At 38.1% G+C, this 72,089-nt stretch overlaps 3 protein-coding genes, 1 long non-coding RNA gene, 4 other non-coding genes and 1 pseudogene across 11 annotated transcripts; 5 read left to right on the top strand and 4 right to left on the bottom strand.

The window, feature by feature from the left end:
- Positions 1-25,867: 25,867 nt before the first annotated feature.
- ctps1a (CTP synthase 1a) lies at positions 25,868-31,188 on the top strand. The gene is made up of 18 exons (XM_055157625.1): positions 25,868-26,054; positions 27,408-27,594; positions 27,670-27,840; positions 27,929-28,029; positions 28,102-28,218; positions 28,305-28,388; positions 29,098-29,178; positions 29,250-29,401; positions 29,483-29,615; positions 29,719-29,807; positions 29,886-29,980; positions 30,075-30,137; positions 30,227-30,270; positions 30,346-30,442; positions 30,518-30,573; positions 30,649-30,745; positions 30,821-30,965; positions 31,036-31,188. Exons 2-18 carry the CDS (start codon positions 27,429-27,431, stop codon positions 31,118-31,120), a joined length of 1,776 nt encoding a protein of 591 aa, XP_055013600.1. The 5' UTR covers positions 25,868-26,054; positions 27,408-27,428; the 3' UTR covers positions 31,121-31,188.
- Positions 31,189-31,641: 453 nt separating this feature from the next.
- On the bottom strand, positions 31,642-32,546 carry LOC129410106 (uncharacterized). Its single transcript, XR_008632731.1, has 4 exons — positions 32,465-32,546; positions 32,244-32,294; positions 31,949-32,002; positions 31,642-31,783 (listed from the first exon to the last, which is right to left on the bottom strand). It is a non-coding gene; the product is annotated as an uncharacterized LOC129410106 (long non-coding RNA).
- On the bottom strand, positions 31,844-31,916 carry LOC129410232 (small nucleolar RNA SNORD99). Its single transcript, XR_008632788.1, has one exon. It is a non-coding gene; the product is annotated as a small nucleolar RNA SNORD99 (small nucleolar RNA).
- LOC129410228 (small nucleolar RNA SNORA44) lies at positions 32,074-32,203 on the bottom strand. Its single transcript, XR_008632784.1, has one exon. It is a non-coding gene; the product is annotated as a small nucleolar RNA SNORA44 (small nucleolar RNA).
- Positions 32,547-32,592: 46 nt separating the features above from the next.
- LOC129410220 (small nucleolar RNA SNORA16B/SNORA16A family) lies at positions 32,593-32,728 on the bottom strand. The gene has a single exon (XR_008632777.1). It is a non-coding gene; the product is annotated as a small nucleolar RNA SNORA16B/SNORA16A family (small nucleolar RNA).
- Positions 32,729-33,975: 1,247 nt separating this feature from the next.
- rab42a (RAB42, member RAS oncogene family a) lies at positions 33,976-36,703 on the top strand. Its single transcript, XM_020932864.1, has 2 exons — positions 33,976-34,190; positions 36,262-36,703. The coding sequence occupies exons 1-2, from the start codon at positions 33,976-33,978 to the stop codon at positions 36,701-36,703; spliced, it is 657 nt and encodes a 218-aa protein (XP_020788523.1).
- Positions 36,704-40,322: 3,619 nt separating this feature from the next.
- On the top strand, positions 40,323-51,001 carry LOC110167390 (glucocorticoid modulatory element-binding protein 1). Of its 4 annotated transcripts, XM_055157516.1 has the most exons (12): positions 40,328-40,540; positions 40,870-40,975; positions 42,122-42,305; positions 42,396-42,448; positions 42,524-42,636; positions 42,743-42,846; positions 43,111-43,253; positions 43,488-43,601; positions 44,177-44,314; positions 45,351-45,488; positions 47,448-47,836; positions 48,792-51,001. In XM_055157516.1, exons 3-12 carry the CDS (start codon positions 42,181-42,183, stop codon positions 49,128-49,130), a joined length of 1,656 nt encoding a protein of 551 aa, XP_055013491.1. In that variant the 5' UTR covers positions 40,328-40,540; positions 40,870-40,975; positions 42,122-42,180; the 3' UTR covers positions 49,131-51,001. The 4 variants fall into 4 exon arrangements, with proteins under 4 accessions (XP_055013493.1, XP_055013491.1, XP_020788389.1 ...); XM_055157518.1 differs by having other exon boundaries at positions 40,323-40,975; positions 45,366-45,488; XM_020932730.2 differs by having other exon boundaries at positions 40,328-40,975.
- LOC129410229 (U11 spliceosomal RNA) lies at positions 40,343-40,476 on the top strand. The gene has a single exon (XR_008632785.1). It is a non-coding gene; the product is annotated as a U11 spliceosomal RNA (small nuclear RNA).
- Positions 51,002-58,725: 7,724 nt separating the features above from the next.
- On the top strand, positions 58,726-58,843 carry LOC129410182 (5S ribosomal RNA; annotated as a pseudogene).
- Positions 58,844-72,089: the final 13,246 nt, after the last annotated feature.

Raw genomic sequence — 72,089 nt, 5'->3', positions numbered from 1 at the left:
CGTACGTGTTAATGCTCTCAGTGCTGAGCTCAGGTTTAATTCTGCTCTGGCTGGACTTGGCTTTTGCATGTCATTAGCCTACTCCATTTACCCACTTTTCATTTGCTCGATTCTTTCCAAGAACTGCTACAGGCCACTGCTCAACGAGCTCAGGCACTGAGCTCTAAAATCTTCATTGCCCTCTGAAATCTCAAATCTTTGTTTAGTGGCTAGTTTGTGGTTACTGTGGAAAGATCATAATTTCAACATCTTTTTAGATCTGAAACCATTCTCCATTTGAAATATTTTTATTACACAGCACTTCTGTAGTTTCATTCTAGCCTGCCATTACCCAGATTAGTCCAAGCGATGGCATAGTACTCAAGGAGAAGTGTGTAGAGTCTGTCAGTGAAATAGTGACTATAGTGAACAGGCTTGCAGGGCCACACAGTGCAAAACTAGCACACTAATTGAACTCAGAATAGTAATTTGTGCCAATGAGCTCAGCCCATTGCAATCAATGGAATGCTTAATTGTATAGCTGGGATTTCTGAATTGGCCATAAGAAATGGGCATGTGATAACATAACTTTAATTTAACATCATATAATCTTAGCTTGTTTATCTTAACTATGCTGTACTGCATGAAATAGCATACCCCAATTTTCTTTAGAAAGAAAGAACAACACTTCCCAACCAGCAATCCATAGTTTATAGCTTTTTTTTTCTTCCATTTTGCTTGATGTCCGCTTACAAGAAGCCAAATACAGCTTCATGAGATTTATGAACAAAGTTTAGCATTTTATGTGTAAAAACACACTGGAAAGGGCCTTGTCTCTTAACACAAATCTTCATGTGAACTTTGCTTCTTATCTTTTCCTTGTACGTGGGAAAGCAGCACTTCATTGGGGAGTGTTGAATCATAAATATATCCGCTTGCTGATGCTACCAAATGGCCAATGATGTGTAAACTATTATTCATGTAGGAGGACATGTTATAGCGATATATTTCTTGGCGGTTCACAAAATGGAAAACAATTTTAACAGTTGTATTAATGACTTTTCCATTTTTCTGTCAAATGTTAAAGGCCATGAGTAGTAACATAATGGCTCGAGTCCACGTGAACTCAAGAAAACTAAGTAAACTTAAATCATCAGATTTAATGTTGAAGTTGCCAGATGAGTATTGTCAGATTTTTTTTTTTTTTTATGAATATATCATGCAAATGTGTTTTAGTACTTTTAAAGATTCATAAATGTATGTATTGCCCAATGCAGGTGATCTACAACACTAGGGCAGAGGACAGTCGTTCACAGTCACATTTGAGCAATTTCAATGCTAAAGGGCATTAGGCTAATTTTGATCAACGTTAAAATATTTTATCCTTATCAAAAACATACCTGGAGTTGTCAGATGGAGAGAAAAGGTAGAGTGCTTCTCTGGGTCATAAAAAAAGTAAAAAAAAAAAAAAAAAAAAAAAGCAGCACAGGGGCGAGGGTTAAATTTTAAATTCTGAACCAAATGTTGCCTTTACTCTAAAATGTAGAAATGGGCAAGGATACCTGGAGTTGTGTTTTGTTTTGTTCAGCATCTAAATCTGGAATATTTATGCTACGTTCTTCTCTCAAACTGGAAACACTTGGTTCCACCTTGTGATGTCATCAACAGATAATACAGGAAGTGCTCCATTGTGTCCATTGTGTTTTTAAACTTCATACGCTAAATCCTCAAAGTCAAAACTTATGGTTTTTGTAGTATATTATAAAGTAAAGTAGTTTGGTTCTAAAAATAGCAGTTACTTTAAAACTACTACTTGATGACATCACAAGGTGGATTGAGCATTTTGAGCTCTGAAGATGAAAACAGCATAAACACAGGTTTACTCAAACATGTGTGAATGAAACAAAGCACAACTCCAGGTATGTTTCTGATGAGGTAATAATATTCTAACATGGCAAAAAAAATATGGATATAGGATCTTTAAGTTTGTAGATACATCAAAAACTTTTCAGTATTCCAATATTGTCTGTTTCAGGTGGTGCCAAGAGTCGTCAAATGGAACAGCAATAACATTAACATTTCAGAGAGCAAGAAGCCTTTAAACAAATTGTATTTCCATGTCCTCCACCCTTTGTATAAATGAGTTCTAAAGGAGAAGATCCAAAAGCGGCTGGACGATGGAAATAACAGGTGAGCCATTAGTCTGAGGGATTCACCGTGGCAACGCTTGAAACGACAATTACACTTCAAACAATGCAGTCTTTGTTGAACAGTCCAAGTTTATTTTAGTTTTTATGCCATTGCTTTTTCCCCACACAATGGTGAAGGTGCAGAATGGAGGCTGGCAGGTGCTGACAGAGGATGCTTTACAGTCCACACACTTTTTATTCAAGACTCAAGTTTTATCCAATATAGCTTTATTGGACACTGGAGACTAGACAGGAAATCCCAGAGCGAAGTTTGATGAATCACCCAGACTAGAAACCACTTGAATTTGTGCTCTATTTTAACACTAAATATTAAACATAATAAAATACAACATTTTCTCCTTGATAGTTCTTGATATTTTAATTATTTAAAGGCACTGTGCCCCAGTTCTCAGTAAATTGATTGGATAATAAGTAACCACTCTCAAGAGCTCCTTGAAAACAAATCACAAGCCCTCTAGTTGCATCACTGGTATTTGAAAGTGCTTTAAAATTTTTTTATTTTTTTTTAATAGGAGATCTGCAACTTGCTTCTCTCCATGGAGATGTTAGTACTTTTTACCTGGAATGTTCCATAATATGGCATTAAAATAAATCTCAAAATTGTTTCAGTTACAGATGTTTTTATTGCAGAAAAAAAATGCTTACTGTGAACAGGGCTGTATTATCCTCCACAGAATTTTACTTCTTAAAATAGATTTTACCTTTATTTAACCAGGAGGTACTATTGAGATTCAGAGTATGTTTTTTAAGAGAGACCTGGCAAAGGAAGCAGCCAGCACAATCAATACAAAACAGTAAATCACAAAATATCACATTATAAAATCATTTGCATCTCTCAAGAAAAACAGACACATGTCTCAGTCACCGCACTTTTTACAATTTTCTTGAACTTTTCAAGTGACACCTTAGATTCCAATTTAAGATCTTTCTGTAAACGACTCCAAGACCATGGTGCTGCGTAAGAAAAGACAGATTTTCACAGCTCAGTGAAGTACCTAGGCACTCTGTGAGGAGCCGGTAACTATCTGAGTTGATATTAAGGAGATCGTGAAGGTACCCCTGAAGTCTCCCCAGTATGGCTTTGATCGGATAACTCACCCTCACTCAGTCATGTCACCTGTCTAGAGGTGTTTAATGCCATACAATGGAACATTTAAGGATAAGCAACAGCATGGGGAGAAGCATCCTGACCCTTAAAAATGTACATGTTATATTATAATAGCACTGTTGTTCATTTTAATTTTGATAAGCATGGTTAGATATTTACACAAGGAGCAGAACACTTGTCTCATTAGTTTATTTGGGAAAGTGCAATCAACTCTAGAGCTTTAGATTGCACTGCAGCATGATTACATTACACATACTACACTGGTTAGTTCATTTGATTGTCACTGTAGCACTCCAGTTTTTCCCATGAATTTTGTCCAGACTATGGTGACACAAATCATTTTCTCTCATGCAATTTGAGTACAGTTGCTTTTATGTATTTGTATGTGTGATTGTGTGATTTTGTGGTGCCAATGTATAGTCCAGGTCAGACTATGTAATAGAACTATCATAGCCTCCTCTATGAATAGGAAACACTGCACTCACACTCATGCATCTGTTGAGAAAAACAGGGTCCTATTCGCTACAGCTCTTAACACAGAAGACGTCTTTGTTAGGCCTCAATCTCCCCTGTATACTGTACTGTTTATAACTCCAATATTGTAGCTTTAATTTGAGCGCTGTTGTAGAGGTGCAAAATCTGTCAACGTACACTTTTTGTGCCTCCCCACCAGGCCCATGGCTCCCCTGAGTTCCCAGCACTCCCCAGGTGGGGCTTTATAATGGCCATATGGGACAGTTTAATATGAAACACCACTAGGCCTGTTAAAGCCTCGTGGCCCACTCCCCACTGAGGTCACAGAGCAGGGCTGGGAGGCAGGGGGAGTCATGCTGCCGTGTGCACCAGCCTGTGGCGCTAGCAGCTGGAGCTTTTTCCACCTCCACTGTTCGTAGAGCAGGGGCCTATACTACACAGGCCTGGAGGGGGGAGTGAAAGTGGTAATTACCTTGTACCTTTTAAGTAATGGCCTTTATCTGAAGTTTCATTTAAAAAGCGCATCCATGTCCTACAGGCTACAGTGCTTTTGAAGTATTTATTAGTAATATTAAACGCTCATTTGCACCTCAGCTCAAGGCTGTGTTCATTGTAATGTGTGCTTGTTGAGGTTATTGCATGATAGTGATGGACGATACCAGTGATTTCAATACCAAGTACCAAGTTTGAAGTAAGTAATTCTCACTTAATTGATTGATTTTATTAAAATGCATTGAAACTTCTTTACTGTAAATACTTGGTGTCATTATCTTTGCTCTACCCAGCTTCCAGTGTATTAATGTATTTTTTAAAAATCCCTATAAAGTTATCACAAACTGGATTTTTTAGGGTGGGAACTGATACATTTTAGTGCCTCAGTCAGCATGGATTTCAATATTTGGTAGTGACTCGTTCATCACTATTGCGTGCCATGCAAGCACAGAATGATTAACACCTTACACCAGAGTGGGGATGTGAGAGTCATACTTCATTTATTCATAACGTGAAAAAGGGCTTCTCTGGCCTTCGGTAAATTCCACACTGTGACCTGTGATCCTACATTCCCATCCAGAACAGAAGATTTGCATTTGTCATATTTGCTTCATGAGCTTCCAGTGCGCAGGTTTGTGTACACTGGAAAACACGAGTTTTGTAACTAACTGACTCTACATGGAAACAATCATAGAGGTTTTGTAGAGGTTTGCATTCCGGTGCACTCACTCACAGCCAGATACATGGCTGATACATAATAGAGATAGTTCAGACAGATAGTTTTGAGAGCTTTTGCTTACACTATGACAATCCACTTTATAGTCAGCCAACTGATGCGCAAGAATTTACTGTATACTGTATATGTTTATGTATTTGCTGACCGTATAACACCCTGTAATGTATATCTCTAGTTGCACATTAGTAGCAAAATCACTGTATTTTTATACAGAGGGATATCAGTCTGGTTCCCACTCGGTCTATCGTGCCTCATGCCACTCTCAAACAATAACATTAACATATTTCAATGACGCATGTGAAATTCAGGAGCTCATTGGTCATCTATCATTTTGCAACAAAATAAATTTTTTTCTCAATTCAGATCAGTATTTTGTGATGTTTTTTCAGACCCTTTGATCTTTTCTTTCTTTTTTCCTCATATGCAGTCATATTTTTATTGATACAAACTCTGACTGACTGATCCACCTGTCAATCACCCTCTTTGTAAAGTATTGGCTATGTGTATTCTGGATTCCAGGCAAACATATTTCTTAACTTAAATGTACTAAATCCCAGTAGCATCTGGCATGTTCTTCTCATTACTGGCTATCTTTTATGTCATCTATAGGATTAAGTGAAACATTTTAACTATTAACATATCCTTTCATTCCTTCTTGCTCTGCATTTTTCCAACAGCGTTCTTACAGTTGAACCACATTCCTCTGGCAGCAGATTAAAGTTAGTAGAAAGTTGAGTTGATGGCGTGCTGAGATATTCTCCTGCCGTGAAGTGTCATGGAGGATCCCTGAGTCTCTGCTCTGAGACTATTGGTAAATTCAGACAATAATGGTTCACACATGTCAAGTCTACAGCACAGACGAGACACTGTGTTTCTATCTCATCTCATTATCTCTTATCTGTGAGACCTTTGCTATTGTTATCATAAGGGGCAGACCAGAATGAGTGAAAAGGAATGTGTCTGATATGGATTTCATTTTCCATAGTTTAAACCCGTTCTTGGGTCACGAATGTGGGATATCAAAATGCACTGATGCTTGAATTGATATTGTATAAAGGCATAGATTGCATTTGAATTGGTCCTATATTATGCTAAACATGCATTTTACATTTTTTTCAATCACTTTGGAACATTTTATAAAATGTTTTTATGTATCTGGCAAATCTTTTGCACACTTTGCAAAGGTATTCACACACAAAACAACTCAGAATGTTTGAAAAATGAACTAAACAAAAGTGAACAAAACTTCAAACACTCTTGTGAAAAGAACACTTTAAAATATAAATGCAGTTGTCAGATTTAAAAACTTATCCAACCATCATCCAATCACTGTCCGGGGAATGCTTCCACACTTTTACATGCGTAGTGTAAGGGAGTCACAGACCTGTAGGGCTAATATCACAGTGTTTCTGATGGTTTGAGAGTGAGGTAAAAGCTGTAAATATGTGTACACTGTTACACAATCAATCAATCACAAAAGATTTCCAGTGCTTCTCTATCTGTCTTATAACATCTCTTCATATTGTGCTTCCTATGTGTTAAGTTTTGTCCTGTGTGTCGCATTTTACAATGAACAAAATGCAAACCCTTTATAGTTTATTTTTAAGTACTGGGAATCATCCATCCATCCATTTTCTTCCGCTTATCTGGGGTCGCGGGGGCAGCAGTCTAAGCACCCCAGACACGTCTTCTAGCTCCTCTGGGGGAACTCTGAGGCGTTCCCAGGCCAGCCGAGAGACATAGTCCCTCCAGCATGTCCTGGGTCTTCCCTGGGGCCTCCTCCCGGTGGGACATGCCTGGAACATCAACATGCCATCCTGGGAGACGCCCAGGAGGCATCCAGAACAGATGCCTGAGCCACCTCAACTGGCTCCGCTTGACATGGAGGAGCAGCAGCTCTACTCCAAGCTCCTCCTGTGACTGAGCCCCTCACCCTATCTCTAAGGGAGCGCCCAGCCACCCTTCAGGGGAAACTAATTTCGAGCGCTTGTATCCACAATCTTGTGCTTTCGGTCATTATCCAGAGCTCATGACCATAGGTGAGAGTAGAAACGAAGACTGACCGGTAAATCGAGAGCTTTGCCTTTCGACTCAGCTCCCTCTTCACCACAACGGTCCGATACAGCGACTGCATCACTGCAGACGGTGCACCGATCTGCCTGTCAAACTCATGCTCCGTCCTCCCCTCACTCATGAACAGGACCCCGAGATATTTGAACTCCTCCACTTGAGGCAAGGACTCTCCACCCACCTGCAGAGGGCAAGCCACCTTTTTCCGGTTGAGAACCATGGCCTCGGACTTGGAAGAGCTGATCCGCATCCCAGCCGCTTCACACTCGACTGCAAACCACCCCAGTGCACACTGCAGGTCCTTGATGAAGCCAACAAGACAACATCTGCGAACAGCAGAGATGAGACCCTGTGGCGGGGTCCGGAAACTGCGCCTAGAAATTCTGTCCATAAATGCAATGAACAGAACCGGTGACACAGGGCAGCCCTGGTGGAGTCCAACATGCACCGAGAACAGGTCTGACTTACTGCCGGAAATACGAAAACAGCTTCTGCTCGGGTCATACAGGGACCGGAGCAGGAGCTGATTTTACCTGGCATAGACCTTACCGGAAAGGCTGAGAAGTGTGATTCCCCTGTAGTTGGAACACACCCTCTGGTCCCCCTTCTTATTCATCATATGTTTATTTTAATTCCACTTTATTGGTGGTGGTGGGCTAAAGGTGGTAGCGTAACATTAGAGAATACATTTTTGTATTTGAAACTATGAAATTGGTGTGAGACAGATGGCTTGAGCTCTATATTTCCAGCAGGATTAATTTAACTCCATTACAGACCAGAATCAATATACAGGCAGTCTCCCTTCTGGTGCAAAAGTCCTTGCTATCAATGAAACATAAGAGAAGACATATGCTATTGCAAAATGTTACAAATTCTCAAAGTCAATATTTAAGTTTGAGTTACTTTATCAGGTTTGATTTCCCATCTCAGACTACATACCTATGAATTTCCTGCCAACAATCTGACAGTATGATGTAGCAGACCTTGTACCTCATATGGAAGTGCTTTTCTATGGGGACCACAGCGTCTAAACATTTAAATAGCTGTTATTTTTCTTAAAAAGATGTACCATTGCCAATTTTCTGGTGCATTGAAGTAGCGTTTGCCTGCCCCAGTATCATTTTGGTAGACTTTCAAAATGCTACATAAGCACAATGTTTAAGTGAAGTATATCAATTATAGACACCAATTTTGTGATGGAAACATTTTTGTTTTAATGCAGCAAGACGCTGAACATCATAATCAGCTTATAAGTTAAATTATGTTCAAATTAAAACATGGCTTGGACTCTATTGAGCTGTTTTGGGCTTAATTCCATGCTAATTCTTAAATGTTAGAGAGGTCAGTGTAGCGCAGCAGCAGGTCTGGTCCATGTGAGTGGTGAGGCTCTGACAGGAAGACGCAGCGCACTAATGAGAGCAGGCACATGGGAGAGCATCACCCGGAGCCACTCTTAATCACGACCATCCATCTGGACTCAGGCCACAGCTCATAAAGTCTCCTTCTGAAGCATTCACTTATCAATGCCTTTAGAGACTCACTGTTAGTACACACTCTTTATTAAATGTCTTTGTCAAAAGGGCAGAGACCCACGATGGCAATGATTCATCCTGGGCATGCTCCCAACTCCTCTGCATATTGAATCTCTAGCTAGCACACTGCACATGACCCCAGTACAACATTTGCACCAGCTGTAGTTTATACAACATTGATACGGTTCAGAGACTTTGATGAAAAGTCTAGTTTCCCTTTTCTTGTGTGCTTTGACCACTGTGGAGCATGTGATCTCAGAGACGTCTCCCCCTCACCGGCCTAATTAGATAGGAACTTTCCGAGCTCATAAACACCAGTGCGACCATCAAAAGACGCAATGCTTGGAAACAGAGAGCAAAGATCCAGGAATCACAATCTTCAGGCTGACGGAAGCCTCGTGGATTACTATTTACAGTGACATGGGTCTGGGAAGACGGGAGCAGCGGAAAAAATGAAAATGGGTTGGGAAAGATGGAATACATTGCCGGACGTCTGGCCAAAAGACTCGGTGGAAAAAAGCACTCAAACCTATATGCAGTAATTGTCTACAGATTGTTCATATTCCAGATGAATGAGCTCAATTATCCCAAACAACTCCTGTCTGTTATATACAGAAAAAGACAGAAAAATATTGTACAAAATGAAAGATCAGTCTTCTTTATTCATTATTGTGGTGTAATGTAGTGTAATGTGCTCTACATAAGCACCTTCACATTAACCTTGCACAGCGATATTTGGAATCCACAAAAACTTGTTACGGAGTGTTGACTCTGCAGCTTTGAAGGAAGGGACATCAGTACATAGGACTACTTAAACACAAACCAATTTATATTTTGTGAAGAGGGAATATTTAATGCATGATTAAAAGATAAGAAGTCCATTTCTTGTGATTAATTTAATAATAAAATATTGGGCCCCTCAATCTATAACATTTGAAAACACAGTATGGCTGCTGTCATTATTAGCTATTGCTTTGCCCCTCAAAAGCCATGATGTATAGCCAGCTCTGCCGCAGTTGGGAAACACTAAAGGTAATGCCAGACGGGGTAAGATGATTCTGTTGGCCAGGCCAGGAGCAAACAAGTGTTCTACCAGCATGAAACACAATCACTCATAAAGAAAAAATCAATGTGTAACTTTGCTTTGGCTTCTCATGCAGCTAATACTATGCAAGTATAGCCAACATTGATGTAGCTACAGTCGAGGAGATGCCAAAAAGAATATTTGAACAGCAGGTTTAGCTCAATGGAAAGTAATGATAGATAATGAAAACATGCTAAAACGGTTAGCATAAAAGACATGGGTGATCAACAAGGTATGAATAAGAAAGGAAAGAAGCCATTCAAGAGGTTAATGACAATTCAGTACCACCCACTATGTTCGTCTGCGGTCTCCTATTGGGTTTCCTTCTATTTTAGCTTGTGGCCTTAATGCGTGTAAATACAGCACTTCAACTAAGAGGTCTAGATTTTTCTGAACACTTCTTTTTGACCTGCATGTTGACCAGGGCAAGAGTGGTCTGACCAGTGACGGAGTTAGCCATTTGGGGGCCCTAGGTGAACTTGAGTTTGGGGCCCTCACTATAATGCACCGTTTTTTTGTTTTGTTTTTTAATATACCTATGGTCTGTTTTTCCCCATTGTTCTTGAGACATGTACATCTCTATTTATTTGAATTATGGAAGATTGGAAACTTGTCTTAGTAAGGCAGTGTACCAGATAACCAGAGCTGAAAGTGGTTTTATTTTTTTTTGTTAGTACATTTACATTTTTGTTTACATCCAACTACTTTCATTTAATGTCATATTGAGAGAAAATCAAATTGCTCTGAGGCCTCAGCCATTAGTGGCACTGAGAGCAATTGGTTGGGGGCCCCTCCAGGTTTTTTTTTTTTTTTCCACATTCTGTAAATATATATTTCACACTTTGTGGTCACACCGGTCTGATTTCATCAAATCCGTGTGTCGTTCGTTCATTCGTTTTCAATATAAAACCAAAAATATGAAAACGAAAAAAAACAACAGTATTCCTCAATATTTGTCCCCAAAACCAAAATGAAAAAACGGTCAATGACTCCCTCAGTCCTCAACCCTGTGTTTAAATGAAAAACGGAAAAAACAGATAACGCTAAGGGCCCCTCCAGCTGCCTACTTTTGCCTAATTGTAGCACCACCTCTGAGTCTGACTAGTTCTCAGAATTTGGAAGAAAAAAAATGGATAAAGAGCTTGCCCAGAGCATACTACTGCATAAATGTAGTGAGCATACTAACTATACTAACATTAGCAAAACCCAGCCAGCACTGAACAAACTGACCCTGCATATTCAATCCTCTTGCATCATTTAGATGCGCTGTATCTGATTTTTGTTGTGTTCAAAATGTAAAAATCAGATCTGTTTAATTTTAAACAATTTACAGTGGTCCGACGTTATTCCTTACTTACCTTATGATTTCTGAGCTCCTAATTATTCACTGCAATTTGTTTTAGAGCGCTTTTTACAACTCTCAGTGTGCAGTTTTGCTGTGATGCAAATTCTAACATCAGCTAGCAGCTAGCTCACTTCCTGATTATTATAATGCTTTCTAATTAGATGCACATGGCAGGTAGCTAACATTTGGTCTTAAGAACTACTTATAAAATATATCTGTCCTGGGGTGAGACAAATATATGAGAAAAAACTGGGTCCAGGGCCTTTAATAATCATATCCATCATATAATATAATTCTGAGATCATTTAATTAGTTTAGCACAAAGATACTGTTTGCATTTAGCTCCTTTTTAAGAGATCTTTGAGGAATCTGATAAAACAATAAGCTATATTGTATTTGCTATCGTTTACCCATCTGGATGTCAGTTGTCAGCGTGATTTATTTCCTTAGTCTAATCCTTCTTTCTCTGTCACTCTCTCATACGTAGAGCAGGAGTATTCAGCAGACCTCCTAACAAGATTTGCAAAGTGCCCTAGGTGTTTGTAGATGAACTGTCAAAGGATTATGCTAGCAGCTTGACAGTGGAAAAAGACCCATATAGCCTTGTACTTTAGATTAGTAGGCAACAGTTACATAAATATCAGAGTTTGCATTGTCATAGGTAGTGGAACAATGTTTCTTCATCCATAACTTACCCGGCTCTAAACACTTGGATGATGACATTAGTTCATACGCTAGAGTCATTTTGGTATTTGAGTACTCTGATGCTAGTAGCTACTGTTTTCAGCTTTATAGCCTTAACTTGTCAAACTAGTATCCAGCACTAGCAGAGGGCTGCTCAGGAAGCTCTGTTTTATGTCAGATAAATCGTGTTTTGCCAACTGATGTCACACAGTGTAGTAGGCGCCACACAGGATCTAACAAATGTAATGCATCTCAATATTACCTAAAACTTGTTCAATACTGACAATTTGATCAGTTACAATAAATAAAATCTGTGAAAATGGTTATTTACACTTAATTCTGAAATGAGACAGAATTTATGTATTTATGTTCTGAAATGAGAGAATTTATGAATGAATGTATGAATATAATGAGAATCCTTCATTCGTCCAGGAGTGATTCAATGTAAAGAAGGTTTCATGGGCCACTGATCAACTGAAAATGGGAGCCGAAATGTCTTGATTGCAAAAAAAACATAGTCTAGATAAGAACGAATGAAACCCTCTCTACATTGAATTCTGTAATATGCTAGTATTATGCAGAAAAATGTGTTTTACCCAAAGAGAAAGCAAGTAAGGAATGCTTTTATTACAGGCAGCGAAAAGTGGGAATACCTGTTGCTGCTGAGCTGTATCCAAGCGTCACTCTTTGCAGCCCTGTAAGGAAAACCAAGATACAAGCCAACACAGTAACCCCCACACCTGTGAAGACATATTTATCCACCGCACAAACACATAAAATGTATGACTGTGCTTATACTCACACCACTGTAAGACATACAGCCATATATGCACATGTTTAGCCAACCGTTCCCAGCAAATGATAATCTGTGATGGGACGCAGCCAGTCACACTAAAGTAGAGGCTCAGGAGCCAGACGACGTTTTACGCTCATGGATGTGTCTGTGAGTGGACCTGAGCTGACATTTTACATTTCCACTTGACATTCATTCAGTGGCCCTTTCATTAACATTCCTGGCATTTTTCAACTCAAGTCCAAAGTTGGACAGGTTTGCTAGGAAGACTGAGGCTGACTCTTGCGGTTGAGGACAAGGACAGCTGCTCAAGTGATTTCCTGGGGTGATTTCAGCGCTCTATACTCAACAGTCTTTTGTACTACTCTGTCTAATGGAATTTGCTATTACGCACTTCAGCTAGCTAATCGATATCAACCCATTACACAACAGATTAACAATGTCAATGTTTGGATAGTTAATACAAGATTTTTTCTGTTGACATTTACTTAACTTGCAAAGTTGTTCTCTCACAATTGTTTGTTAACTGTCCACTATGTAACTTTTTGGTTGAGGGCCTGTCACCTTGAATGGTCATTGCTCTGTCTGAAGTGTTCACTAATACCTAAAAAAACAAGCATTCTGACTGTCAGCGAGATTGCATGTCCAAAGATCTGACCTGTAACTTGGTGTGGTTTAGTCTTGATGAAAATAGAACGGAAAGAACAGAAAGAAAAGGTGCACACTCCCCCTCTTAGGTTTAGCCTAAATGTTTGGTTTGGGAAGTGGGTCTACAGTGCCCACCTGTCATGTGCAAGCAGGTTATTTTTATATTTGCTTACAGAAAAAAAAACAAAAAAACAAAACAAAAAAAACACTTGTTTTGATGTGATGGAATTGTCAATAAATGCTTGCCTGGTTACTCCAAAAGTCCCTTTTATTGTAATACTCTGACTTACTTGACTGATGTAATGTATAGTCAACTTCGTCAACTTACCGTATTTTCCATACTATTGAGCACACCTGAATATAAGCCGCATCAACAAATTTTTTATACAATTTTTAAATTGTACATATATAGGCCACACCTGTATATAAGCCGCAGGTGTCCACATCTTCAAGAATGTTATCAAGTTCGGGCCATCTGCTTTTATCGCCTTTGAAAGCTTTTGTCATCTTTTTGCACTGACTCATGCTGTCGTTGCCAAAATCAACTCACTGATGCCAAGCTTACGTGCAGTAGCTCTGTTTCCTTCTTCAACAGCCACATTAATTGCCGTTAACTTAAAAGCTGCATCATCTGCAGTTCTTCGTGTGTTTTCCATGAGGAGGGTGTGTGTATGAAGCACAAAATAACTGTTCAAAACACAATCAAATACTTTCTTCCTCGGTGCATCACCCTCCATGCTCTACGGCGCATGTCTTCTGCAAGAGCTGCTTTCCTGTCTGTATCATGTCAGTGTCTTGTAGAATTTCAGCAGGGGCAGCTGTGGCTAGAATAGTAGCTTACCATCACCAGGTATAGAGTGAATGAATAATGCTGAATAATGCTCTGTAAAGCATCTTTGTGACAAAAAATGTCTGTGAAAAGCGCTATATAAATAAAGACTTACTAGGTATGAATGGATGTCTGGATACTGAAGTTTGAGACATTACTTCTCGTCATTTACGCATAATGTAATGCTAATTTAGCATCATAACTTATTTTATTGCATGGCGATAAACTATTTGAGTGCGCTGACATTATCACTAGCTAGTGTAGCAACTTCATGTTAACCCATGTTCTATATGTAAACTGCACAGACACTGGTGCTTTCTGCACTCAGGCTGCCTGCATCCTCTGTGTTACTAAACCATAGATCGTATATATGAATGGACAATGTGCCAAATAAAGAATTCATCCATATATTAGCTGCATTGTTTTATGAGCCACAGGGTTCAAAGTGCGAGAAAAAATTTGCGGCTTATAGTCCGAAATTTACAGTATATACAATAATGTATATAGTCGTCTAAAACGAGGCAATGGCAAAAGCTTAAACGTTCCTACTGCAGGGGTGTTTAGCTCTCAGTTCCTATGTTTAAGATTGTCAATTCATGTGTTAGTTTATGAATACATATACATCTTCCTACACGTCTTTGATATTATTAAAAGCATTATGAACTGTTCTAAAATGTGTGATGCATATTTGAAAAAAGCTATGCACCTCCACACACAATGGTCACTGTTAAACCTTGTCAACACGCCCGTTGTCAAAGTACTTGTCCAGAAGGATTAATAACGACTATGGGGCTGTATCTGTGGAGACTCTTAAAGGTGTCTGACCGCTCGACAGCTGATCTCAGATGATTTATGTGTTCTTGGCCACATGCTCAGTCGCGCTGTCCAAATATTCCCTTTGTGCTCTCCTTTATGGATCCCTGCTGTCAGTCTGCTACCTATTGTGAGGGAAAACGAATGACATGCATTGGGTCTGTTCATCTAAATCACAAAAGCACACGCGTTTCCTGCTACCCACAATGCATTTCAAGATGCCTTGACAGATTTGAAGGTTTTACCCCCATAGTCTTCAATCACTATGCAAAAAAATGAATAAAACAGAATGAATAAAATCATATCCGCCATGTCAAATGCCATAGATCATTGAGAGGATATCCAGTCTGAAACAGAAATGGTTGTATAGAAGTTTGATTTCATTTTGGGTTTTACAGTAAATCTTTTCGGCCTGTAGGCTTTACTGGATAGGACTGTAAGCATGAAATGAAGGCAAAGAGCATGAGTGACATTCAGAAAATGAGTAACTACAGTGTGCACCAATATCTCAAAGCCACATTTTGGCTGCAGATGGTACAGTGGTCTTATAATAGAATGATTATTGTCAGTACATATTGCTGTTGTTTCCAAGAGCAACATCTTATCTGTGTGAAAGAAAACTGTGAAGGAGCTTTCAATTCTAAATAGATTATTTATATAAATAATGGTAGATGGTCAAATTGATAGTGATTGGAGTTAATAAAATTATAAATTTCTACTAAAAATAAACATACAGTACATACCCCAATACTAATATTTTGTTTTCAGTTAGTGATATTGGGAATTTGGCAATGCGCTTCCTATCTTAGAACACCCATTCTCCCTCTCAAAGCAGCTTTTGGAATGCTTCTACAAGTCTCAAAGGGGTTCCACATATGGGCAGCACTTGTTGGCGCCTTTTCTTTGAATCTGCAGTCAATCAAAGTGATTTAATTTATGTTCTCGTGTTTTATTTGGGCTGCGGGTGGGAGAAAGTTCTACACCTCGCGGTCATATGGTGGTTATGGTATTTTTTCTCTGTGTTTTGCGCGTGGTGTGGTAGGCTCACACAATCAAACTGCCAGTAAAACAAAAATGAGAAGAGACAGGTGAAGATCAAAACCTTAAATAGGCAGATGTTGACCTTAAATGCCTCTGAACACATCCAAAATCTGGGTTCAATGTGTGGCACACCAAAGGAATTTGCTGTAGTCAATGGACACTTTAACTTTCAGTGACCAATGGCGACCATGATGACTTGAACCTACTAAAAGACCACATGTGCCAAGTCAAGATGCTGACAGCTACACATACTAAGAAAGTGAGTATAACTAAGATTTTCTCTGTTCATGGGTTCAAATGTGTTTGTCCATTTAATTTTAGCCATGCTTCTGTTGTAGGGATTATTAGAACCACATAGCAAGGACGGGCTGGCAGTGTCCCTGGTAATTTCCCTATCAGTGTGGTGTGACTTTATTTTGTTCTGGACACCATTTTGAGGACTTTTAATCATTCAAAAGCTAGTGATGCAAAAACTGTGATGTCTTGAATGTTTTTTTGTAACGATGTTAATAGAATGTTCACATGTAGGGCAGGCACTGATGTGAGAAGTGCCTAACAAGTTGCTGACAAAGAGTAGAATAAACTGAGAAACAATACCAATATGCACAGTTGAAAAAATGTGCCTTTACATGATGTAATATGTAATGTAATAATAATGTAAACTGTTGCAAAACATATTGGCCTCTTGAAAAGGAAAAAAGGTTTATTCCTTAAATTGCCTATGACAGATTTTCACGACTTTCTCATTTTGACTTAATTTGGTGAGATAATACTTGTTATAAATATAAATGATAGTTTTGTTGAAAAATACAGGACATGGAGAGTTCTAAAACATAATGAAGACATCATGCTAGGGAGAATTCAGTTGAAAAGTTTGACACAGTTTACACAAGAAACCTATTCATCATTTCATATTCAACATATTCAACATATTCAACATAATTTAAACATTCATAAATATTTGTCTAATCATATTTTCTGTGAGAGGAGACACATAAGAGAAGTTTTGGCTCAGTGTATTGGTGCATGGTTGCTAGGTAACAGTTATAGAATTCCAGAGTGTGAGGAAGTAAAATTGTAAACCTAAAAAAATGGCAAAAAACTACAAAACTGGCTTTGCATTTTAAATATAATGATCGTAACTGTGTCTTAGCCAAATAAGTAGTCTAACCTGTCATAGACATTTTAAAGTTTCACTTAAATAAGTTTAAGCCTGTCCGTGTAAGAGGCTTTTCTTATGATTAGCCATGGCTTGCTGAAAAATAACCAAAACATCCCATCTGATACGATCTGTCCCTCTTCCAGTCATAAAACCGTCAAAGTACAGAGTGAACACACCACTCGTACATGGTTACAAAAACATTTCAAAAGCTCCCATTTTTATTTTACTCAACGCCGTGAGATCACACAGCAAACACGTTCCAATACCCGCAAAAGAAACCCTAACAGACTGAGTCCTCTTATTTACTGCTCTGGCTCCACACCACAGGAATATGGGACAGATCCTGATGGAAAAAGCCTGGTCCTAGTTAGATGGTATTAATATTCACCAAATATAAAGTGTCAGGTTGAATTTGGGCCTTTGCGTGGAAACGAAAATGGGGATATTCTAAGTGGTGTGTCAGAATACAGAGCAGCGGGAAACAGTCATAAAAATGTGCTTTGCTTTTCCTGGCTGTTCCTGTGTCTGTTGGGAGTGGGGGTCATAGCTGCCATTGGATTAAACCAATGTGTGGTAATAGGCGACATCCTGAATCTGAAAGGTGTCTGGTTAAAAACTTTAGTAAAAAGAATTTTCAGCTCTGCCTGTCAGCGCTTGTTGTATTACCATCATCATTAAAGCTATATATAATCAACACATAAATATCTATATCTTTATCTATGGCTAGAGCACAACCACTTTTTGGATCAACAAAGTAGTGTCAGCCTGAAACAATCTAATGAATAATAATAATAATAAATCTCTAAATGAAATGAAGGCCAAGGTACATAACTGTTTTAAATTCTGTAAATATTCAAATTTTTGGTCGTCCAATTTGATGGAATAGTAGACCTCAAAATTTACAAAATAAGCAATAATTAGGCACAATAAGTTCAGTGTATAGGTGAACAAGCCCCAACTAGCTTCATCATGGAGCACTAAGTGGATCAGGCTCTGTTTCCTCCCAGGGAAGGTAAGATTAGCCTGCCTGCCTGGGAAACGGGCACAAGCAGGTATTAGCACAGTGACATAGCCCCTCGACTCACCCTGGCTACCTCCAAACACTGACTACACCCTGAAGGCAGGATGGAACCAGATAACCAAATTTGCTGCAGTAGACTTATTGTATTATGTAAGTCAAAAGGGAAAATCCCATGGACAAATGAGCCAATTGGACCAAATGCATGTACTGGTTGAGCCATATAAGTTATGGTTCCACTTTATTGGTCTGTGTAAACAGCAGTAATTGATAATATGAAGTCATGTCTGGTTCTTGTTATATAACCCAGGCCATCTAACAAAATCAATAGTGAACTAATGGAATACTTCTGAGCAGTTATATGCTACTACAACTAAGACTGTAAAAGTTAAGTGCAGAATGTATTACTAGTTATTATTCTAGATTAAAATATAATAATAACAATAAATAATATATCTGTGTGTTATTTTACTCTCACTTTCAAATAATAAATAAATGATAAATAAATAGATAATAAAAAAAATAGATAATAAATAAAAACCATGAAAGCTGCTTCAGCCACAAATCAACTAGTAAAGTAAAACTAAAGCAATGTCCCTATCTCGCAATAATGTTACCATATCCTGACTCATCACTGAATCAAGCAAGCCTGTGTAACTTTTCTGGTGGCGGGCATGTCACCTGTTTCCATGGAGATGTGCTATTTATTATTTTTTTCATTTTATTGCTCGTTGTTATAATTATAATTGAGGTACAACCTATACTTGGAAGAGATATAAACTAATGGCTCGAAAAGGACCCATATTACACAATTTCCTGATCTATGTTAAAATGCTATTTCTCTCCAGGTATACAATTATTTAGGACATTCTAACATGGCTTTAAGCTAACAAGAGTCAATTTGGTGTATTAAAGGACCTTCACAGGTTATGTTTTAGTTAACATTAACCTATTCATTCAATTTCATTGACCAAATTTTCATAGAATGATTTATATGTGGTTTGTGAACTGTAGTACCAGATAACATAACAGCATTCTTTCAGCCAATTAGAATTTTTCAAAAATTTTCTTCTTACGGTACAAACTTGTTGCACTCCACTCATGATGAGAATTATGACAGATGAGTAACAAGTTAGTTGAGCCCAACATGTCACACAGACTGAGGTTTGTGGTGTAAACTTTATGGATGCGTATATGTTCTTGTAGACACAGGGCTATTTCTGCAGCTCTCTCACACAGCACAGTTGTACCCTGCAGGCAGAGCAAACACTTGGATATGTGCCGCACTGTTTTGACACTACTCTATAGTGGAAGTACAAACATACACACTTAGTATTTTTAACTTGGCACAGTTTCACGCAGTGTAGAGGTGAGGTAGTTATCCTTGCTTTAGCACAAGACAACCATGTATGCTGTTCACTCATGCTGGAGGGATCAAGGGCCCTCATGTTACTCTGTATGGGCACATTCACACCACAGCGTTAAGAAAAAACATTAAAAAATATTATATTACTATTTCCTTCAGAAATCATTTGAGTACAGAGTAGGGGAAACTCAGTTGAATTCTGGTCCACATGAAATGAAAGTTAAATTGACTTCCAGCTATATCTTTGGGGAGTGTGTTATCCAAGGCGGAATTGGGGGTTCACAAATCCTTGCTTTGTAATTATTGATGTTTTGATGTTTACAGTGCAGATTTTTAGTTGTTATTTATTTAGAAATATACTAAAATCCAGTCATATTGCATAAAAGAACTTATGTTGTATACATTTAGCTCCTATGGCAGCATAGTGGCAACATGGTGGCAGCAAGAAGGTTGCAGTTCCAGGCCTTTCTGTGTTGAGTTCTGGATCTGGTACCTCTGAGCACTCCATTTTCAACACAAAACATACTACCAAGTATGGACTAGCTCACGATGGGTCTCTTCTGGTGCCCACTGCTCCTGACGGGTTGTCTTAGTAGCACTGAAGGATGGGACCTTGCATAGGACAAATTTCCCTATGGAGACAATAACGTGTACCTTGTGATACATTTTTATTCCCAGATAGTCAATTTATTTCTTGACATAATGTCCAATTTGATATTCTTGTGTGACAGATTGATGGTGGTCGAAGGGAACATGCGCACTGTGGCAGTCACACATTGATCAGGGCATCCAATACAAGACCTAAGGTTTATTATCATTTTACTCAAGACTTTTTTGAGAGCGACCTCAAATCCTTCTGTACCCATTTGAACCCTGACCTATGCGGCGGTAACCATATCTAGGTCTCAGAGCATGTCCTTGCAGTCCTGCCATTTTAACGGAAATGCATAAAGAAGGTGAAATAGGCAGCTTGCAAAGAACCACAGAGTTTGTTCACAGGCAGCCTACAGAAAAGATTCCACATTGCCAACCATATGTAATTAACTCTTTTAGGTAGGTAGCAATAAAACTGCATTCGTCCCTTTTTCTTGAATTCTTTCTTGCCACTGCTGGGACTCAATTTCACAGGACAGTCCAGCTTTTTGTTTAAATCTTGGTGACAATCTGGCGGTTTGGGCGAGGCGTGAGATGTTGTGGGGGCACGGGGTGGAAGTGGACAAAAAGAGTGTGTAGTCTGACCATAAACACACGGCTGAGGTGAGGAGTTCAGGCCAAGAGAAGAGATAGGGGTAATTTATGTCAGAAAAAGTATAGAAATATATGACAATACAGCCCCAGCTGCAATGGGCAGGCACAAACACAGTGCTTGTTGTTTTGCAGAAAAAGCAGTTTTCTTTATGAAAAGTATTGAGAAATGTTACTTCACTTATGTCAACTCAAAAAAAGCAGGGCTTGAAAGTAACTAATTACAAATTATATTACTGTAATTGAGTAGATTTGGGGGCTAATTGTCCTTTATTGAATGGGTTTTTAAACCTGTACTTGCACTTGTAATTGAATAAAATTCGGTCTATGCAATTGCATCTAACTGTCTCTTTTCTTTTCTATAGGCCTGTCTACAAACAGCACTGCATCACCTTCTATGATTTGCCAGATTTAAGAGAATATGCAATGTGCGATTTAAAACATCTAAATTTAGTATTACACTATTTTACTGATGAAGTTTTGCATAAAAGTGTGATATAAAATGCAACTAACACTTGTTAATGTTAAAAAGTAACTAGAGTAGTATTCTTCATGCATACTTTTAAAGTTTTTTTTTAAGTACAGTTATGGCAGATGTACTTGTAACTGAGTAAATTATTAGCCATTAGAGTACAAATTTTCAGTACCACTGACTAAAAGGTATTTACGTACAGTACATGGCTATTGGCACATCTGATATTATTAACTGCTGTGACTCCAATAGCAGTTTACTAAACATGACCTGGGCAGATGGATAATGAGCTGCACTATATGACAAAGGAATGTGGTGCAGCTCACAGACTCAGTGTTGTGTGTTTTATTCCAGGTGGCATATATATATTTGCTGAATGTCCCTCCCAGCTCTTTACTCCAATTTCACACTGCTTACTGTCCCGTGTATGGGGCAAAAAACTATGAAAGAACATTTAAGGAGAGATAAATATCCCCCATGACAGTACATGGTAGTCTTGTCAAGGTATTTTAAAAGGAAAAGTAGCATATCAATAATTCAGACTCTCAAAAATATCAGAAATAATCATTATGCCTTGAGATGAATGTTGTAATAATATTGTGCAGTGATATTTTACATATTTTGTTTCATGTCCTCTTCATCCATTTATACAATGGAGCAGAAACTCCAAAGCTATCAGAGTTTTATCCTGTCTTTCTGAATGACGGGGGCACTCACTCAAACATTTTCTGGCTTTACTAATATGCTCCACTTCCATCCAGAGTCATTCCCAGTCTGTCATTGTGCTCCAGGCTAGGCCTTTCTCACTGCCACCCTGCAATCCCAAATAAAGTCACCCAAATTCTGCTGCTGATGTCATCTGCACCAGTTCAATGATTGCCCTATAATCAGCGGCCGTCTGCTCTGTGATTGGAGAGCCGCTCACATCTGGCCTCTCTGACCTGAGGAAGACAAAAAATGTATTTTACTCAAGTTACTCTAGTTTTATGGTTTAAATTTCTTCCCTTAAAAAGTTTTTTTGGCTGCCGATGACAAGACTCTTAGGGTTCTTCAGGTAATCCCCAAAGTTACTGAAATAAAATAAGAAAAAAAAAAAAAAAAAAACAATAATGAAATATAAATTGTACTGTTTTACAATTAACTTTGAATGAATGAAAACCTATATTGCCCTAAGGCAAGGGCGTTTTGTCCTCCACACGAGAGCACGTAAAACCACTACACAGAGGCAAAGAAAGACAGAGACCGCATAAGAACAAATACAGGCAAATTAAAATACACTACAGCCCATGCATCAGAGTACTAGGATTACAGCTCACTGAGCAGATGAATACCGCATGGGATGGACGTAAGACCTCTCTTTGTCTTCATTTAAGGCATCACATACCTTTGTCCTTGTGGTACAAGACTATCCAAAAGATGGTGTGTGACCACCACAATCTTCAGAGCAAGATTCAAAGATTTGTCAGTCAAAAGTGAGATGCTGTCAAGTTGTTCTTACATTCTACAACAGTCTGAAAAGCAGTAGAGTTCCAATTCAGTTTATTGTCTATTATTGTGCAAGGTACTTGAACTCTGATACAGTTTCAATGGCTGCATTGTCCAGCTTCACAGGTGAGTGAAGGGTGAGTAAGTTTATCCTAAAGCCCAAATGATTTCTTTTTTTTTTTTGTCAGTGTTTGTGTGTGTGTGTGTGTGTATATATATATAGTAGCTGACAAAGTCATTGGTACACAGTGTGAATAATAAATGAGACAATATGCACCGTTGAGGAACTGCGGTGTTGGTACATTTGCATAATTTTAGAATTGTATGTAATGGCTAAACACACAACATGACTCATCTGATTTAGTACTACTAATTATATGTTGCATGTAATGAGGAACCGCTGCAGCAATTTATAGAAATGTCTAGCCCTTTCTGATATAATCCCTACTCCCTGTTTTTGAGTGGCTGTTTACCCACATCCATCTAAAACCGCCAGCTAAATCCTACACATCTTTAAAGCGTTTAAATAGGCAGCACAGCTTATTTAAATTGAAGGCTTGGATGGGTAATGGGCTTGTGTGGTGCCTACTGAAGTTGCTGAATTTGGTTGGAATTGAATGGTACATTGTGTAGGCCCATCTCACGACAGATTTAGTGTAATAGCTGCCAGTTACTCCCTTAAGTGCATCCACAGGGGGCCAAAATAAAGCTTAATAACCACCCTGCCACAACACATCCAGCAGGCCGTCATTAGCAGTCATATACTCTACTCTGTCCAATGTCTCGCAGCTATCCATAGGAAAAGGCTGTAAAAGGGAAAACAATGAGACTTTTTGATTTAAGGTGCAATATGTAACTTTTCTAGTGTGAAGTCTGCCACCTGGTTGTTTCATTTAAGATGTTTGATTGTTTTACTTAAAATGTTCCACGGTATTAGGCTACAAATTATGGTATTGGCTTTTATGTGTCAGAACTTTATCAAACTCATTAACCAAAAAGAGTGACATAATGGTCACAGGGTTGACACTATGATAAGATTAAAATGTGGTTTTAATGGACCTCTTGTTATGATGCATGCAGAGCCTGTTGGTGGGCTGGAGAGGAGGGCGCTGTCACTGGCATGATGCGACCCCGAGGTCATCAGTCTGTGAAGGACCTTGATGTGTGACCCCAGACCAGCCCTGTCGCTGCACTGCACATCAACTGTCCACTCAGTTAGGAGAGAAGAGAACCACAACAAAAACACTGCACGTAACCACACTAAAGTATGGTGGAAAGTGGGAAAGAGAATTCTGTATTCATTAAATTATTGTGTGAAGCCATCAACACTTTTCTCTTTGGAGCTCAACAGTGACCACCAATCTCACAGTTCCAGAACTAAATTTTATTAAAACCTTAGATATTAAAAATGAGAGATACAGGACTACAGTCATACCAAACTCCATACAACTGTACAAAAAGTCACCCTTATGTAATAGATACTATAACTCTATGTCATGTCTGTGTTATGTCATCTTTGCACTGTTTCTCTTTACGACCTCTTGTATATAACTGAGAGATATATTTGTATTACTGTATTTCTATATTTTATTTTTACTTGAACATATACATTCATATACAGTAATTATGCCTTATTTGACACCAGTCTCTTGCTATTCTTGCTATATATTTTGAATTTATTATTACCATTTATATTGCTACTCTGTGTTATTATAATATATTGTGATGTGTGAGCTACTGTATCCAAATAATTCCCCTTGTGGCTCAATAAAGTTAGTCTAAATGTGCTTTTTGGACTTAAAACTAATAACTTTGTGGATTAGTTACCATGTAGCTGGTCAGCCTCTGTAATGCCTTTAAAAGCATGATATTTAATTTAAGTCTATCAGAAAAATGTATGGAAAATTTACTTCTGGAACTGTTCCAGCTCCATAGTGCCCTGACAATATTTAAGTGGAATTATACATGTCATATTTTAATATATTAAGTAAAAAAAAAAAAAAAAATAGGGATGCAAAATAGGGAAGCAATAAATTGGAGCAAGGGATCATGTAGTTTCTGGCACACTTGTGAATTGCTTCTGATGGTTATTCATATTTAGTTTTTACTGTATGGTTGCTACTCTCTTTATGTTTTAGCTTTATGTTTTAGTTTATTGTGGGAAATTGTTACTATGGAAAAATTCCTGAAATGTTCCAAGTCCGTGTCCACATGTGGCTGCTTCATGTGGAGGGTCAGGGGTCAGTGGGTCATTTACCCTGGTCACCCTCTATGTGTGGGGCAGAATGGTAAGTTTAAGGTCAAAGGTCATGGATGAAGTGTAACTAAAGCCATGTGGAACTGACACAGCAGATAAAATCCATGTGTGAATGAGACACAGACAATTGAGGTTGAAGGTTGATTATCTCTTGATGAAATATATGAAGTATTTAAAGGTTGGACTGTTGATAGTAATGTGTGCACAGTTTATGTCCTTGACTGGAAGGCTTTACTCTGTGAGGGGTTGGCATTCTTCTGCATCACTAAGCCAATAACAGATTCAAGAGTTTCATTAAGGTCTAGACTTAAAACTAGTCTGTCTCGCTCACCGTGCAGCTTAGACTGCACACTACAGTGTAGGGAGACAGATAATGCAATGACAGTGCCCCCTGCCGATATATTTAAAACATACATTGCTGTTTTAGGTGTTGTACAGTATACATAGTTTTAATTATCTTCATGGAATAATTTGGGTGTCAGTAAGCATTCGCCCACTAACTCAAAAATTACAATGAAATGCCGTTCCAACACAATAGCCCTGAATCCAACACAAGCCAGCTTTTCTTAAGGCTTATAAATTCTGAATAGGAGTGCATGAATGAATAGGTTTGCAAAGGTCAGTTACCTGATATATAAACCACATATAATGCGTACATACTACATACGTCGTCAAATACTCTAGAGACTGCGTAAAACAAGAGTGCCCCCTGCTGATGGAATATGATATGCTGCTTTCAATGTCTAAAGAATGTACAGTGTAAATGGTATTTTATGGTATTTATATCGTACAGTGCTTTCTTGTGTGGAGGCTACACAACGTAAAATTTCACTGCATTTCTATTTGTCTTTAATGATAATAATAAAAAACAAAAGTAAAAAATATATATTAAATAACGTCGAGTTTAATTTTGTATACGTTTTTGTATGTTTGATGATTATATTTTGTTATTTTTAATATTTTCATACAGATTTGAAAATCTCCGTGCTGCTCCTGAAGATCCCATTGTTGTCGTATACACAGAGCAGCCTGAAGCCTGGCCGTGTGGTCCATACACGTGTGGAGGAGCCAGTGTGAGCGGAGACCCTAATGACTTTGTGAGAGGGCACACAAAGATCGAGAAGCTGGCTGCTACACCACGTCGGATTTTCAGATTTTCAGCGGTTAATTTATTTCGTTACAGACGGTTTTGTATCGAACGTAAAGCTCTGGTAAGGAATATTTAATCGTGATGCTGATGCTTGGCTAGTTAGCAAAGCTACATCATAGCACAACAAAGTGGCTGCTACTTCCTGCAGTATGATGTGATTAAGGCTGATAGAGGTTGATTAAGTTACGTTTTAATTTTATTTCGATTGTATAAACCTCTTAATAGTTATTTCATATGACAATTGCTTTACAAATTGTAGTATCTTGGTAGATCGTGTTTATTTGAGGCTTGTTTTAATTTATTTTTTGGCTTTATTTTGAAAACTTGTCGAACTACAATGTGCTCTACAATGTGGCTAACTTGGTTTAGCAAAGGATATCAACTGTGTTGTCCTAACATTTTATCACTTTATTGGTTACTTTTCGCTTTTTAAATTTCTACCAGTCGTTCCGTTACGTCCATGGTTAAGTGATTGCTTTTTATTTTGTCTTTGCATCAATGTTTACCTTTCCAAGTAATCTCAGTAGCTAGCATAGCTTCTCGTGGCGCGACAATATTGTGGTTGGTTGGTTTTACCGCACGGGTTTTCTCGGAAGAGCGGTGCAAGCTTACTTAATGTTCTTTTGATTGAATTCCAGTATATGATTCATACCCGAGCTGTGTTGTACATTATAACAAATGTACCATGTGCGACATGCGTTCTATTCATTGAGGGAGTGGATTAAACCAAATATGACTTGCCTTTTCTATTTCGCCTCAAGGCAACATGTTGTTTTAACCACATTGTTACATGTTTATGCGAGCTATTGTTTCTGGGCTTTTTGGAGGGTGTAGCAGTAGTTCCGGGTTTGATGCGAAGAATATATTTAATAGAAAGCTTAATAAAATTGTCTTTCGGTCTCTAATTTGAATAGTGATTTAGGTAGGATCTTTTTTTTTTTATTAGACTGGGATTTTTTTTTCTTTGTAAATGTAAACCATAAGAAAATGCCACCAAGCATTGCCAGAAGGTTAATCTAGGGGCACTTTAAATTTCTTGGCGGGGGTCAGTTGCCTGCTTGTCCTGGCGAAGATCTTATTGTTTTGTCTGGAATATTTAAAGCATGGCATTTAGAGGGTTAACAGCAAGAATGCAGGATTTCAAGATGTTTTATCAGTAAAAACACCTGATTAGACTAGTGTAATGCAGTGCTGTAAAACATGGAGACAAGCAGATGCCACCAAAAAAGTTAGTAATTGCACTTTTAAATACACAGTTCAGTACAAATTGTTTTACAGCCGACTTTCACTGACATCTTGGTTCGTATCCGAGAGATGCCGTATCGATACACCTTAAATGATGAACCTAATTGTACTTGCTTTTATTGTACATAATTGTCATGTTATAACCATTTTACCTTTTGTTTGATTCAAGATACCAGAGCCCAGAAGGACAATGAAGTACATTCTTGTAACTGGTGGTGTCATCTCGGGCATTGGCAAAGGCATTATAGCAAGCAGTGTGGGCACCATCTTGAAGTCATGCGGCCTACATGTAACCGCTATTAAGATTGACCCTTATATCAACATAGATGCTGGAACCTTCTCACCATATGAACATGGTATGGGAATGACAGATGTCAATGTATGCCCAATGACTGGGGTTGTTCCTAATGTGCTACTCTTTGTATCTTCAGGGGAGGTTTTTGTGCTGGATGATGGAGGTGAGGTAGATTTAGATCTTGGGAATTATGAGAGGTTCTTGGACATCCGACTCACCAGAGACAACAACCTGACCACGGGGAAGATCTACCAGTCAGTCATCAACAAAGAGAGGAGGGGAGACTACCTCGGTAAAACTGTGCAAGGTACTGGTCCTATTTTTTTTATTGAGTGAAAAATTTAAATCTGTGGAATTTAGAAAAGACCACAATTGTTTCATCTGTTTTTTTGCAGTGGTCCCACATATAACAGATGCAATTCAGGAGTGGGTTGTGAAGCAGGCCAAAGTTCCCGTCGATGATGATGGTGTAGAACCTCAAGTTTGCGTAATAGAGGTTAGTCTGATATGTCTTGTTCACTTGTTCATATTGGAGAACATCAAGTCTTCATTTTGAGTTTGCTTTCAGTTGGGAGGAACTGTCGGAGACATTGAGAGCATGCCTTTCATTGAGGCCTTCAGACAGTTCCAGTTTAAGGTCAAGAGGGAGAACTTCTGTAATATCCATGTCAGCTTGATTCCGCAGGTTCAAAAACAGTCCTTTAACCCCTTTTTAAGATTGAATTATTCATGTAATAAAAAAATGCTATGTTGTTTTATTGTCTTTTTCAGCCCAGTGCAACTGGGGAGCAGAAGACAAAACCCACTCAAAACAGTGTGAGAGAACTGAGAGGACTGGGTCTGTCTCCTGATCTGGTGAGTCATGTTCAGTCAGCCTGTTATAGTGACTGACATCTGAGCAAAGACAGAGACAGTTGGATTATCGAGGTGAAAGAATGTGCAAAGCTCAGCACCAATTAATGTTTTCTGGCATTAATTTATAATTAATAATAAACACACAAGCAATATTGCAGTTGTTTATCTTCTGCACTACCCAATTATACATGTGTTTTAAAAAAAGATAGGAAAGGAAACAGCATTTTCAGTGTAATTACAAGTTATATGGATGCATTGATATACTAGACTGTATATATAAATGGGCATAGCTAATGCGTGTTCCAGATATGAAGTTCGCATGCAGGCGATTCCGGCTCCTGTTCCTGGCTCCGATTGACTTACACTCTCTTTGTAACTGCTGCTATGAGCCTTGTCATTTTGGACTTAAAATATTTGTATTAACGCACTCTACATAATCCTGGGGTTTTTATTTTGCTGTTTTGACAGTTTAAAAAAATCCTATTCATAATAGAGAGCCAGGCTAGAAATTCACTCCTGTTAACCGCTAGCATCGCAAGCTTCATTTGAGTGGAGCCGAACACTTTGGGTGTCATCACTTGCTTAGTCCACTTGATACAGTCTATGATTGATAATGAGATGTATATAAAACAATTTTACATGTTGTGCAAACGTTTGTGTGCTTCATGATGATAATAAGCGTGTCTCAGTATGTCCTCCTGTTCCTCAGATTATGTGCCGTTGCACTACAGCTTTGGAGACTTCTGTGAAAGAGAAAATTTCAATGTTCTGCCATGTTGCTCCAGAACAGGTAGGTCATTGTCTCTTTTTGGACTAAAACCACAAACACATTTCCTGGTCTAATGCACTTTGTTTTTTCAGGTCATCTGCGTGCATGATGTCTCCTCCATCTACAGAGTGCCCTTACTGCTGGAAGACCAGGGGGTTGTAGGATACCTGAGTCGTCGGCTTAATATGCCCATCGAGACCCGCCCCAGGAAGATGCTCACCAAATGGAAGGAGATGGCTGACCGGTTAGTCACAACAGCAGAATGCCATGTTTTATTAATCTTAATCAACTCAGAGACAAATAGATGTTTCCATTATCTTCACAGATCAGACCGACTGCTAGAGCATTGTTCCATAGCCCTGGTGGGAAAGTACACAAAGTTCTCAGACTCTTATGCCTCTGTTATTAAGGCCCTGGAGCACTCCGCGCTGTCCATTAGCCACAAATTAGAAGTCAAAGTAAGTGCTCTTGTCTAAGTTGGAGTTTTCTTTAGGTTGCTTAGCTAATACATAGTGCAGCTTTGGTTGAATGTATTCATTTATTCTGGTGCTTCTTCTCTAGTACATAGACTCGGCATCTCTTGAGCCAAGTACACTACATGAGGAACCTGTAAAATACCATGACGCCTGGCAAAAACTCTGCAGTGCTGAGTAAGAGAAATGACTTATGTATTACTGTAAACTATAATTTATTTAGTATAACAATGGGGTATGCGTTTGTGCTTTCAGCGGCATCCTGGTTCCTGGAGGCTTTGGTGTCAGGGGAACTGAAGGCAAGATTCATGCCATTGGCTGGGCCAGGAAACAGAAGAAGCCTTTCCTGGGTAATACATTTGAAAGGCTTCTAAATACAATTGTATGATAACATTATTTTTTATGCATTTAATAACCATGCTTCTCTTTTGTACCCTTGCACAGGTGTGTGTTTGGGAATGCAGTTGGCTGTGTGTGAATTTGCCAGGAACATGCTTGGCTGGAAAGGTATGCTATATAACAATGTCAATACTACAATTCAGTATTCTCAAAAGTTGAGTTGAGCCTAATATATTAAATTTCATTTTTTGTTTTAGATGCAAATTCAACAGAATTTGACCCTGAATCTCAACATCCAGTCGTGAGTTAAACATGATGCTCTTTGTCATGATGTTTAAGATGAATCGACTTATTTGACTACATGTTTTTGTTACAGGTGATAGATATGCCAGAACACAACCCTGGCCAAATGGGCGGCACAATGAGGTTGGGGAAGAGAAGGACCATCTTTAAAACCAACAACAGCATATTGCGTAAGCGGGATTCAAAATGTATTGATTTGGATACATTTCAATGTTTTTGTACTTATGTACTTATCTTGATTTTAGGAAAGCTTTATGGAGATGCAGAATATGTTGAAGAAAGACACAGACATCGTTTTGAGGCAAGTGTGCCCACTCTTTTTTTGTAGCTAAGCTTACCTGGATGTAGTACTAAGTTCTTTGCTTCCTGATTTTAGGTCAATCCAGAGCTCAAAAGTCACTTTGAGGAAAAAGGTTTCCGATTTGTAGGTCAGGATATTGAAGGGGAACGGATGGAAGTTATAGAATTGGATGGTATGTGGAAATACTTATTTTTACTTTTTACTTAAATGTGTCATAGCTTTAACACTGAAAGACTCTTTTTGCCAGATCACCCATATTTTGTCGGAGTGCAGTACCATCCAGAATTTACCTCACGCCCTATAAAGCCATCACCACCTTATCTTGGATTACTCCTGGCAGCAGCAGGGAAGCTACCAAGCTACTTGCAAAAAGGATGTCGACTGTCTCCACGGTACATTGATGTTGTTGTCTTTAGGTTATGTAACCTTGCATGGTGTATTTACATTTGGCTTCCTTTTCAGAGACACATACAGTGATCGAAGTGGGAGCAGCACACCTGACTCTGAAATCTCAGAGTTGAAATTGCCATCACTTTCTAATGAATAAAAAGTATGGTTTATTTTAAACAGCTGCATAGTTTTTTACACACCTCAAAATAAATATTTTCAGATGTATTTTGACTTCATGCCGTTTGATTAGCTGCTTTGAACAGCTGTAGTCATGGTGGCCTAAAATATTGCCTACGGGTTCATAATCAATGTCACACCTTTACCAAGGCATTGCTACAATATGCAACATGTCGATAGACTTTAGTGTTTAAAGTATAGACGGACTGTAAAGCAGGGGTGTTGAGTACATTATGAGAACACTAGATTTTGAGCCACACCAGTAGGCTCAGAACATTGTGTGGAATTGAATGAGACTTAATCATGTGCCACACTTGACTGCAAGTTCAGGAGGAGGCCTGAGTGCTGCTTTTAACCAGTTTACTAATGCAAGGTGTTAACTGTACCAGGAGCACACAATTGAGTTTTAGTTAGATTTTGATCAAATGTCTTAACTTGCAGTTCCATTGTAGGATTGAAAGAATTTTTTATAGTTGAAGAATTTACACAAGTAGGTACACATTTTGGCATATACATTTATTGGTATCAGTAATCTCTTGATACAAGATACATTTGATATAGTTACTCAAGACTGAGCAAATAGAACAATTGAATGTCGGGTCCATTTGATCGTGAGCACTTCATCCCAATCTCGTCCCAGGACCTAAAACAAATTAACAGTTCAGTAAAACTTATTTACCTTTACCACAAAGCATTGTAGTACAGTTGATCTCAGTCCCATATCCGCAAGCTTCATCCAAAAGTCACCATTTAATTTGTGGTCATCATTGATCAGAAAATGACAGCATCTAAAAGCAATTTTGCTCACCTCAGAAATTGAAGCTAGTGGGTGACAGGTTTATATCTTATGATCCTTATACTCCTGTAGGGAAAAACAAACATTTCAGTATAGAGTTCTAACAAGAAAATGGGTCAACTATATTTAAACACTGCATTTGTTGGACAGTTGAGTGGCTGCTGATGGCACAGATGGGCCACAACAGTCAAAGACCACCCAATGTTCTTGCATGCACTTGGAGAACCAGCACTACAATCAAGCACAGGCCCTTAGGATAGCATGCCTTTCCCCATTGGTTTTGAGCTTTTCTGAATCAGAAATTTACCTGGTCAATAGACTTTGTGAGCACAATCTGAAGGAATCTCGCCACAGCTTCCTGAAAAAAAAAATAAAATAGTTTGAAGTCTCCAAAAATACTTAACCTATCCTTGTTGCATTCTAAAGTGGCTCAGGTAGAGTACATAGAAGTCTCAGCACCTTTATCAGTGAGGGCAAGTGTGTCATCAAAGCCATTAGACTAGCAATAAAAAGTACTTCAAAATTTACCTTACTATAGTAAACTCCTTTTAGACGTTTAAGAAATCAAGTTATGCCATTTCCATATTCCACTGACAGGCAACACCTACACAAGACACTATGGTTAATACAAACACAAAAATATGACACGATTTCGATGATGTCCTTTCCCTAAATGTTGCTGAGACAGTTACATCGAACTGAACAGCGACCGTCGGTGAAAGTATTCATTTTGGCATCCTTTTGACCGTCCACTGCTACCACAGAACATGAACGGCTTCGATAGGTGCCTTCAGGTTATTAAAGTCTGATACTTGCCCATTTTCTGCTGCCTCCATTCCAACGTCCATTAGCATGAGCATTTGTCTCAGCTGGAAGAGAAAAATAATTTCAGCTTACCATACACATTGCATTTCAAGTTAAGACATCAAGTATTAACTTTTTGTAGATACTAAAAAGACTATGCAGACACCACGTGGTTTGCACACAAGTACTAATTATAAATGTAGTGCGCTTTTTACCACATCTGCCCACTGTGCAAAAAATATTTCTATATCTACATTTAAAGTATAAGCCTAAAATTAAGATGCCCAAAAATTCCTAACAAGTCTTTACTAGACCTTGCTTGTTAGCATGATAGCACGAGTCAGCTTTGACCCACTTTTTCACTTCACCATTTGAATTGATGCGCTCACATCCAAAAGATTAAAACGATGGGGCTTTTGCACGCAGTATTAACTAAACAAAGCAAGTTAAAAAAAAAAAAAAAAAACTCTAACATACCTTGACAAAATCTGTAAACTATCTTCGGACCCTTCTTCCAAGAAACACGAGGGAGGAAGAGACTGAAAAGCAGGCAGCATGCGATTATATACGCCAGCGCCTTTCCGCTCCTCGCTGATTGGTCCTTTCAGCCCACGTGTTAAATGGCATTCTGGGATATGTAGTTTGTTGTGCGTTTTGTGCAATAGCTGCGTTTGTATTGTCACAGGACACCACTTATGAAGCCATAAACATACATAACGACATTTAACGAGTCTCTATCCAGCCGCTGAGCTGAAACAACGTTGATAAATATGCCAAATTGTTATAACAGAGCCATCCATAGTTTTCCCGACCTTATTTCAGAACCACGGACAGCGACCTCCCTTCTGCCACTATTTAGGACCTGCAGAGGAGGCCCATTTAACACATGACTTAAGCAACAAGAAACATTAACAATAACAACTAGGTGAAATGTTACCAAGAACATGGGAATGCGAATGATCGTCATTAACTTACATGTGACCCAGACATAGATTTTCCGGCTTAAAATATCAATAGGGCTTATCTGTTTGTTCTTACAATTGACCCGTGTGACTGTAGGTTTATAGTGGCCCGTGGTGGAGCAGAGGTACAGGCGTCACGTGATTTGCGCCGTGGTTAGCCTGTTCCGCGCTCCATCCTCCAGAACAGCGCACGTACGGACGACCAGCAGCGCAGCCTGGGCTCCATGTAAACATTTTGTGGGGGGCTTTTGTTCCACGCACGATAGTCATGCCATGGATATTTTGTGGCAATACCAGTTTAGGATCATTCTGCTTGGGGATTCCACTGTGGGCAAGTCGTCGCTGCTCAAACGCTTCACGGACGGTATTTACAGTGATGTAGCAGATCCCACGGTCGGCGTAGATTTTTATGCCCGATCGCTCGATATCGAACCCGGGGTAAAGATAAAGCTCCAGTTGTGGGATACGGCCGGACAGGAGCGATTCAGGTGAGTAATTTCTCGAAAATAACACATCTGTTTTATAATATATCACATGGCGTTTTTCATCATGGGAATCTGACGTTTAATAATGGAAGGGCATAGGCGTAGTGATCTACGAGGGACAAAACCCACTAATGGTGCCTCATTTCACAGCCTGCACATGCAACCTGAACTAGCCTATAGTAGCCTAATTTATTCGTAATACAGGCATACAATAAAATCTCTATACGCTTAGAAAAAAAAGCATGATACATACTGTCCAGAAATGCACAGACTCATTATGGCCTCCGACAACAGCAGCAATGGCCTAGCAACATCAACATTCTTAATGAAAAATATATAATGTCTGCATATGCAAGACTGACTCACAATTTATGTAAAATGACTAAATGTAAAAATAAAGCTACGTGTAGTTGCACATTTAATCAGTTTCTGTTGCTATGCAGGTTTAACACACAATATACAGTGACAAATGACATACAGCTTACATTTCTATGATGCAATCTGGACTTCTGGACTAAAATCTATCTTAACAGCTGAGGTGATAAAAGAGCTGTTTGAGAACAAGGTCAGGGCATGGATATTACTAGCTCTGGTCTTGTGGTGTCCCAGCCTCTGTATGAAAAAATCATGTTGCATCATCGTTCCATTCATTCACGGATGATGGACATTTCTGCATCCTCCTCATTCTCTTGCCTCCGCTTGTTTTTATGCTTTGGGAATCTACAGTCTCCTAGGCAACGGAGACTGCAACAGGAGGATGACAAGTCTCAAATGTGGATCTTCTTGCCTGTTGATTGTTTTGCTTCATTTGTAGCTGGCTGTCAAAGCATTTCTTAGTGGGTTAGATCTCTTTTGCTTTTGAAATCCAGGCTTCTGAAGAGAGGTTTTTCCACAGGCTCTCTTTCACTTCTTCTTTGCCACAATGGGGAAAAAAAAAAAAAACAGTATGTGGTTTAAGAAGGCTATGGATCGAATCTAGATTAGCAATAAAAACTATTTGAATGCTGATTAAGTTCATTTAATGTTTTACAATTTTTACATGGTGTGGAATAGCCTACAGGGCAAAACCAAGGAAAACTGAAGCCATCTGCTGACCTTTACCCCCCACAGTCCTTTTGTTTACTTTCTACTTTAGTTGAGTGAAATGCCTAACAAAGAAGCTGTAAGACTTTACTGGTGTCACTAAAGACACTAGAAATCCTTGTTTTGGAATGCTAAATAGCATAATAACCCTATAATCCAGATCAAAATGTTTGCATAAAATTGCTTTCCCAGGTCAAAAACCACAAACCAAAAAACATATTGGTTTGTATTCCATCTTGTGACAATATGCTAGTTCAGCAGTTTAAGTTTTTATCTATAAAGTAATGCTTCCCTCTGTTTTTCTAGTCAGACTAAACCCAGCTTTAGTGAATGGGGAAGTAGTTGTAACTACTACTTAAAAAAACAACAACTTGCTTGCATTCCCAGACAGACTAAAATGTTTAAGTATTTTGTCTTACAGAGATCATAATTGTGCTAAACATTTCTCCATTTTGATTATTATGACAGTGATTTATTATAACATTATGATACCTGAAGAATAATAAAATGTATTTGTACACAGCCTAGTACAATGGCTCTCACAAACACCAAGCACTGCATATAATAAGATATTGCTAATATTGGGCTAAACCAGGTCTAAAATAGGACCACTGTCGTAATAGTTATAAATGTCCAAAGGACGGCAAAAATATGGATAAAATTTATTCTAAACTAAGACTACTAGTGTTGTGACAATAAAATTTCCAACTTATCCAACTAATAATACATTTTATGTATATTTCTTTACAGTTGAAAAACTAATCTCAAAATAGCTTATATAAGTTCTGATGAATCTCAAATGCTTACTAAAGCTGTTTAGGAAACCTAAAATGTTATGCTGTTAATGTGATTTTTTGCAGTATTGATACTTTATCTGATTTTCAATACTTTGAGAATCCTAAGCACTACAAATGAAGAGCTGTCAGCATGTCACAATTTGACAACCGCCAACCTCGTTCTAACCATCTGAGTCTTTCTCTCTCCTCTCCAGATCCATCACTACCTCCTACTACCGAAACTCTGTGGGTGGTCTGCTGGTGTTCGACCTGACCAATCGCAAGACCTTCGAGCACGTGAGGGACTGGCACAAGGAAGTAAGTGAGCACATCCTGCCCCATCACATGGTCTACATCCTCATCGGCCACAAGAGTGACCTTAACAAAGAGCGTAAAGTTACCCGCGATGAGGCAGAGCAGCTGGCCGCAGACCTGGGCATCCGTTACGTGGAGACCTCCGCCAAGTGCAACAGCAATGTGGACCGCGCCTTTGAACTGCTCACCAGGGACATCTACGAGCTCATGAAGATGGGAGAGATCACCACCAGAGACGGATGGGACGGGGTCAAGAGTGGTCTGACCGCTAAGGTGCTCTACCCGGCTGATGAAGAGGAGGAGCTAGCTAGAGCAGCCCCAGAGAAAGGCTGCCAGTGCTGACTGCTGAAGGACTCTGTGGTATGGTACTGGTCAGGGTGGTGCTGTGGGGGTCTACTGAGGGGAGCTAGCTGGACACTGAAGAGTGGGATGTGCAAAGCAAATCTGTAAACAGCGCAATGACACACGGTAGTTCATACAAAAAAGTTCAAATTAAACCCTGACTTGACATGAATTAGAAAAATAATATAGTTTGTGACAAAGACAACATTAATATTTATAGTTTGCAGTGACATTATGCTGGGTGTTGAATACAAACATTTTGTATGAATACAAAATTGGCCACACAGGTATATATTTCAGAGACAAATAATTTATTTTCATCAAATTAAATACAAATACACTCTTCAAAAGGATTTTCATGACAGTCTGCTTAAATGGATCATGGTGAACAGACCATCTGGCACTCTCTAAAATTAGAAACTGTTATTTCCAATCAACACAAACTAAAACCAGAAAAAGACACTTAGTATGTTGAGTGCTGACTAACCTGTATCATACCACTCCGATGGAAACTCTGTCTACTCTTCCACTTGTTCTCACTAGTAGCCCTCCAACAGACAGAGTGGAGCTGGGTACCACCTTTTTCACCTTCATCATCCTCACCATGTGCTGTGTGGGACTGGCCTGATAGAGGACCAGTGTAGAACCTGTCATGTCTCCAAACCATGTGATGAAGCATGTTGGACTGTGTTCTGTTCAGAGGAGGGAGCCTGCTCAGGCTTTGTGGCTGCAGTTAAAGGACTCCTAACAGAAGGTATACGAACTCTTCAATTCACCTCAATGTTTTACTGCACTCTGTGGGTTTCCATGTGAATTAGCCTGCCATCTTGTGACTGTACCATTGTAAATATAACACAGATCTATTGAGATGAAAACTGAAAAGGTCAATGAGCGCTGTTTGATGAGGATAGATGCACTCTCCTCTCTGTGTCATAAAGTCTATGCTTAAAGCTGTAAGTGCACCTACGCCAAACTTAGACTCTCCATTCTGTGAATAGATGACTGTTTTGTAAAGAAATTTAGCTGTAGGTAAGATATCTAGAGTAAGACTGAAACATAGTTTCATTAAAGTATTTGTATTATAGATGCCGGTGCACAGAGTTAAAAGTTTTATCAAGCTTTTATCAAATGTTAGTATTTGATTACGCTTTAAAGCTGTAGTTATTTTTACAATCATGTTCTAAACAATGTCTCCTTTAAAAAGAAAAGAATAATGCTTCACCACACAAGTAAAAGACAAAATGGAAATTTTTTGTTACTTGTAAAAAATAAAAATGCTTTTGTTTCCCATACTCAATCACAAACAAATTGTAAGACTTAACTTACTTAACCTATATTCTATGTCTAACTTGTATACTAGCTCTCCAACAACTGGGTGCACCTTAGATGGAGAGTGGGTTTTTCTCATTTAACCAAATGTTCAGCATTCACAATATGTAGTGCAGTTTTGTCTAATTTTCTTCTACTGAATGATTCCCATGTTGCTATTAATTAAAACAAACTACTAAATTGTCATCAACATTGCCAAAATATAACAATTTTTACCTCTTCAGTAATATAGGCCTATACAATAATACAATAACTGTGTGAGTCAGGTTCTTTATTTACTTTGATGGACAAACTGCTATTGAAAAATATTAAAAACCAAATCAGCAGAACTGATTACAAAGAAACTATCCTTCCAATACTCTGGCATGTGTTCAAACAGTCAGAAGCACAGGGAGCATTAACATTATAAGCATTTTTGGATTAACTGACTTCACAAACAATGAAATGCATTCATATAGAAATTCACTAGTCTAATCTTCATATAATGTACGAGTCTAATCACTAGTCTAATCTGCATATCATTTGTACAATTTAAAGAAAACAAATGCAATAAACAAGTCTACATATACAGTGACAACTCTTGAAAAAATATGATCTAATATTTAAATTAGTTCTTAGAAAATAACATAAATATTGAATAACATGTTATGTTAATAATTCAATTTAAAAATGTCCAAATGATGACTGGATATTGCCTGATGGAGACTTTGAAACTATTATTTGTCTGAAGATTGTCTGTAACCCGGACCTAATTTTGAGCAGCCATGTATTTTTGCCTAAACATCATATGGTTGTAATATCCACATGCCATTTTGCATCATCCCTTTACTATTACAGCTAAAATTATAATACAAAGATACTGACTTATTATAGCATGGGTTAATTGACAATCAGATATGCTGTTTTATTTTCATTGATTTTATTTCATTTTATTTTTATCTAATCCAAACAAAAACAATTGTAAATTGTCTGTGATTGTCACCTATATATTCTAAAAATGACAACATATGCCATTATTCCACCAATAGACAGAACAATTTCAAATATAATATATACATTACATAGGCCTATATAAGCGTGAGCAGAGTGCATTTTTTGCAATAACAGTAGTAAGTATGTTTTACAACAAACTGGCAGACTGAAATCAAGCTGCTTCATCTTCTGTACTAAAAATAAATAACAATATTTATTTTGTATATTGTGTTTAAGGAATTGCCTTTTATTCATTGTAATTTTACGGATTGTTTTAAAATAAATACATTGATGTTCGATGAATTACGTCGAGAGTTGTTTGTGCTATCTTGCGCTCTCTTGCGCTCTCTTGTGGTCCTTATGTGGAATGGAATGACCCAGTTAGTGCTCTGGAGAATATGACATACAATGCTTAGAAAATCATTATAATTAGACTATACTAGTAATTACATATACTTGTATACTTATAATAATGGAAAAAGAGAAGGCTATTTGATCTGATCTTAACCGTGATAGCCTCTGGACAGCCCACATTAGTGGTTATTAAACATTTGTGTCTCTATTACCCCCTAAACTTTGTTTCACAGTCCGACTACTCCCTAGCCAGTATATACCCAGTTCCCGAGATTGGGTATATAATACTGTTTTACTGTAGCTGACTTTGTCATTATTTCTTTTATATTTCTTGTTTTATTTGATGATATTGATGTTATTTAGGACACCACTATTTAAGTGGTTTTGTATTTAAATTACAATAACTACAGCTTCTAACAAAATCTTTTTTATTTTTGTCTTACATCTCTGCAGATTAACTTCATTTTATTAGTTTATATATATATATATATATATATATATATATATATATATATATATATATATATATATATATATATATATATATATATATATATATATATATATATATATATATATATATATATATCACCTTCCACAGACCTACCACCGTAAGGTGAGAAACACATTTATATATATATATTTTTTTTTATATAAAAATAAAACCAAAGTTTTTCTCTGAACTATGAACGCAACACAGAGATCACCAATGAGGGAGAAGATGAATGTATTTCACCGCCCCCTTTTTTACCCATCATGCCTTTTGTACAGAACTGTGAAACAAAACATTACGTTTCTTTAAAGCACTGTACAAACAGGGTATTTCTTAGTCTGATATTTTACCAGCTTGCATTGCATTTATTGCTGAAAGCATAATAATACACCACTCACTCAATTTTTGTTGATTTAATATGCTGTGGATAAAACCCTGAGCGAGAGTCAGCTGCCTCCTAGTGACGAAGTGCCGCATTGAGTATATTCGTTAAAAAGGGTTTCTGCTGTGAATAGCACACGGAGGGTGACTATTGTTATCCTTCGTGCGGAATCGCAATCAAGAGATTTCGGAAGCATAATTTTTAATACCGGGGCTGCTAGTGATCTTTTGTCCTGGCGCCCCAACTAAGAAGGTTAAATAAAATACTGAATAACTAAAATGACGCTAGGAGACAAACCTTACGGGCGGTACGGTCTGTTACATTGACAGATATTTCCCTCATGTACATCTGTTTGGACATAGCAGCACATATCGACAACTTCTGCCTCACAACATGCGAATCTACATGTACATTATATATTGTATATAAGAAAAAATAGTACTTAAAACTCGTGAAATTGACGGCAGACTGAAATTGACAGTAGACTGAAAGTTGAGGGTCACATTTGAGCGACACTAGTAGATCTACATAGCAAATCCAAACAATGCTGAACACAGCTAAACTGGCAAAGTGGTATGTTTGTACAGTACAGCCCTTTAAAACAGTTAAAAACTTGTGTTTTAACGAAATTTACAGAAGCGTGAAAAGAAGCCGCTGTTCAGCAGGAAGTAAAGCCGTAACCGCGATGTGCGCATGCGCCTCAGCTTCTCCCAATCTAGGGATGTGTTTCAGTCCATAAACGGTAAGGCTTGAATTATATGTTTCTCTGCTTTATCAATGTAATTTTGGTAGATATTCGAGTCGCTCGGGGCACACACACGGCAGGTGTAGTTATGTTTTGGCTTTAATTCACACAGAGCCAATCAGCCAGGCTCGTACAGAATGGAGGGGCAACGCCGTCGCCGCGCCGTTGTTTGCCGTACGTGCTGCCGCACAGGGAGACGTCATTTTGAGGGGGAGCGGAGAGTTAAAATGCACAGTTACGAAGGGACGCACGGTTCATAGACAAGCGGCACGCAGCCGTCACACTCCTAATGCAATCCTCTGCTCGCCCTGGGTCATTTAGTTTACTCTTATTTCAATGAATTACACAGCTAGTTACGCCCTTGTGTTAGCCATAATGGCTACCGTCAATGCTAGGCTGAGCAGCTCTACATCTCAGCTAGGAAAAGCTGTCAGCTGCCTTTGGCGGCAACGTTATGCGGCTTTACTAAAAATTAAATAGTGCAAGCCTCTAAATGTTTCAAAGTTTCCACAACAAACGTTCATTTATTGTAAATATAATATAATATTACATATTATATATGAATATAATATTAAACTTTTATACAACTGCAATAAACAATATATAGCACGATCAATATTTTCAATATGTTCTACATTTTAGGTCGCCTATTTTTAGTTTAGGTGTCATTCTCAGGGGTGAAAAGTAACTAATCACAAATACTCTAGTTACTATAAGTAACTACATGGAGTAGAATTTTTGGGGGTTATTATCCTTTTTTGACTTGATTTCAAGCCTACTTTTACAATTACAAGTACTACTGTACTTGTAAATTTCAAGCACAACTTGTAATGGGGTATAATTGTAGCAGGCAGTTGTTATCAGTTATATTTAAGATTTTAGAAGTTAGTGAGTACAGTACCCAGTTATCCTATAATGCACAGAGCTGTCTCACTATAGTCAGCAGTTTATATGTTCTATATCTACAAAGAAACAGAGTGTGGCCTCAGATTACACAGTTTAATTGAGTGCTGTTGTTTATAGATCAAAATGGCTTACTGAATTGGGTAGGCCTTCAGAATATATAGGTTAACATTTTATGCCAAATATGCCGGCAGTGTGTATGTGTATTGCTTACATTAGTTTCAAATTATGTTCTTGTAGAGATGAACATAATTCTGAAAGGAAGTTGCAGAAGTGCTCCCCAGTTGTAGGAGACTGTTATGGCATCCCCTGATGAGGTCACTGTGCCCACTGTGGAGGACATGGTCATGGTAAAGGTAGAGGACGGTGACCCTGATGACCCCAACAAAACTCAAGTCATTCTTCAACTTCAACAAATCACAGGGTTTGTACTTGACATTTTGTTGTTTAATAAAACATGTCTAGTGTGAGATGACGGTTTCTTACTTTGCCTTACCATATACTAATTTTGTAGTGATGAGTCAAGTGAAGCATCTGCAGCAGTCATGGCTGTTGAAGCTGCTCCAGGTAAGAGAGCTCAAGTTGGACTAGATACTTCAAAAATATTTCAGTTGTTGATGTAATGTTTTCCAATTTTTTCAGAACAAGGTGAAGAAGAAGTCGAAATTGGCTGTCCCATCACATGTGGCGACTGTAAAGCTCTATTAATTTTGAAGAAATTTGTTTGCCCAGGGATAAATGTAAAGTGTGTAAAGGTATACGCTCTTTTGTATTTGAAGTCACATACTGTAGTTCTCTTGAATTTACTGATGTCATTGAGGTTCAAAAAATCACTTTTTTTAACATCACTTGTCTGACTAGTTTGGAGACCAGCTCATTAGCCCAAAACAATTTGTCCATCTATCTGGAAAAGCAACTCTGAAAGATTGGAAAAGAGCCATACGTATGAACGGAGTCATGCTGAGGTGAGTGCTGTCAGTCAGTTTGAGAGAAAATTGCATTCTATTTGTTCCACAGGTATAGAACTGATGATTTTTTCCTTTGCAAAGAAACACCAATATATCTAGGTCAGACTTTGCTCATTGTCAAATTTTTTGACCTAAATTTAGAGACATTAATCTGATCATACTCTTTTTTGACCAGATTTCTACTAGTGGCAAACTACAAGCCACTTAATGATGAAAGACATGACATGAAAAACAACAAAATGCTTTTTAAAATTTTTCCAGAAAAATGATGGATTCAGGTCAGCTGGACTTTTATGAGCACACCACACTCTGCACTAACACATGTCGAAGTACCAAGTTCGATCTTTTAATCAACAATACCAGGTTCCCTCCGGATGGCACTGGACTCACTACTCCCACTCAAGGTAAATAAGCATCAATGTACATTGTAAAATAATACTTACATACTATGTCAGCAATTTCAAAACACTTGTGGAACCTTTTACTTTCTTTGGTCCAGTTATCATTAGCCCATAAAAATTAATTATCAGCAACCACCTTAGAACAACTTAAATCTTGCTATATAGAGGCACTTCTACTTATGCAAGTGTTATTAGTTAGTAATTTAACACTTGTTTTATATTTAAAATGTTTTGTAGGCCAGACAGTTCTAGGTAATGGTGGCACTGGTGGAGATGGCCAAACAGAAGGTCTGGGTGCCAAGTTGGAGTGGAGCTCTGGCGACACAACGGAAAAATCCAACGAGATCTCAGGTCAGTTACACCTCATTGCACAACTGGAATGATTTGCGCTCTTCATCTGGCTTGTAAACAAAGCTACCAAATACATTTAATCAAAAATAATTAAGGACTTTTTAACGAGCTGCTTAGGTCCTTTGCAACTTTTCTGGTAGAAGATCTGTAGATCTCCATGGAGATGCTATTTCTTTAATTGTGATGCACAGTAAGGTATTAAACCATTGATCTTGCCTTGTGTGTTTTTACTGATAAAAAATACCAATAAACATAGATTTTTACTGTGAGCAGGATCACATCTCCATAGATCTGACCTATAACTTGTCCTAGTGGCATCACCTGCTTGTCTCCATGAAGCGAGATGAGTTTAATACCTTAATGGAGAATATTTCAGGCAAAACAATATATCCAGATATACTGAAGCATGCTATCCAATAAAACTATTACCTTAATTTATCATCATCATTCATTAAAAAAACAAAAAACAAAACATTCATAATACAGAGTTAAATGCATCAAAACTATCAATGTGCCCACCACTCTCATAAACTCTGCATAAAACGAAACAATATTCCCTTTCCATGTTCCAATAGAGGACACGCTGAACTTCTGGAAGGGCATTGCAGATGTGGGCTTGCTGGGGGAAGTGGTGACCAATATCAACACTGAGCTACTAGCACTACTCAACGGAGTGCAGCAGCGGAGTGAACCAGGCGTGTTACAGGACACAGGTACAGAGATATGCATGGTGCAGGAGGGGTTAATGACACATCTATAATTACATCATAATTGTCATAATTTCAGTAATTCCAGATAAAGAGCAGTGGCCTTTATGTCTGTGGTCCATTTGCATGTTTTGAATGAAATAACCAAATAGAAAATCCAGATATGTTGGAACATTATTATTTTTGGGAGGGATTAGCTCCATGAATATGCCATAGTAATAACAACGATCACACCTGTTTGGATCATGCTGCTCATTTTTAATTATACTGAAAAAAATATTTCACCTTAGTGAAATTTTTTTTGAAATTACAATAAACTTTTCATAAGATAATGTTTTTGCCTTTTTTGTTTTATGAGGTTAGGTTCTGAAATTGCATAGAATTACATAAAATTCTGACCTGCTCCCCATCTTAATATTCAATTTTGCTAATATGTAAACCTATTGTATCGACACTGAGACAAATGATGATTTGTATATGATCGTTCCATTTTTAGAATGGTAATAGATGCATATCTTCATATTTTATTATTTATTTATAAATCACAAATGTCATTCACATTTCATAAAAGTAGCTTATCGTTATCATGTAAATGGAACTAATTGTAGCTATAGAAGGAAAAAACACATTCAGCTGCTATTGACCCTTTTGTCTGTCTAAACAACATGGCTGAGCTGTCAAATGCACAGTGTAAAACATTGTAAAAATAGATTAGATGATTATTAAGTTTTATATCTTAGCATACGCGTGTATATTATAATAGAAGGCAGTTTAAACTAAGGATTTTCTATTCAGACAAATTCTTCAATCAATTAACCAGTATAGAAAAAGTTTTAATTACTACTGGAAAGTGTAGTATATTAGTAAATTACTTGTCTATGTAAATGCCCCCTATATTGCCTGTGTAAATACAATTGTATGACTTTTGTAAGGGTCTATGAAGCATTCAAATGTATAATAATGAGTTTGAATGCACAGCAGCTGGATGTGTCCCTTCTTTCTAAATGAGTGACCCTGTGCTTGATTGCCGCACTGATCTCAGATTCCTGTCTGGTAGAGGTGGCTGTGCTCAGTAACCTTGCCCAAGTGTTCGGTCTACTGGACACGGTCAAGAGGATCCTGGAGCGACGGAGAGAGCAGACTGACCCCAACCAAGAGGAGGAGCTACGAGTTCTCAATAGTAAGTAGTGGTGTTGCTGTGTTTCCCACAAATGTCACTGGACAAAAAAGCACAGATTGCAAATTAGTTGCTTCAGTATTATGATATTTCTCAATATCATAATAGGCATAAAGAGTCATTTGTATCACCAGTTTATGTTCAGCAGCTTTTTAGACTATGAGGGTAAAATTTTACCAATTTTGGATACTAAGGCAAAGTATTGATACTTGATACCACTTTCAATACCAGAATTATAATAAAGATAATAGAATGCAAGTTGTAAAACAAAATCTTTTTTTTTTTTATTACAATGTGGTCTTGGATTATAATTTTGATAAAGATCTTGATCATTCTAAAACTATGCAGGAAAGATTCCATTTATGTGATTGCGCTTTGTGTATGTTGTTCATACTTCAGTAAGGATTAGTGTCTGGATATACCTTAGTTTATATGAGTCATACGCAAGTATAAATTTCGAGCTAAATTAAATAATGATTCATAATCTTTTCGAATGAACTATTCAATCTTTTAATTGCTTATTTTCAAAGCACCATACTGCTGATCAATCCCTGTTTTGGTGATACGAGCAGGATTCAACAGAGCTGCGTAATCATTTTGCTTCAAATGAGAAAAAAAAAATAAAAAATCAGCTTGCTAGCGTGATCTGCAGCTATCCATAGTAGATGCTGACTCTTTGTTGTGATGGTGTTTGCTTCCATTGGGTACTGCAGTTTTCTAAAACGGAAGTCAGCAAGTTTTTTTTTTTTTTTTATTAAGTTGGTTTAGGTCAATATTGTGATTTAAAATGTGCGAATATGCAATGTGCAGGATTCTGTTGTTTTTATTTTTTTTCAACTTACCTTGCAGAGTTGAGCAGACAATGCAATTATAATTGCATACATTTAAACAATAATTTTGATCTTGTAGCAGACATATCACACACCTCTATGTTTTATAATATAGAAGTCTCACTAACTCACTAGTACTAGTATCTTACTGGTAATAAGCATAATTAGTGTTTAATTATTAAATTTAGCTCAATATTGTAACACATCAATAGCAAGGCCACAGCAAACCTCATAAGGCCATGGTTTATTTCGTAGTTGCACTGTAATGAGTAAAAGTTTAGAAACTACAGCTGACATTTTTCAGCTCAAACATGCAGACAATATGGAGTGATTATTGGTTTCACATATCAATATATGTTTGCGGTCCACATTTTAATGGATTTCCTCATTCAATATGTTTACATGCACATCAAGATAAATTGGCCAGTTAACCAGTTTAACAGTTAAAAAAAAAATGCATGTAAACCCGGGAACTACAATTGAGGTGTGAATCGAATCTCATAGATTGCAATAACACATCTACAGAAGCTGATATGTAGGCAGACACCTGCTGTGCATAACCAGGCTTCAAAATTAAAATAGGGACAGACTAGGAGCAGCGTTTAATTTCACAGGGTGAGAAACAGCCAGGAAAATATGTTTGGATGTGTAGTAATTTTAAATTGGCAGTGATGACAAACTATAGCCTCTCTACCGAGCACCCATTGACCATTGCTTTGTTTTGGTCTACTAAAAAAGTGAAAATGAAGCTGACTGCAGCTGCAGTGTAGGCTATATTTGTGTTGTAGAGAACAATGTGAGTAATACAGTTCCTACCATCTTGTTTGAAAATCAGAAGCTCAATGTAGATGAGACATTGCTTATCTATTTCTGCCAAAAGTGTGGTTATATGTCTTAAAGCTCCTCACTCACTAATTTCCCCTTTTTGCTGTTGTCCCATATACACATAATTGTCCCATAAGCTAGACAAAATTATTAGTCGAATACATATTTTGGTTGACCAAGACTTTGCTACCTGCATGGGACAAGAGTGCTCTGAGAAGTTTTGGACCAAAGATTATTTTGAATTTGCTTGTTTAATGCACTTCAATTTCCCTGTACATGTAAATGTGGTGATTGTTCTTTGTTGTAGATTTGGAGCTACAGTTGGAGGAGCAGAAGAAGCAACAGCAAGTGAGAGCTCTGCTATCCTGCCCTCAACCACCCAAAATCAAGACCCCCACCAAGCGCCCCACCAAACGGCCCAGACTCACCCGACCCGCCTCCACCACCACCCTGCTCGCCTCACCCCAGCAGACCGCCACCCTCCAGCCGCAGCAGTTCACCGTGCTCTCCCCCATCTCCCTGACCTCTGTGGGGCAGCCGCTGACGGTCACGGGGCTGCCCATCGCTTCCCTGGCCCAGTCCCCCAACACAGTCACCCTCTTGCCAGCCGGATCGCAGTTCTTCACCCGATACATGGTGGCGGGTGACGGAAAGACTGATACCATAACGCTACACCCGTCATCTGGGCTCACTCTGGTGGGTGATCATGGATAGAAAAAAAAAAAATCAAATTATAATAGATGAAGGAGTCAAAACAATATGGTTTTAAATAGGGAAAAAATAGAAAAATTATCTTGTGTGTTTTTCCCCAAAAAAGTTTAAGTGCTGTTGAGTTGCACCTCCTTGAGAAGCTGTATTTCCAAAGCATAGGGCTATAGTGACAACACAAGTCATAAAATTACAAAAATTGGTTGGCCATAATTTTGAACTGGATTTCACAATTTATGTATTACAAATTATGTCAAAAATGATAAATCTAACCTTATTCAGCAAATGCTGTTGAACACTTGCTGGTGTTTTATTCTACACCACTTCTACTTCTGTGAGGCAGCACTAGTAAATTAAATACAGCATGTTACATATATTAATTATGACCCATATGTCATGCAAGCTAATGAATTGCGTACAAAAAAGTGGGCTTCATTCCACTGCTTTAGAACTAAATTGCGCTGAAAAATTTATACAATAAATAAAGTTTGTGGCCAATATTTTGCTGATGTGGACTCCACAATTTAATGTTTGAATTCATACATTAGTTCATGCAGAATGAGTGTATTGACATAATTACTTGAAGATTGACTTATCATATATCAATTTATGACATTGTAGCCATATTATTATGGTTTTCCCTTATCATTATCTTGATCTGAGTTGATTTTTGGTTCATGTTTGAGTAATTTAGTATTGCCCTGTATCTGAGACGTAAGTGCTCAGAAATGTAAATTTTCAAATTTTCAATTAAACAAAATGTAAAATAATTATCTTTAAAATTGTCCTCCATACAGCAATTGGCTATGCTGTGTGCCAATGTTGACTATAGTTGGATACAGCTTTCTGTTTTTCAAATGGTGCAATGATGTGTAATAATCTGCCCCGTTTGAAAATGCTTGCCTTTTATCTGTGGACTGATCCTATCTGATGGTATTTACAGGACTCGAGCCAGCTTGGGGCCATGATGAACCCTGTGGAGTTGGTCCAGCTGAGCCAGCAGGGCGGCAGCACTGAGATGGTCCCCCTGGATGGTCAGGTGGTGGTGCAGCAGGAAGGCGAGGTGCAGGACCAGGCTTTAGGCGTGATGGAGCTCCAGCTGACCGGGGACGCCGCTAAAGATGCCATGATGGTCCAGAGTGGGATGGAGGTCGCCATGGCAACAGAGGGGGAGGAACCACAGTGCCAAACACAGGAGGGACAGACTGACACGACCCAGGGGCTGCAGCTGGATGCCAGTGGACAGTTACAGGGCGTACAAATAGTGGTGTTAGAAAATTAGAAAACTCAGGAGGTCACATAGACTTTTTAATTGTGTGGAGCAGGATTGGACTGTGTCCTTTGTAAATACACAGATATTGCATTGGCTTCAGACCAAGTGCTAGGGTAGCCATTTCCCTCTTCGGTGTGTTAGTGAATGTTCCTCACCACCACTTTTATTCTTTGTACGGAAAAGCAGAGGAGCAGACATTTCGTTTGTGCCTCTCATAGTTTTGTAATATAAGGAGCATTCCAGTTTACTACAACAAGGTCACGGCGTTTGTGAATAGAATCATTAGTCACTCCATTTTGAAACTGTAGTGACGTTATGAGATTAGGACCAAAGTTGTGTGTAACTGGAAATGTCCGTTTGGCCTCTTTAGAACAATCAGAGGAGAATGCACTATCAGCGTCTACATGCAGGGTTCACCAGTGCTATTCAGCCCACATTCTCTCATTCAGAATCCTCATTTTCACCAAGTGCTTTGATTCTGTTCTTTAATGACAAGTTATTCAAATGTTAAACATAAATATAGACAAATGAATTAGATACATTCCTATTGTATATTCACTGACCGGTGGTTTATAGGCAGAACTGCATTGTCCAGGGTGGTAAAGGTAAAGCTACATTGCCATGACAAAACATTTAAAAAACATAAACTGTCTCATGCAATATAGGAGAATTAAATTGGTGTAATTATAAATACAACATGATTTTCTATATATCTCTTTACTGAGGTAGATTAGAAGAGAACTTTGTCTGTTCTAAGATGAACTTAAGAGGAACTTAAACTTTTCTGATTGGGAGTGTCATCAACTTTTCTCCTTGCAGATGTAATTGCTTTGCCTGGAATTTTCCACACTATGCCATTAAATTTAATAGCAGGTTGGTGTTTTATTGCTCAAGATTACCTTGGAAAACATGCATTTGTAAAATGGGACGATTTGACCTGTGTAACTTCACCTGGTGGCCCCTTTTCCTTGTCACCATGGAGATAGATTAATTTATTCCTATACAGTTGAACATTCCAGGTAAAGCAATAACATCTCTGTGGACACTCAACCAAAAAAGTAACATAGTGCACCTTTAAAATTATTTGTCATGAACTAACTGTACTGTTAATTTGTGTATATGTGTAAAAAAAAAAAAAAATCAAAACCCCGATGTTCTTGAGTATACTCCACCAGATCAAATCCTACCTTGGTGAAAATGAGGCTTCACTGACCCATTTACAGGCCATTGCTGCCTATGGTCACCACTCTTACCAGGTTCAGTGTTGAAGTTACCTTTGGGATTATTGCACTGTCTATTGTGTTGTAGTGTTACATCTTAAACTATAGCAGATGTAAGGTTTTTGCACATTGTGGTGGTCACCTTTTCCTGTCCACGCCAGATGTTTTTCGCAACGTTGCCTGCTCCCTTAACATTTCTTTAGCCACAGCTTGGGCAGAATGTCTTCTTCTGTGTATAGTCCGGCACTCACTGGAATTGCATTGCTTGTGTAATTATGATTTATTTTTGGAGTGCTTTCTTGATGACTGAATTTATGGAGAGTTTTGCTAATATTTTTTTAAATAGTTCTCATGCGTTCCTTTTTCAGTATCGCAAGTCAAGTGACCTACTGGGAAGATGTGTCTCTATGTTACGCTTGGTATGCCTGTATTTTACATTTGTATATTAGTGTCATATTTTATTTATTAGTTTGAACGCTGAAATTCTACCAACGTGGACAATGCATAAGATTAATTTATGCTAACACCAACTGAAAACCTGTTGAAGACTCGAGCATTTTCAATAATTTAATTTAAAAGAGGATATTTACACAATGAATTTGTAATGTGTTTTATTAAGAGATTAAAAAACAAAAATGTTGGTTCTATTTAATGCCACAAGAGGGTGCTGTCTGCTCACACTACATCGGACTTGAAAGGAGGGAACAGCTGTTGGAAGAAGGCAGCCTACATAATATGAGGGATTTAATATTGGACAGTATAGAGGGTAATATCGCTGCTTTGTGTGAGGGCCAGTGCTGACAGGGCATCATGGAGGCCAGTTATTACTTTCACTTCTTATTTTGTTTATAGTCATCAAAGCTCCCAGACGGATAGGGGCAAACAAGTAAAAAAGGAGTGTTAAAGCAGCATTAAAGTAAATTATTACTTTTATCAGAACACATATCATAGGTGAGCAGTAGTAAAGATTATGAATGATGTAACATTAAACTTTGGTTGTAGTTTTGCTCATCTTAATCTTCTACTACTACTACTACTTCCTAGTACTACTACCCTATATAATAATCTAACTTTAGCTTTAGACCTACAACCTTTAAAGCCACAGTAGGGCTGGGTAAAAAGATCTATCAAATTGATTAATCAAATTTCAAGTTCAAAACGTTTTGTTTAGAAGAAATTTGATTTTGTTTTCCCTTTCTTTCTTTCATTGGAAATTGCATTGGAAATGTGAGAAAGATTGCTCACTGCAGTCTACACATTGTAGTAGCATTAGATGCTTTAGCTGCTTTAGCTGCATTTTGCTTTTGTACTATGATTAAACGTTTTCTGTTTACAGTTGACAGTAAAAACAAACATCTTATCCAAATTGACAATTTTCTGTAGCTTGCAGAACATTTTAGTGAGAGAGGGAAAAAAAAAATAGGTAAAATCCCTAAGCCCTAAGCCTCAGCATGTAACTTAAAAAATAAAAGCATGTTTTTGTCATGCTTCTTACTCTGGGTGGGCTTGCATCTCTTCAAACCTGACTCGTACTTGTCCTGGAGGAGGGCCTTCTTTTGCTTGTTTCTGTGGAAATGCTGTTACTTTGGCTGTAATCTTCCACAGTACGGCATAAAATATCTATTTCTATGGAAAATGTTGCGAAGTATGATTTTAACTTTCTATTTCATGTAGGTGAAGTGCCACCTCTGCAAAATTAGAAACTGTACATTTAAGTATATCTCAACAAACATTTATTTTTATGTATTATTATTATTTATTTTAACAATTTTACTTATTTTAGAATGTGCAGATGCAGTATAATTTCTGTATCCTTGGGTATATGGACTAGTTAGCAGTCAAAATGAGTACCATCTTGCTGTGAGGCATGATTACTAGCATTGTGGGTACTGCTCCTGACAGATTTTCTCAGTGGTGTTGAAAGATGGGTCAAATGCAGAATATTCATTTCCCATCACAATAACGTCTACTACAGTATATCCTTTTTAGTGCTTATTTCCTCAACTACAACCTTACAGCCACCCTTCCTCATATAACCTGTCCCCTCACTTCCAAACACTGATCCACCCTTGTCTAGGTTTGGTCCGGAGAGGATATGCTGTCAGTAAATTACCCCGCTCTGCCCCAGGTGAAAATTGAGTTTCATTTCATAGCTTGAACAGGATAAAAACAGCAACAAAAGTTTTAGTTGTTTGTTCGGAAACCTCAGAGCAGCAAAGGGGTTGAAAGGTTGTTAAGGCAGGCTAGCGGGTTGACGTTTCACTCCCCGCATCACCTGTAGTACACCTAGCACTCAGAACAGACACAGCAACATGTCATCTTATAGCCAACAAAGAGCACTATCTATAGCGTGCGGTTCCATAAACAAACTGTGTTATCAGGTTCCAAGACTTGTCACTTCCATTCGGAGTGACAGAGACAAAGCGTGTTTTAATTAGCAATAAGACTTGAGCTTGTTTTTAATTAAGCCGTGAATCATTTTCCACTTTTAAACATGTAAACGTGTCTAATGCTGTGCTAGCATTATGAGGCGTGTCACATACACTTAGCTTGGTTACAATGATCCAAGCATTACTTTGACAGCATTTTAAAAAGTGTTGCAATAATTTAGGCGTATTAGCTGTGTTTTGTGTTGCAGGTTTAATGCCAATCCGTAAACTTTTTTTTTTTTTACTTTTTGAACTTACTTAAACCTAACAATTCAGTAAGAAGTTTCTGAATTGTAAAAAAACTAAGGCATTGAATCACATTTTTACAGCTATTTCCAAACTTGCTATTACTAAAATTACTATCTTAAATTACACAGTTTTGAAAAGGTCAGTATTGCTGTTAAATTTTATCTAAAAAGCCAGGTGAATAATAGGCCTTAGGTAGGTTTCACAAGTCAAATGCACACTGTGTAACATTTCTGGAACACCTCGTCTCCATGGAGATGTTATTAAAATGTCTGGATTGTTCCCCCAGTATATAATTTATTCAGCTGAATGTTATCATTACTAAAAATATCTTGAAAATGTGCATTCTTATTCTGAGTGGCTGTAATTTGACTTGGTGGCATTTTCAGCTTGTCACTGTGGAGACAGATATGTTTGAAGGTCCCATATTTCACAACGTTGACTCACAGAAACTTCATGCCATGTTAGAACAGGGTTCCCACAGTCTGGAAAATAGAGTGGGAACGCTGTTAAAATATTCTGATCTCATCAAAAACATACCCGGAGTTGTGTTTTGTTTCATTCGCACAAGTACTATTAGTTTGTATATATTTCCAAAGCTCAAAATGCTCTTCATGACATCCAACTGGTGATGTCACGAAGCGGCCATTTTCAAGTTTTAACAGCTTCGTTTAAACTTTTGTTCAGTAGAGATGGGCAATTCCAGAGCTGAAATTATCCAAATGATTCTAGTGAAGGTATACAGAATTTAAAAACAGTATAGCACTAAATAAATATGCAGGGTTTGTGTGTTAAACGTGTGAATGAAATAAAACTCAACCTCAGTTATATTTTTGATGAAGAAACAATATTATAACATAGATAAAAATCTGCAAAATATAGGCCCTTTAATATCCTTCAGTGGAATATCCTGGGCAAAGCAATAACATCCATGGAGACAAACCGTAAGTTAGATAAGTTACACAATGCACTTTTATATATATATATATATATATATATACTTTTTTTGTGTGTGTGTGTGTGGCTACTCTCAAAAAGCTGGTTCTAAGAGTACAACAGGTATCTCTCACTCCTACTGCCCGTCCCACTGCACTGTCTGATGACTCCATAGAAACACACTGTGCCTGTTCGAATGGTGGCATTTCACTTCTGGCTAGTGTCACTGAGCAGCTTTAGGCCAGGAGCAGGTAGGTGGCAAATATCACATTAAAACTACTCCAGAGTATACAGTTTCAGGCCCCATAGGAGGGTCATATTTGTAACTGTGAGTAGGATTTTTGACTGAAGCACATTGCGGCCACCATAAAGATAAAATACTTGAAATGTAATGTCCTTTACACCTCTTAAATGAAGATTAAGATTATATTTGATCTGGGATGTTTGTTTGTAGATTTATTATGTCAAATATAACGTTTATATTGCAGCTGATTTGCTTTGTTGGTGGGGGTGTGCCATCTGCTTGTCTCCACAGACATGTTGCTTTGTTTTCGGTTTGAATGTTTTACAGAATGGCATTGTACACATCTATCTTGCACTGATTCAGGTGTTATGGTTAAAATACCACCAAAAACATGCATCGTTACTGTGAGTGTGCTCGCCAACTGACCTGTAACAAATTCTTTTCTACATGGAGATTCCTGTACTGTGTAGCATTTCAGGCAAAGCAATAACATCATCATCCACCAGAAAAGTTACATAGTTCATATTACGCTGGAGTTTTGTTTTCTTTCATTCACACGTTTAACACACAAATCCTGCATATTTAGGCAGTTTTCTCCTCTCAAACAGAAAACACTCTATGTCTCCTTGTCATGCACTGTTTTTAAACACCTTCACTAGAATCTTTTGGATAGTTTCAATCCTGGAATTGCCAATTGCTACCGAACTAAAGTTAAAAGATAGCTGTTAACTTGAAAACTACTTCATCATGACATCACAAGGTGGAAAAGATCATTTTGAGCTTTGGGGATGTAGAAAAACTAATAATAATGGATTACCCAAACATGTATGAAACAAAACACAACTCAAGATATGTTTTTGATGAGGTTCTACCATGCGTTAAAGCTCACAAGAGTCAATTTTTTTGTAATATAGGACCTTCAGCTTTTACAGATATACAAGGTTTTGCAAAACTATACAAATCTCTGTGCATTTGACATTTCATCCATCTTACACCATCGCAGTTTACCAAAAGGGAGGCGCGCTTAAAGAGACCTATTGTACTCAAACTCCTCAGCCACCCCTTTTGTGAATAAACATGGCATTTCCAGCTTGTGCCCCCGAGTCGAGGTTAAATCGCCCACTCAACAGACACAAAACCTGTAGCCTTTAATCCACTACAGTAGCATCCCAAAGTCCCTGTTCGGTCCTGCGTGAAAGGATTTGTGCTTGCTATGAACACTGCACACAAAAGAACTGTCAACCTCGTCTGATTTGCGGCCTTGTTATGTCCCTCCTGTCCTCTTGCTCTGTCTGCCATGTTGGTCTACAGTTGCCCAAAAAAGCGTCTTCTTTTCTTTACTTGTCAGGAGCTGTTGCCAAAGGGTGCATGTCTCTCAAAGGGGGAGACCATTGGCCCATTGACGGACAGAAGCGCTAACCCCGGAATCAACACTTGGAGATAGCCGCGCGGTTGTTTACAAAGTCCCAGGCCTGAATTGTCACCTTGTCGGTTAAGGAAGAGTCCTATCTTCTCTTATCTGGCAGGGAGACAGCTAACCACTCTGCCGGCGAGGAAAGGGGGTGAAAGACTAGCAGTGTGTCACTATAAATCAGTTTTTCAGACATACTTTTGTTATGTTTTTCGGTTCATTTTTCCAGTTTCTGAAGTGTGTCCTCGGGTGGCTTGGATTGAACGGGACATTCTTCACAGTCCAGGTTGACAGTGACCCTCGACTCTCCAGTGCACTTAAGGGGAAGAATTTACATAAAAGCACCAGTGGAATGACAACGCCTTCTTTCATCCCTGAGAAGTTACTAAATGAAAAGTTTAAGTCAGATCATCTTTTCATCAGCAGCTTTAGAACAATTAGCATGTTGGCAGGTATACAAATGCAATCCAGTCCATAAGTAAAATACAAAAGCATAGTTTAGCTGCATACTTGCTATTTGTTTGACCAGCCAAAGTAACACACTGCAGGTGCCCATAGGTCAGTAAACATTTCAAATAAAGCTGAGCACTTATTTTTTTCATCAGCTACCTTTTTTTTTTAAAGGGGCTATATTAAACATATTTTCAGACTTAAAACTGCATAGGGTTTATAACTATGACACAACAATCCTGGGAAAACGCAAACCAAGTGTTTTATGACTACTCACGGGGAGCAGACTTACTGCACAAAATAAAACTAAAAGTAATAAAATGAAATAATACAAATTTTGTATCCAAGTTAGTTTGCACTGAATACATGTAATAGAAGCAAAGATTTCTACACTGAAACACTTTCCACATAAATTCGCACATCTATATTTTATCACATAGATAAATCATACATTATCCTCTTATGTTTAATGACCCCCAATATTAAAATGCTGAACATATATGAAAATGAAAATAGCAGATGACTCTGAGTGAATGGGAGTGTGCCCAAGGACATGGACAGTCATTGTGGATGTGCTCCAGCCTGATGGACAGTTATTCCACATATACATTTAAATATGGTGTGGGGGCGATACAAGGACGGAGTGCGATAGTCTGAGAAAGTCCCAGGAGATACAAGTATTTTCATAAAGTGATGTTCTTCAAGTCAGAAAGAGAGAGAGAGAAGAGAGAGAGAGGTAGAACAGAGAAGAAACAAATTGACAAGTGTTGAAAATGTGGATTTGAACAGAGCTGGTCTCCACTGCTCTCGTTAGGAGTAAGAGATAACACATTTTGTCAAGCACAGACTTTTGCATGTAAAATTAAATGAGACAAATGTGTTTGTGTTGCGACACAGATAAAACTGTACCAAATTGGAAAATGTGCAGAATATTAAGTGAGCTGGGGAGAGAAGTTTCAGCTCAAGTGATGGAGTTTCGCCTCTGGGTCTATACTAGTATGCATATACTTAACAGAAAGCAACACAGCGCAATGGTTAGATTCAATAAAAATGATTTCCAATTTAAAGCCTTATGAAAAAAAAAGTAGTGTTAAGATTGTGTATTTCCTACTACAACTTTTGCAAACTTAAAGGTACTATACCTGTTGCCTGTCAAATCCAGAATGATATCCCTCTGTATTTTTTGCCTGGTCCACCACACTGCACCATCCTTCACACCTCAAGCTCAGCCAAACCTGATCGTGTAATCAAATGTGTTTTTTTCAGTGATGCATGTGAAACAAAGGAAGTCTGTGGTCACTAATCATTTACAAAATTAAATGTATCTCACCTCAGATTAACCATTAGTGTTTCGCCGACTGATTCTGCAGAAATCCGCAATGTTTTTTGTTTTCATATGAGTTCACATGCATTTCGATGATTGGCTAATCCATTCACCAGACTTACATCTTGGCAAAGTATTGAAGATGTCTGTGCTCTGAATCCCAGGCAACTGTACCTGATTTTTACTGTCTTAAAAATGTGAAAAACAGAACTAGTTCATTTTAACCTTTTGCAGCTGTCAAAATGTATTGCTCACTTTTCCCAACTTTCAGAGGCCAGCAGTGCCGTTACTGTCACTGTAAATTTAATTAGATGCAGACAGCAGACAGTGGTCTCATTGTCACCCTAAGAGTCAGCCAAGTAACTGGTATTTGGAAGTCAAAGCACAATGTATTTCAATATTTTTCCCTTTTTCCACATTTATTTTTCACATATTTTAACATTTTTCCTGTTAATGTGGCATTTCAATAATCTGATAATGCCAGATACCAGATAATGACCAGATTTTTGGCTTCAATGTAAACATAGCCAGTGAACACTGATCTCTGTTAATTAATATGAGCTCTTCAAATTCCCCCACCCCTGTTTCATATATGTTTGTTTTTTTTAATCAATGATGAAAACTCATTTAAACCCAAGCCCATTTAAACCACTGCCAAATCTCTCCTGATTTCTTAGTATGAATTCAGGCTCTTGGGCTAAACCCTGTGGTTGTGCAGTCAGCATGTGTTTCTGCCTGTGTGCAGACTGAAGCGTTTAAGAGCCCCAGGCATTCATGTGATTTATGCGCAAATGTTTATTTTATTATTGGTGTGTCATCTACATTCTGCAACAACCACTGTCATACTGAGGTAGGGTTTGTAAGTTATATGAGCAATCTGCAGGTTTTATGCTTTCCTGTGCTGATCTAAGGGACAGTGAATGAATCAATAAATGACACTCTCAGTATTTCAATGGCAATCATACACAATGCCTTCTAAATCATACCAAATATGTCTTAAATTCATAGTTCTTTTTAAGTTCATTTACAATTATAAACCTTATATATATATATATATATATATATATATATATATATATATATATATATATATATATATATATAGCAAAATTGTATATTTGTTATTGTGAATAACTAACCAACCAACCAACCAATCGTCAGTAAATAAAATATTCTTTCTGTGTAACAATTATGAACTTTGAGCTATGTTAAAAGGCTGTTACCTTATCAAAAATATACCTGGGGTTGTGTTTTGCTTCATTCACATGTTTCGGTAATCCTTTACTATTAGTCTGTGTACATCTCCAAAGCTCAAATTGCCCTATTCTACCTTGTGATGTCATACCTTGTGGCCATAATGGCTTGTCAAAGCCTGATCCCGTCAAATCTCAGAAGCTAAGTAGGGTCGGGCCTGATTAGTACTTGGATGGGAGACCACTGGGAAAATCAGGTGCCACAGTGGGGTACCAGTTGTAAAAACTGTCGTTGTGTCCTTAGGCAAGGCACTTGCACATTGCCTAGTGTGAAAGTGGTGTGTGTGAGTGTTGGTGGTAGTCGGAGTGGCCAATGGCGCAGATTGGCAGCCTCACTTTCGTCAGTCTGCCCCAGGGCAGCTGTTGCTCCAATAGTAGCTTACTGCCACTGGGTATGGGGTGAATGAATAATGATATGTAAAGTGTCTTTGAGTGTCCAAAAAAAGCATTATATAAAGCTGATGCATTATTATAAAGAGGTAGTTTTTAGTTAAAAAATAACCTTATATTATTTGTTCTGTGGAAACTGTCAATTCCAGGGCTGAAATTATCCAAATAATTTTAGTGAAGATGTATGAAGCTTAAAAACACAGTGGAGCACATCCTGTATTACCATATTATGTCACAATGTGGTGTTTTAAGTTTGAGAGATGAACTCAGCCCAAATCTGCCAGATTTGTGTGTTAAACAAGTGTCAATATAGATCACAAAACAGGGTATTATGGGCACTTTAATAACAAAATGTCTGCTTTAAGAAGGCATTATCTTTCTGAGATCACATCTAGAGGTTTATAATTCAAATATATGGAAAAGTCACACAAATCTTCTAGAGACTTCTTGGTGTTCCTGCTTATGTTTTGGTTTAGGTGGAAGTTGATTACACTGGAAGAAAGCCTAATTACAACACCCGACTCGCTCTGCTGATCATTGTCGTATTCAAATGCACCATGTCTGCTCCTGCCGATGTTAGATAAAGATTTTTCTCACGGAATACAAAACATGAGAACAATTGCAATTCAGATGTTGGGTTCACGGATGCAAAGTTTTGTTTTACAAGAGGAGAACACATTTTGAATATTCACGGGCAAGAAGTTGGCTCTGGTTAACCAAACAGCCAATAAGCAATGACTTTATTACTTATTTTTTGCTATATAAGAGAGAAAACTAAATGTGTTGGGGGGCTGTCATGATAATTCCTGTATAGACTTGTTGTTCTTAGCAGAGGAGAAAGAGGAGGAGCAGAGGGAACAGTGAGCTGGAGAGAGGAGGTGGAGAAGCAGAGGAGAGAGAGGAAGAGCAGAGGGAACAGGGAGCTGGAGAGAAGAGGAGGAACACAGGCAATGTGGAGGAGCTCAGAGAGATGTGGAGGTGCAGAGGGCTTTAAAGGTGAGGAGCATAAATTGTACTGAACGCGTTGTGTGATGGAGAGCCAGTGGAGCTGTTGTACTATGGGTGTGATGTGACTGATGGAGGGGCTGTGTGTGATGATGTGGGCAGCAGAGTTTTCGACCAACTGGTTTGTGGAGAGTTATTTTGTGGGAGACTAAACAGAAGGGAATTGCAGTAATGCTGATGGAAGGTGACAAGCCTGTGAACAATCAGTCAGTAGCTAGTGTGGGTTTAGTGCAGTCAAGATTTGAGTTGCGGACTTATCTAGGATCCAGAATACACACTTCTACTGGGTTTCCTCCAGGCACTCAGGTTTCCTCCATTAACCCAAAAACATGCACCATAGGTAAAAATCCTCCAGCTAAAGGTAGTCCTGACCAAGCCTAGCAACAAGATCATGGAGATGGGCCCCGGGCGCCCCATGTGCTGCTCACTGCTCCTGAAAGGATGGGTGAAATGTAGAGGACAGTTTCCCTAAGGGGATAATAAAAGTACTACAAAGCAAAATATCAAAACAAATATGTCTGCTTATGAGGAAAAATGTTTTAAAAATATCACAGTTGGACTGAAAAACACTGAGTATTTCAACATGCGTTTCACATGCATCACTGAAATAAACAAATTGCATTGCACTGCATTGTTTAATATCTCTCTGTATTAAAAAAAATACAGAGGTGATAAGTAAATTCTATGACTCAGTATAGAAACTGTTTCATGTGGTGTTTGGGTTATTGCAACGTGTACTTAGAAAAGGGTGTATACTGGGATTATCCTACTTTAGGGTAAAGTAGTTTCAATATTATCCTTTAGATTTTCTTCAGCACTTTATCACAAAATCGTGATAGGCCTACAAAGATGTAAAAAGGGGGGAATCAAAGTACATTTCAGAGATAAATAAACAAAAAGAAAGCCATTGGGATGTTATGCTTGGGTTGGTAGTTAGACAAAAACACAAAATTGAGCTGCTGTCTGTTGTTCCAGATGGTGGGCACTTTTCTTGGTTTTCCCTCACACATTTCAAGTATATGAGTAAACACAATGAAGTGAGTCAGCCTGAGTCTAATGTAGCTCATCTCACACAAAAGTGCCTCCTCGGTCTCTGTGTTATTTCTTCATTTTAAGCAGACAGAGCAATGCAGGCAGCAGGGAGATGGAAACTGACAAACACATCACACTGTGGTCTATAAGTCTACATTTACAATAAAATATGCTAATCAAGAACATAGATTTGCCCCAGTACAGATAGGACAGTATTGTATAAGCAGCTCTTGAGGTCTACCCCAAACTGTCAGCATCTAATTCTACAGACCTTTATTGCCAGAATATCAGAAAGTGTATATTAGCATGCTATTTGTTTTTAGGTTTACCATCATGGTCTCTGAAAGTTGTGAAAAGGACTTATAAACTCATGAGTAATGTGCTTGAAATGCATAAGGGATAACTTTGGACCATTGCAAACCATTTAAAAGTGTTATATTTTTCAAGTTTTTAAAAGAACATATTACATATTTATTGTAAAATCAGAATCAGAAAACATGTGTAGCATTGTCAGTGAACAAAACAGACAAAGCAAAGAGCGCAATATCTTTAATTGTTTTATATATTTTTAAAGGGCCCATATTTTCTGATCTGTTATAATGTCAAAAACAGACCTGAAGTTGTGTTTTGTTTCACATATTTAACACACAAATCCTGCATATTTAGGCTGAGTTCTTCTCTCAAACAGAAAATACTCTGTTTCTGGTGATGTCATGTGGTTCCACTGTGTTTTTAAATTCCATACACCTTCACTAGAATCATTTGGATAATTTCAGTCCTAGAATTGACAGTCTGTACGGAGCAAAAGTAAAAGGCTGTTAACTTGAAAACCACTACATGACATCACAAGGTGGAACAGAGCATGGCTTAAAGATCACAAGAGTTGATTTAACATGATATAACGTTTAACATTGAATAATATGCTGCTTTTCTTTTTTACAGCCTGTATAGCCAACTGTTTCCACACACACTTCCTGACCCTAGCTTTGGTCATCTGTGGCTGTTGATTTTCAGGTACAGTGGCTCTCTTGTTCCCTGTTAGATTGCATTTAATTCACTCCTCACTGGTCCTGTTGTTTTAGCTCTGAGGTGTGACTGCTGCAGGTGTACAAGTGCTGAACCAGTACCACACATGTTTGCAAGATGACTGTGTGATCCCTCACTGTACACGGCCTTGGCCTCATACAGATATATCTGGAATGTTCTGACCATTATGTTTAGATGTCTGACCAGCTATGGGTAGTACTGAGTTACATTTACTTGAGTACATTTCTAGCAGCTCACTTTCATTCCTACTTGGGTAATATTTTTATCAAAGTAACTAAAGTACTCTTTAGTTATCCCTCAATGAGAAAGTCTATAAGTCTATAAGTCACAAAAGCTTTATGTATGTAATATTAAATGATTTGATCATTTCTTGCACCGCTGCTTCAGACTGAATGTTTTGTGTGTGTGTTTGTGTCTTAAAAATACCAGATTTTGATTATATAATGTATTGTCATTCAAATTACATTAACTTCAAATTCATTCATTTCATTCATTCAAATCCAGTATTACAGGCTGACTTGAGTAGTATTTTTTCCAGATACTTTCCTGTTCTTATTTAAGTAATTTCTTGGGTCACTACTTTGTACCTCCAATGAATGGCTGCCTTCCCTTTTGGGAGTCTGTCTGTTAAAATAAAAAATCAAAAACATTTTAATTTTTTTTCCTAGTATTTAGTATTAAACTATAACATCTTTTACATTTTGTTCACTGTAAATTTTAATCATTTTAATTCAAACAGGTTAGTAATGGGACCAATGCTATATTGATAAGCTTTGTCTCTTCATAGCTGCATTTCACTGTAGTAAGCAGTGGATTTTCATTTGAGATTTTATTTTTGACAAGTGGCTACACAACATTTTTGAACCCTACATGTTTGAGCAGAAGTTAAAATTATGTGAATTGATGCTACTTAGTACAGGAAAGGGGCATCTCACCTATCCCTGCCCCTTCTCTGTACTCCAACAGATTTTTTTTTTTCTTTAGATTTTTTTCTTTAGATTTTTTCTTTCAGAGCACTCAAGCCACACTGAGTGCAATAAGGACTTACTCAAAAATTCAGAATGGTTATAGCATAACTAAAAGGATAGATTTTGCATAGTACATCCCCTGTAATATCACAGTTGGAGACTTGAATATAGTAGCTGCATGTGAAAAGAAAAATATTCATTTGAAAACACACGGTCATTAGCATTTACAAATGAAACAAGGAGTTGGTTGTGTCCCCTTAGCTTCTTACATGTAGCTCACCGCAGTTCAGGAGGAACAGAATTTGTACAGAACTGAAAATCGTTTGACATTCTATGTATTCTGTCTATTCCATTTGGAGAAAAGTGATGTGCAGATAGCAGCTGGCTCTGCAAGGCTGGATGACTGGAACAAAAATAAATGTAGGCATAGTGTGAGGAGCATATAAGTGGAATAAAGCCAGTCCCTATAGAAGTCACCTGATCTCAGAGACCTAACATTAGAAAGTGATATATACAGACACAAATACATACATACATATTTTTTTTATTGGAAGGTTTATTCTAGTCTGTTTATTTTGTGTGATGTTACTTCTTCTAACTGATAGTTTGTGTAGTTAAGAGTTAATTTCAATGAAGTCATTAGTGCTGGGAATCACAGAATCCCTCATGTTTCAATATGATTCACAATAGATGGCTCACAGTACAATACTCTCATGTTGCGATACAGTACATGTGATAACAGATATTGAACATGATAATATAATAAACAAAACCAAAAACAAATACACACTGTCTGTTTGTTAAACTGTTACCTATAAACAATATAAAATACATCATTTTTAATCATCATGTCATCCAAAAATTAAAAGCTCAATCTAATGCTATGCTATTGTAGTTTTGTACTAAACAAGTAATACTGTGGCAAGTACAGTGATAAGGATTCAGATGAATATTTGTATTAAAATGCATTGAAACACTTCTTTGTTCCACCCAAGCTTGATGTAATCTAAAAATTAAATATGTCCAGATTTCCAAAATTTACAATTATTAATTTAAAAAGTATTGACCAGTATTGACATATATGTAATTTGTATTGACCCGACCATTCCTACTTTTTCCTCTGTACAGTAAAGAAGCATACACAAAGGCGTATAAAAGAATAAAAATACACATTGCCCATGCCCACCATAACTCTGTAACTCTTGTATATTTGACTACATTCAGTCCACTATGTTAACGCTACAATTCCCCTTTATCTTAGCAACATGTGTCTATCCATAACTTGTCACTCACTCTGTATTTATTATTTCTTCCTCCTACACTTCCATATATCTTGTACCTCTCAGAGCACACAGTGGTAAATCCTGTCTGCAAACACACCCCACACACACCTTGTATCTCTGTTTACGTTGTGCTGTGTTGTCTCTGCGAGTGTGTGATAATGAGAGCGGGGAAACAGGAGAGGAGCTGGAGGAGAACCGTGATTGTCATAAATGTTGCACCCAAGTCTGCCAAAGTCCCCTGCTTTATCTCCTGGGGGATATTCTTGGAGAGGAGAGAGGGGGGACGTGTCAGCTTAACAGGTTGAATCCACTAGTCTCCCGGGCCGATGTGCCAAACAAAAAATCTAGTGTGAACTTAAACTCCAAGAGGCAAATGTTGGTGTTGTTTATTGTTTTAAAGGTGGACTGTGTAACTTTTCAGCTGGAGGGTCTGTTCCCTGCTTGTTGCAATTTAAATTTTGTTGCTTTGTCTGAAATGTAACTGTGGAGAAAAAAACAAACAAACTCTACATATATGCAAGATAGACAAGTTTAAAAGTCCTATATTATGGCAAACTGACTCAAGCACATTAGAATGTTGTTGCCTCATGAAAAACATACTTGGAGTCGTGTTTTGTTTAATTCATTAACCCTTTTATTATTAGTCTGACTTCTTTCCACATTGTGATGTTACCAAGCATTAGTTTTCAAGTTAACAGCTATCTTTTACCTTTTGTACCGTAGAGAATGGCAATTCCGGGGCTAAAATGATCAAAATGATTCTAGTGAAGGTGTATGAAATTTAAAAACAAAGTGAAGCATTTCCTGTATTACGAAAGGATATCACAAGGTGGAACAGTGTTTTCTGTTTGTGTTACGGGCCCCGGCCCTGTGATATTTGTTAAAGTACTCCCGTTCTTCTTTAATTGCTTTTGTCTGCGCATGATGCTCCCGGTCCGCGAGCCCTGGACCCGGATGCGCGGGAGTACCCGACGTGGGACGGAGGCTGGCGTCGCAGCGCGTCAGCAATTGGCCGTTCATCCCTGCGCTTCCACCAATCCGCGGATGACACCTGTGATAGCGGGGGATTGAAAAGGGACCATCTTCCGCCTGCTGGATCACTGCGGCCAGCTCGCCACTTTTGTTTGATGTTGGGTTGTCTCTTTGTGTTATATTGCCGGCTATTGCCTCGTTTAGTTCGTGAGACACCTTTGTTTTTGTTCGCAGTACATCTTGAGTAGATTTGGTACCTTGTATCTAGTTAGGGCTCTTTAGTTTATTAGATTATTTTGTTTAACTCCTATTTATTTTTCACCTTAATTGCCTGTTTTTGTTTGTCTTCCCTTACACTGTAAATAATAAATGCACAATTTTTAGTTAAACCTTTAACATCCTGGTTTTCTTGTTACTTCCCTTTCTCCCCTAGCAAAGGGGACGTAACAGTTTGAGAGAAGAAAGCCTAAATATGAAACACAAAACAAAACTGCAGGTATGTTTTTGTAGCCAGGCCGACACCACCTAGTGCCTCCGCTCAACTTCATTTCTCTCCAGCGACTAGATCAGGAATAGGAATACACTGGATGGCTTGCAAGAACCCCGGAAGTGTGAGTTTGGGCACCAGCCAATCAGCGAAGAGCCATACATTCTGTGTTGGCAATGATTCCCGAGATTGAGGATTTAAAGCCGGAACAAAGAGAATGTATGGTGATTTTTTTCAAGGGGAAAGAAGTTATTGTCCTTTTTCCTACGGGATTTGGGAAAAGCTTGGCATACCAGTTAGCCCTGTTAGCAGAGCATTACATATGTCATGGCCAAATAGCAGCAAATGGTTAAATAAAAAAATACCCACCTATCTTCGAGCTAACAAATTCTAATGCTGCAAGCTCAGACAGTTTCCACGAAGTGAAACCGGCTGATGAATGAAATTAATGCTTTTGACGAGGAAACAACATTATAACATAGATTTAAAGGAATAGTTCGGCTTTTTTGACATGAATTTGTATGGCATCCCCATCAGCAGTGTCGTGCATCCACACTGACTTACCCCTGACAGCGTCCGGTGAGCCGAGATACTGGCTGGATTTGGTGCTGACGAAAATGGTCCGGCAAGTTGGCTGGGGACAGGAAAATAACGTGTTTTTTTTTTCTTCTCAAAACAATATGTGTTCAAAAGCATGATACATTTGCACCACAAAACCTTTGTCCTCAAAAAAGTCAGACCTCATAATCGCTTGGCTCTATTTTCTCTCCGCACATATTACTGCGTGCGGCTGCCAGCTGACTGCTGCACCTGTTTCACTTTATTTACTGCTTGGTGTGTTAGCAAAAACATGTATGATTATGACACCAGTGATCCGATAATGAAGAAATTTACTTTAGTGCAGAGCCAATGGGATATCTTTATGAACCTGAATATACCGATGCCGAAATTCACCAGAGAGAGTTAGAACGAGCAGAGAGAGAGAAGAGGGCCAAAGAAGTGGCAAAAGTTGAAACTGGAGCAACAGCTGTAGCCGTTAGAGACTGGGTGACCGACAAATAGTGGTGTACTTGTTTGTTGGTAGCACTGACATTTTACTATTCTGACTATACCTACTACAATAAAACATACTGTATTTTCTTTTGCTGTGCTTATGCTAACCCAAAACCAGAGGGCCCACCAGACTGGGTAGTAGTCCTCCTTCACTCCATGGTCGTCTCCGTATATGGCTCTAAATCACACAGCACCCTTTCTACCTTATAACTCCCCAACTCTGAACTTTGGGCTTGTGACAAATGAATATGGCAGCGGAGGGAAGCTTCTCACAATGGTATAAGTTACAGCGCGTGAAGGCCTTAAAACAATAGGCCATTAGCATAGCTCCCCTCTATCCATCAGCGGAGTGTGCCAGGCGCCAGCTAGCCATTCATCACATCTTTATGCCACGGAACACAGTGGCCCCGGGCCCCCAGCACTGCTTATAAAGAGACGTATGAATTCTACATGAACATGCAAGTTAGGATAAAGACAAGCCAGTTCAACAGTGAGCCCAAAGAGAAATGTGTGAGCACGAAACGCTGACAATATGACTGATGGTTTTAATACAACAAGTGCATAAGATGTGTGGAGACTAGCATGGCCTGTTTGTTTTTATGGCTCTATGATATGAATGATTACAGCTTAAGCGTGCGCAAGGCCTTTTTACAGTTCAAAGAATGAGAGGTAAAGCCAATGCTATCAATCAACAGGTGCTAGTGTTGTTATGTAATAATAGCCTACAGATATGCAACAGTACAATCAATGGAAGTGGTTATAGAGGCATAATACTAACATATCCTGTTGTAGAATAAATTGAAGTAGTCAGAGAGGAAGTTCGCTGGATGACGCTGGAGTTCTAATACGCGAAGTGTATTTACCGTGAGGGACCCGGCACCTAGAGACATGAGCCCTAAAGACGTTTCAGCCCAGTCTAGTCTATGGGGAGTATATATAGGCCAAAATAAGGACTGAGCTGGCAGCACAGAAATGGTATTTGTCTATCCCATGCCACATTGCTTCTAGATAATAACTATCTCTGAAACAATAGAAAAAGAGCTAACCACACCAACACCATACACTGATTCTTGAGAAATTACAGTTAAATGTTTTGTATATTAATAGCACCCAATGAAATCCCTCAGAAAGAATCACAGCCAGTGCTACAATATTAAAACAATATTAAATGTTACTAAAGCTATGTTCAGACTGTAGGGCTTAATGCTCAATTCGGATTTATTTGTGAAGTCAGATTTTTTTTTGCAAGGTTGTTCACATTTCCAATTAAATGTGACTTGTATGTGATCTCCAGTGTGAACATTAAACGCTCCAAAAGTGTCCCACCTGTGCATTGGAGGACACGATGATGTCACACGCTGCAAGCATGCTCAGTGTTTAAATGCTGGGCTTGTCTCCCAAAATACGGTCCAGTACTTTGTAAAATGGACAGGTTACACGTCCACAGCTGCTTTGTTTGCTTGAGTCTTTGCTTGAGTCTTTCTCAAGTCTTTCCTTGTATTTGGCTCGCAGGCTTTTAATTTTTTGTTTACATTAGAGCCAAGACTGTCTGTAGCTGCGCTCGGACATTTCTTTGGCAATCATTTCAAAAACCTCCCGGTTCCAATAAGACCCCTCCAATTTGGCCTGAATACAGCAATTCCAAATATGAATTCATTTGCTAACCCTCCATTGACTAGACTCTGAGCCTGACGTGTATGTGGGATGAATGTGACCTGGCTGTTCAGACTGAAGTCACATGTCAAAAGATCAGGTATGTATCGGTTTTAGGAGCACATATCCAAGTGGCCTTGGTCGTATTTGAAAAAATCTTACTGTCAGACTGTCATTAAAAGATCAGATACAGGTCGCATAGGGGCAAAAATATTTAATTTGGGTCACTTCAGGCAGCATGTAGCCTAAATCATATCTAACCATTTTCCCTTACCACATGTGAGCAGTTCTTAATAAAATGTTCCACAGTTGTGCAAATGATTGTGAGAACATAAAATCAAACCTCAAGACAGTTGCTCACTATGTATCTCTTACATTTGAACATCTTAGTTAAGGTTTCTTTACACTTTGTTTTGCTCGTTACTTGTGTTTTAAGGTAATTCTATTGTATTATCGAGCTACCAGTAATTTCCATTGTGTATCAATAGAGTTTAATTACATACATTGCACCAGGAAAACTACTGTTATGCCAAAGTTCTCCAATATTTGCTCTATAAACACACTCCTTGGTTCATTTTTGGGGCTATAAGAACAGTCTGAAGCCCCATGCATAAGGCTGACTGTGAGCAGACTCTGAATGAACCTTAATGGACAGGGTTCCTTGAGAATGCTAACAAGGGCGTGGTGACAGAAGCCTGCTGGGACTCTCCTCCATGCGTTCTGCTATTCTTATCTGTTTACTGCAGTAGCACAGAGGAGCAGCCGGAGACACAGGCACCGTCTCACACATCGGTCTCCCCCACCAAGTCTACGCCATGAAACTCCAATTAGCACGAACCCAAACCTTATTACTGGCGCTTTACGCTCACCAAATATGATTATTAATAGTTAGATCGAGCTAGTGTTTGTTTCAAATGTTAAGGAATGACAAGCCGCTTAATTATTTACAATGTGCATGTACTGGGCAGAACTAGTGTTTGTGTTCAAGATTAAAGGGGACGTCTTACGTAAAATTTACTTTTAAGAGCTAGCTATGTAATAATTGTTTCCCTTTCTCATTTACAATCAGAGTTAAAGTTAGAGTGGGCTGTGACAGTAGCTCAGTTGGTAGATAGTTTGTCCACTAATCTGAAGGTTGGCAGTTTGAATCCCGCTCTTGATATAAAGGTCATTGCATCATTACATCATTACATTTCATTAAACATCATTACAAAAACTGTTAATTTTAACTTATTGAATTTTAGACAAGTAAGACCTTTTATGACATGAATGTTTTTACACTCCATGATTCTGTCTCATATAGAGTATTGCATAACCACATGGTCACTTGCTGCTGGCACAACACTCAAACCCATCGAATGACTTTTTAAAAAGCCATAAAAATATTGGACAAGAAACCACTGTCATTTCACCACTGCACTATTTTTTATAATTTTGTTGATTTTAAATATGGATGTTTTATCTATAAAGTTTTGTATGGACTTGCTCCCCCTCTTACTTTACTGAATTTTATTAAAGTAAAGACTGTCAGAGGAATGGGAACTAGGGCCACAGCCCGGGGGAACTGTGAGGTCCCACACAGACGCTCCACATTTGGACACTGTGTGCTCTCAGTCAGAGGCACTAAATTTTGGAACAGTCTGCCACTATCAATAAGACAAATTTCAACACTTGCCACTTTCAAATCCTACTTGAAACAGTGGCTAAAGGAAAACCAGACTTGTGGACACTTTTAGTTTAGAACTGTCAATTGTTATTGTTTTTTCTGTTTAATTTGTGGTGTTACCTGCTTAGGGACTACAGATGGAAATTAGCATTCTTGCTATAATCTATCATATTTACACTGCAGTGTTGTAGATATTCATTAATATGCACTGTCCCTATTAAATAAATAAATAAATAAAAAATTGATAGAGCCATCAGATTTGTGCAATTCCAGGTCGTTGTGCCTTTGGCCGAGACACTTGAGCTTGATATTTTAATAAATAATTAATTTGTGTACCTTTGAGTGCTATTTTATTATCCTCCATTCAAGACATCATTAAAAAAATATATTGTTTGGGAATCAGAGCTGCAGTTTTCAACCCAGAAGTCAGCAGACCAGTTTCTTCTATTGTTATATTGTTTAATTAATATTCAAAATGTCCCAAATTCCACAGGTATCATAGATTATAACTATAGCAGACAAAACCATAGTCTTCTTTAAAATAGGAGAGTTGAGTCAAATACGCCATTCATAGTGGATTCTTCAGCCAGTACATTTCCCATGACAGAAAAATAAATATGAAGTTTGAGTGAAATATGAAGAGATTTTCAACAATAGCAATAATTGGTGCTTCATTTGGGCTTTCCGGGCCAGTATGAACAGAACGGCGTGACCTGATGGATTTTCAGGTGTTTAGCAGGTATTTTTTCATTTATTTGGTTTTTGAAGGTTGAAAGTATTTTTTTCTCACAATTTTCACGCACACTGTTATAGGCACGGAGGGTGAAATGTCTGCACAAGGACACACTGGCAGCAGGTACTTGGGCAAGGCTGGGATTAAACCACAGACCTTCTGGTTTTTGGCTGTTCTAAATGCTCTGCACTGCAAGCAGTGTGGTGTGGGTGAATGAATACAGAGGACCAAAAATGACACAATTAGAATTTAATCAATAAATAAATACAAGATTAAATGTTAAAAATAACTTTAAACTTCCCCAACAATACAGGGCTGTCTAAGAATATTTACTGGGGAAAAAATAATAATAACAATAACACATTTTACATCTTATTTGCTGCCCATGGAATGAAACAAAATACAACAAAAAATACAAATCACAATTTATAAATTACAAAAACAGGTATTATTTAATGGTCCTATATTATGCAAAACTGACTCTTGTGACCTTAAGGTCATATTATAATGCCCTCCTCTAAAACATACTTGGAGTTGTGTCTTGTGTCATTCACATGTTTGAATAACCCTGCATCAGAAGTCCGTGTACATCTCCCAAGCTCAAAATGCTCTGTTCCACCTTGTAATGTCATTAAGCAGAAGTTTTTACGTTAACAGCTATCTTTTACCTTTTGTTCAGTAGAAATTTAAAAACACAGTGGAGCACTTCCGGTATTACCACATCACCTTTACAGTTACATTTCTGTTTAAGAGTTGAACTCAGCCTAAATATGCAGAGTTTGTTTGTTAAAAAAGTGATATTGAAACAAAACACAACTCCAGATATGTTTCTAATGAAAAAACAACATGATAACAGTTATCAGAAAATATTGTAATATGGGCCCTTTAAGTAACATAGTTTCCTCTACAAATATGGGATGTATTAAAAATGTGAACTTTAAACAAAGTCCCACAATAAAAACTATATCCTAAAAGGAAATAAATAAATAAATAAATAAATAAAGATCTGGTAAAAGCCTGAAAATCTATTCAGTGGGCACCTTTAATGTAACAACTTTGCCATTCCTTAAAAGGCCTATATTATGCTATTTTGGTCTGTATGCTGTATTGTTGTAATCTAATCAAAAACATACCTGGAGTTATGTTTTGTTTCATTCAAACTTGTA

The sequence above is a fragment of the Boleophthalmus pectinirostris genome, unplaced genomic scaffold (assembly GCF_026225935.1).
Source record: "Boleophthalmus pectinirostris isolate CB_2022bp ecotype Guang Dong unplaced genomic scaffold, ASM2622593v1 HiC_scaffold_21, whole genome shotgun sequence".
In the NCBI taxonomy this organism is placed as follows: domain Eukaryota; kingdom Metazoa; phylum Chordata; class Actinopteri; order Gobiiformes; family Gobiidae; genus Boleophthalmus; species Boleophthalmus pectinirostris.
This window is presented reverse-complemented; position numbering and strand designations above follow the sequence as displayed.

Bases quoted from the DNA above. Each gene is read 5' to 3' on its own strand.
- rab42a (XM_020932864.1), top strand. From the start codon at position 33,976: ATGGATATTTTGTGGCAATACCAGTTTAGGATCATTCTGCTTGGGGAT. The intron at 34,191-36,261 runs GTGAGTAATTTC...TCTCCTCTCCAG, and splicing joins GCCGGACAGGAGCGATTCAG to ATCCATCACTACCTCCTACT.
- LOC110167390 (XM_055157516.1), top strand. From the start codon at position 42,181: ATGGCATCCCCTGATGAGGTCACTGTGCCCACTGTGGAGGACATGGTC. The intron at 42,847-43,110 runs GTGAGTGCTGTC...AAATTTTTCCAG, and splicing joins ATGAACGGAGTCATGCTGAG to AAAAATGATGGATTCAGGTC. The intron at 47,837-48,791 runs GTGGGTGATCAT...TGGTATTTACAG, and splicing joins CGTCATCTGGGCTCACTCTG to GACTCGAGCCAGCTTGGGGC.
- ctps1a (XM_055157625.1), top strand. From the start codon at position 27,429: ATGAAGTACATTCTTGTAACTGGTGGTGTCATCTCGGGCATTGGCAAA. The intron at 29,179-29,249 runs GTAGGTCATTGT...TTGTTTTTTCAG, and splicing joins GCCATGTTGCTCCAGAACAG to GTCATCTGCGTGCATGATGT. The intron at 30,443-30,517 runs GTAAGCGGGATT...TCTTGATTTTAG, and splicing joins AACCAACAACAGCATATTGC to GAAAGCTTTATGGAGATGCA.